The sequence below is a fragment of the Ctenopharyngodon idella genome, chromosome 3, assembly GCF_019924925.1.
Source record: "Ctenopharyngodon idella isolate HZGC_01 chromosome 3, HZGC01, whole genome shotgun sequence".
NCBI lineage: Eukaryota > Metazoa > Chordata > Actinopteri > Cypriniformes > Xenocyprididae > Ctenopharyngodon > Ctenopharyngodon idella.
The window spans coordinates 12423726-12495814 of record NC_067222.1 but is presented as its reverse complement, the minus strand read 5'-3'; the positions used below and the strand labels follow the sequence as shown (position 1 = coordinate 12495814).

At 37.0% G+C, this 72089-nt stretch overlaps 2 protein-coding genes and 1 long non-coding RNA gene across 5 annotated transcripts; 1 reads left to right on the top strand and 2 right to left on the bottom strand.

The window, feature by feature from the left end:
• The first annotated feature begins 23447 nt into the window (after positions 1-23447).
• LOC127510097 (uncharacterized) lies at positions 23448-25879 on the top strand. Its single transcript, XR_007929481.1, has 5 exons — positions 23448-23570; positions 23715-23745; positions 25543-25569; positions 25664-25702; positions 25786-25879. It is a non-coding gene; the product is annotated as an uncharacterized LOC127510097 (long non-coding RNA).
• A 1609-nt stretch (positions 25880-27488) lies between these two features.
• On the bottom strand, positions 27489-50823 carry LOC127509887 (endoplasmic reticulum metallopeptidase 1-like). Of its 2 annotated transcripts, none has more exons than XM_051889145.1 (15): positions 50077-50823; positions 48036-48331; positions 46340-46467; positions 46081-46186; positions 43467-43613; positions 43129-43221; positions 41000-41212; positions 39756-39976; positions 37829-38003; positions 36580-36770; positions 36329-36481; positions 32687-32862; positions 32149-32264; positions 27883-28046; positions 27489-27794 (listed from the first exon to the last, which is right to left on the bottom strand). In XM_051889145.1, exons 1-15 carry the CDS (start codon positions 50349-50351, stop codon positions 27618-27620), a joined length of 2631 nt encoding a protein of 876 aa, XP_051745105.1. In that variant the 5' UTR covers positions 50352-50823; the 3' UTR covers positions 27489-27617. The 2 variants fall into 2 exon arrangements, with proteins under 2 accessions (XP_051745105.1, XP_051745106.1); XM_051889146.1 differs by having other exon boundaries at positions 41030-41212; positions 50077-50822.
• Positions 50824-55290: 4467 nt separating this feature from the next.
• Positions 55291-63319, bottom strand: LOC127509944 (E3 ubiquitin-protein ligase TRIM35-like). Of its 2 annotated transcripts, XR_007929403.1 has the most exons (7): positions 62724-63319; positions 61807-61902; positions 61020-61250; positions 60920-60942; positions 60720-60838; positions 55710-56758; positions 55291-55569 (listed from the first exon to the last, which is right to left on the bottom strand). XR_007929403.1 is itself a non-coding variant. In XM_051889346.1 (6 exons), exons 1-6 carry the CDS (start codon positions 63117-63119, stop codon positions 56259-56261), a joined length of 1365 nt encoding a protein of 454 aa, XP_051745306.1. In that variant the 5' UTR covers positions 63120-63319; the 3' UTR covers positions 55291-56258. The 2 variants fall into 2 exon arrangements, 1 of the variants encoding a protein (XP_051745306.1); XM_051889346.1 differs by having other exon boundaries at positions 55291-56758.
• Positions 63320-72089: the final 8770 nt, after the last annotated feature.

Below are 72089 nucleotides of genomic sequence, written 5' to 3'. Positions count from 1 at the left end.
GCGTATTGCCACCTAGTGGACTCTTCTGTCCTGCTTGCGCATGTGCTGTTACAAGCGCACTGTCCGCGCGGTCTCGAAATTAGGCTACACGCAGACGGGGTGTGCGGACGTGCGGACAGCCGAGTATACTTTGGGCTTGAGTCAGCCAGCGCAGCATCTTAAGAGCGGTTACACGAGCTCTGTTTTTAGCCATGGTTCTAATGTTACATCACATTAAGCCACAGGCCCATCCCACGACCGCTGACTGACAGTCCTGCATTACCATAGTTTCTGCCATCAGCGAGCTGTATGCTGTCCTCCATTTTCTCTGTGCTCGAGCAGCTGTAGCGACAATGTCTGGCAGAGATGATATGATATTTGGCAGAGAATCCGACTGAGGCAGGAACTGTGATCGTAGAGATAGGAAATAGGAAAAAGAGTAGAAATAGGAAAAATACGAAAACTCAGAGAATCTTTTGGTGGTACAAACTTCAGATAAACCACTGTGCAGAAAAAAGTGCACAGCAATGATGGGGTGACACTCTAAAATTTCACAAGTGCAAAATAGACACACCCACCCCCCACCTGCACACTAGTGTGACTATAACACAGAGTAAGTTTTTGCAAATGTGTGGAATAATCAATAATTCAACCACAATGCACTGCAGTAAAAAAAAAAAAAAAAGGCAAGTAAGAGTACACACACACACACACACACACACTGTAACTGATGTGGCTGTAACAATATGGTAACGAATAAGAGGTTGAAATCAGATCTGACCAGATTGATTGATGTAACCCGGGTAACCCAGGCTACCAGTAAAGAGAAAAAAGTTAAGGAAAAAAAGCAAATTCTATAAGAAAAAGAGAGGTAACACTTAAGATTACAGCCCGGAACGTACTGCGTAATTACAACGAATTTACAGCGTAACTTTCGATAATTATAGTGTACCTATAAAGTAAGTATGTGTATGTATAGGGGAACAATATGTAAAGTCTTGGGAATAAAGGGGTAACAACCAGGAAAATAACAAATTATTTATATTGTAAGTATTTTAGAACTAAGGGGTACTTATACTATTATGATAGACAACAATCTTACGTTTGGGAGCAATTTAGTAAGAAAGTGCACTTGATTAAGTTGTTTCAAGGCAAGTAGAAAGAACTATTGCAATCTTTTTTAATACATGGGGAAATATGCTTTCGTTTCATGTAGTTACAGGGTAAGTAATTAAAAAAACACAAAAAAAAAAAAACACAAACAATCTGATATCACTTGGAAACCATTATTTGAAAAACAACTTATTTAAAAACAGATTTAAAGTTACAACACTTCTTATTCGTTTCTCTTGCTTGGCTTCCTCCTCCTCTTGTTCCTCTTCTTTTTCTTTCTTTCCACTGATGAATCTTAAGAGGGAATCCCATGTCATTTGCTCACCATTTACTCATCTTTTACCCTCATCTGAGATGTATACGACTTTCCTTCTTAAGATGAACACAAACAAAGGTTTTTAGAAAAATAAATAATCTCTGGGAATGCTTTATGCAAGCTCATGTGTTCCTAAAAGTCGAAGCATCACACAGCACATACAGCAATAACTATAGTAATCCATACGACCCCAATGGATGAATCAATGTCTTCTGAAGTGAAACGATACGTATTTGTAAGAAAAATACCAAATATTTAAAAAATTTAAAACTTTCGACCAACTTTCACCTGCAGGTGCATGAGAGGGTTGAGAGTTCATGCTTGACGTAACTTGAAGCGTGACGTAAGCGTGCCGAGAAACTCACGTGAAAAATCACATGGATGTCGGATTCCATCAGTTTTTTTTTTTTTTTTTTTTTTACAATATGGTCGGAAGCGAAAAGATGAATAGCTTAAACCATGAGAAAATTTTCTGTATTTTCTTTTAATACAGAATAGCAATGGGATTCCTTCTTAAGATTCATCCTTCCAGAGGAGGAAGCCAAGCAAGAGAAACAACAACAACAAAAAAAGGGACAAAACATGTTACTTTCTGTCAGGACTTTAGAATTTGAAATGAAAAGTTGATTTAAAAAAAAAATGAATAACTGAATAATAAGTGTTGTAGACCTGTTTTTAATTAAGTTGTTTTTCAAATAAAGGTTTCGGAGTCAGTGATATCAGATTGTTTGTGTTTTTTTTTATTTTGTTTTTTTATTACTTACCCTGTAACTGCATGAAGCAAGAGTATAACAAGCACCACTTTAATTTACAGCCCACAATGTCACATTTACCCTGTAACTCAGTGGTGTAGTCTAGTTTTTTGTAGTGAGTATACTGATTTTTTCCCTCCCAGCCTCATGTGCACCCATCCCAGAGTGACACCCTATAAGCACCACCACACTTACTAATGCATATAGTATGCATCTGATCTAGGCTATATGTAATTGAGAGCATTCCAAAAGACTGCTTATGGGTGTGTTATCAACATGTCAATTTATTAGAAGCAACACAAGACTTTAACAGCCAATGACATTGACAGCTGGAGAGACTCTGGACTGATTTTCTACAGTTTAGTGTCAATCACCATCTAACTCAACCAGTTAAGATCTACATTAGCCTTAGATGTTAAATAAATATGATGCCTGGAGCATAGGTTTTTTTCAGCTGGCAAGTTTCATTGCACATTTAAGAGTGCAAGTTGCAACTATTATTACACTCTAAAAACTGCTAGGTTAAAAACAACCCAAGTTGGGTTGAAAATGGACAAACTCAGCAACTGGGTTGTTTTGACCCAGTGGTTGGGTTAAACCACTTGCCCAACCAGCTGTTTTATTTAACTCAACTATTGTGTAAAAATTGCTGTATTGCTTGCTTAAAATGAACCCAAAATATGTTGGAAATTAACATTTATTAATATTAATTATAATAATTAAAGAATAAAGATTTATTAAATTGTTTATAAATAAATGCTCACCTTTTGATTATTATTGTTGCCTCTATAATTATGTGTCTGATTTTTTATAATAATAAGGTAATAATATGCCTTCGAACTTTAAAATTATTTCTACTCCAATTCGTTTTTTGAAATATAGACATTTAAATGGTGGCTGTCAACTTGGCGTATTTATTCAAACATGCATTATATAGGATATTGAAGAACAATAAAATTGTAATTATTATGTTATATGGTGCATATATTTAGCTAAATGCTCCTCTCTAGAGTTCATTTTTCTAGCTGACTAACAAGTTTATGGTCACTGAATATGTTTGTTCTGCCTAAATGTGACGTTACGTGACATTGTTTACTGTTATTAACGTCTTTCCACGGTTGAAACACTGATTAAGGGATTACACAAGACATGATACAGATTTCGTTAAGTTGTACTATCTTTTAACATACCTTAAGATGTTCATTCATGTTTATTTCGCACTGTAACTGGTATTAAAACGGAGGAGAGGATCAGTTCACGCGCGCTTCACGCTGCCACTTCTCTTGCACTACAGTGATCTCTCACTATACACATTGAAGATCGCCAAAGCAGTATTTGTTTTTTGTTTTTTGTTTTTATTTCGAAGTAAAATGGGCAGAATTTGAAATATGAGACTTTGTTTCATGTCAAAAGCAACAAACCACAAAGCTTATTGTGATTTATTGGATGTTACGTATCCTCGTGCTTTTTTAAGTGGGTATACGGAAATCCTTGAACTTTCCTAGTGGGTATACGGCGTATACCTGCGTATCACGTAGACTACACCACTGCTGTAATTACATGAAGCAAGAGTGTAACAAGCACCACTTTAATTTACGGCCCGCAATGTCATACTTACCCTGTAACTACATGAAACAAGCATATTTCCACATGTATTAAAAAAGATTGCAATAGTTCTTTCTATTTGCCTTGAAACAACTTAATCAGTGCACTTAATCAGTGCACTTTCTCGCTAAATAGCTCCCAAATGTAAGATTGTTGTCATCATAATAGTATAAGTACCCCTTAGTTCTAAAATATTTACAGTAGGCTATAAATAATTTGTTATTTTCCTGGTTGTTACCCCTTTACATAATGTTCCCCTATACTTACACGTACTTACTTTATAGGTACACTATAATTATCGAAAGTTACGCTGTAAATTTGTTTTAGTTACGCAGTACTTTACGGGCTGTAATCTAAAGCGCATACCAAAAGAGATTCATCCAATCACTGGTTGTGCTGCAGTGAGAGACACTCCTAAGAGCCAATAGGAGCGGCACATTCATAAGTCCCGCCCACTGGTCGCGCCGGCGCTGCTTTCAGCGTGAGCAGATGAGAGAGAGTCAGAGCAGATCAGCACGGAGCGTTTCTCTAGAAAATCCTTGGGTTAAGCATTGATCTAACTAGAAATGTGATTGATTCCTTTTACTGACATAGCCTGAAAACATCTCGCTTAGATAAATGAAAGATGACATACATGGTATGATATCATGTAAGTCTAAATAAACAGTTTTAAATATTGAACTTTATTGTTAAGTTACACTAAACAAGTATAATTTTAATCTCAAAACTGCTGCTTGACAATAATGCAGGGGGAAATTCCTTTACGCTACTAATCATAGGTGTAGAATGGTTGATGTGACGGGGTTGAGTACAGACTGAGGGACAGAACTTTATAGTAAAATATCTTTTAGAAGAACATATTAAGAACACAAATAAAAACTTAGATAATTGCCAAAAATGCCTCAGGGACATGACAAAATTATTAGTGTAAGATAGAAATAAGACATCATTTTATGATTAAAATTATTTACATGCAATGATATTATTCATCATATTGGGCAAACCAAAGTATTGTAAAAAGCTTTTAACTTTTTATTTTGGTGAACCACCACTTTGAAAAGAAACATTACAGAATCCCATGAATGACCCATAACACAATTTAAAGAAAGGGAATTGTAACTATATATACGCTTCTTCACAGACTGGATTCAATGTTCAGAACTGTACACTTCACATTTCCCAGGAAAAAATAATAATAATAATAATAATATTTCCACATGAGATGATATTTACACAGTATTACAGTTTCTGTGGCTACTTGCTGGTTGCTTTTCTGAGCTATTTGGCTCAAGTCAGCTGTTTATATATAAAATAATGTAATTTGTAAAGAAAGAAAAGAATACATCAGCATAATTATATGTTTGTCTACAAAACTAATTTCAAGTATTTAAGCATAAGCTTTCAGATCAAAAGGTTTATGAAATTATTTTTGAATGGTGTGCATCTGTATATAAGTTCATACAGTATATGGGATTGTTAATCATATATCACTGCAAGCTCAAACAAATGTTCCCTCTTTTCAATTGGAATCCAAACACACACTGAAGATCAAACACTCACCATGGTACAATGTCATTAGGGTAATATAGTAATTCACTGTAAACATGTCAGAAGTATAGGCAATCATTCAGTATCATCATTATCAGTATGGGGTGCTTATTGTGACTGTTATCTTAGCTGTATGTGACTCTTTATTTCCATCCTGTCCCTGCCATTCCACTGTCTTTGTACTGTCCATCACTCTCAAATTGGGATTGCTTTCTGTGAACTTCAGCCCAGAGACTCTCTCAATATATTCAATGTTCTTTCTGTATTTTTTTAGCAATTCTTCATAATCTTTTACTTCTTTTTTGTGCTTTGATTGTTCCTTGTTTTCTTTTCATCATTGGGATTTTTATCCTTGTTTTCTTTTTCATCATTGGGCATTTGACCCTTGTGTTCTTGTTCCTCATTGGGCATTGGATCCTTGTTTTCTTTTTCATCATTGGGATTTTTATCCTTGTTTTCTTTTTCATCATTGGGATTTTTATCCTTGTTTTCTTTTTCATCATTGGGCATTGGATCCTTGTTTTCTTTTTTATCATTGGGCATTGGATCCTTGTTTTCCTGTTCATCATTGGGCGTTTGATCCTTGTTTTCTTGTTTCTTATTGGGCATTTGACCCTTGTGTTCTTGTTCCTCATTGGGCATTGGATCCTTGTTTTCTTTTTCATCATTGGGATTTTTATCCTTGTTTTCTTTTTCATCATTGGGATTTTTATCCTTGTTTTCTTTTTCATCATTGGGCATTGGATCCTTGTTTTCTTTTTTATCATTGGGCATTGGATCCTTGTTTTCCTGTTCATCATTGGGCGTTTGATCCTTGTTTTCTTGTTTCTTATTGGGCATTTGACCCTTGTGTTCTTGTTCCTCATTGGGCATTGGATCCTTGTTTTCTTTTTCATCATTGGGATTTTTATCCTTGTTTTCTTTTTCATCATTGGGATTTTTATCCTTGTTTTCTTTTTCATCATTGGGCATTGGATCCTTGTTTTCTTTTTTATCATTGGGCATTGGATCCTTGTTTTCCTGTTCATCATTGGGCGTTTGATCCTTGTTTTCTTGTTTCTGATTGGGCATTTGACCCTTGTGTTCTTGTTCCTCATTGGGCATTGGATCCTTGTTTTCTTTTTCATCATTGGGATTTTTATCCTTGTTTTCTTTTTCATCATTGTTTTCTTTTTCATCATTGGGCATTGGATCCTTGTTTTCTTTTTTATCATTGGGCATTGGATCCTTGTTTTCCTGTTCATCATTGGGCGTTTGATCCTTGTTTTCTTGTTTCTTATTGGGCATTTGACCCTTGTGTTCTTGTTCCTCATTGGGAATCTCATAGCATTCTGGCTCTAACACTGTCCCCGTTCTCATTCTCAACAATTATCACCTTAAAGAAGTGAGTCGGCACTACTTTGTTTCCAACCTTATGTATCACGTGGTTTGAATCATTGCTTGATAGGTAAAGTGGTCCAGTGTAAACATGGAGATTACGGATCTGATTTAAATTGTTGCGTGCTTTTCTGCTACAGCGTTTCTCCAATGATTTCCAGATTGTGCGGTTTAAGCTCTTACACATTAGTGTCATGTTCTCAAGCACAAAAGTGTCTTCATAGGCTTCCTGACACCACTTGTGATTGGCAGCTGCAGCGAGATGACCTCTCTCATAATTTTTTTTACGTTCTTCCTTGATCTCAAATTTTGGGAAGTGTTTTTGCTTCACACAATGTTTAGCTAAACTACTCCTGTTCAATATCTCATACACCCATGCCGCATTCCCTGTTTGATTGTTGAATAATATAACATAACTTTTTTTTTTTATTATTTCAGTAAATTCAGGATCTGTTAATTTATAATCTATTAATTTATAGGAAGATCCGCAATCATTATATATTGACTGATTGTCAAACAAGTCTGAGAGTGGGATACGTATGTAGACGGTTGAAGAATTAGATTTGTTTGGGCCTTTGCTTTCCGATGTAGGCTTCTTTGGATCTTCCGATATATCTTTTTGACTGGGTTTAGATGCACTGGAATCTCCTCCAGACTGCTGCTCAGCTGCTGTCAATGTATTTGGTTCAGCATTAATTTGAGAAGATCCATTTGATTTTTTTTCTTCTATGTTGCATCTTATATTCTCTCTTTCAGCTTCCACTTGTTTAGGTGTATTATTCAAATTAATCTGTTTCGAAGTCTCTTTTACAGTCATTTTTCTTTTACACTCATCACAAACCAAACCTTTTACCATCTGCATCAATATAACAAGAATCAAGTCTCTTCCGTCTTCTGAGGTTATATCCACTGTTTTTGTTTCCGCCCAAGCTCGATTGATGTCAGCAACTGGCCAGCAATCACCATGTTCCTCTTTTATTGTAAATTTCTTTTCAGTCTTTTTTTTTCATTTCATTTAAGTACTCATTATCTTTAAAAAAAGGCAAAAAATCCTTGGCTATGTCAAGAGTAGTTTTACCATTTCCATCAATATCAGGAGGTTGCTGTGAACACATCTTGAAAAAACTCATGCAACGGAGATTTAAGAAAAAAGTCCAGGACTGAAGCGCTCTTGACTCAGTCTGCTATTATTACTTCTTCAAAGTCTTCAAAGATATTTTCTTTAGACAAGGCTAAAATAATGTGTACAATTCTGAAAAAAAAAAAAAAAAAAAAACTTTTGTCAAAATTCTCCATAATCTGATACTTAAAGAAATAGGAATATACTTTATTGATCCAACATTTCTGCTTTACCTGTTACTCATAATCATACCAAATCCTAAAATTCAGCACAACATAATACCAAAAAAAAAAAAAAAAGCCAACTTTGTCAACTTTACTTTGTGTGCATGTTACTCTTTATTACACATAACTTTTTGTTATGGATCGTGGGATTATGATTTAAGATTATGAGTCACCATTTTGGTGAATAGCATTTCCTTTAGTTGTGCTCTTGATCCTTTTTTCTTTTTTTTTTCTTTTATTGGGTGGTTTCAGTGGTTTGCTTCACTGATCACATCTGAAATTTAACCACTGATTGTTAGGGTTTTGTGTAGGGTTTAGTGCCTCTAAACTTCCAACTGATCTTGTGATACAGCAGCGTTTGCTCCAGCAGTGTCATGGCAATCTAATCAATTGAAGAATTAAAAGAAAAACAAAAAACATGCTGGACGGCATCATTCAGACATCAAGAATCAGCATATGAATCTCAACAATGGTGACAATCAACAAAAAGCTTCATGCTGCAGTGCATTCTGGGCGCACCAGTCAAAACTCATCCATTGTTCCCAGCATGCATTGCGGCATGAATTTTAGTAGTTGTTTTTTAACCATCGTTAAGGTTTGTATGATGAGTGTTGATGTCAAAGTGTGTCTAAATGCCCAGTTTGAAATTGTTGCACAAAAATGTTAAGCAGATTCTCAGTTGTGTCAGTGTTAATGCACTAGTGCTCTTTCTCTCACAGCTAAATTTGTTTAGTAAAAAGAAAATATTTTCACAGTTCAGTAGGGCCTTCACTACATTTGCTTTGAAACAGTAATTTCAATCACTGTACAAGCATTTGAATGTGGTAAAAGCAGACAACCTCAGCTGATCTACTTCATTAAAGCACAAGTGTTCTTAATGAAACACTGTTGCAATTGGTGTAAAGAAGTCATTTAAAAAAAAAAGCCAAGGGTCCAGTGCTCAACTAAAGCAAACACTTTTCACTATAATTGTGACTTCAAACAAAAAAAGTCAATAAAAAAATCAACATTAATTAGAGCTAAACCTCTGTTAATTCTCAGAAACAATTTATGAAAGAAATCAAGTCAAACTGGTCTGTAATAAGTGAAGCTGCTTAAGCTGTTTTTGGAGTTGTTTAATCATCCTCTGCTTAGATTTTGAGAAATATAATTGATTTTATTTGCAGTTCATGTTTCAGTGGCTGAAATCAGATAAGTTATTATTTGCTGTAAAAAAAATTATATAATTGGGAATAAAGTTCTCAACTGAAACATGGCTGAAACATTTGGGAAATAAAAGAATAATTATTTACAATTGACATTTAAATAAAAGAATTTAAATAAAACAATTATTTATTTGGTTGAATTAATAAAATAAGCCACATTAGGTTACATGAACTTTGGTACTGAAAACTATTGAACTGAAAGTTTTAATAACTAAATTTGTCAAGTTGAAAATACTTAATATTCTAAGTAATTAAAAATGATTAAGTCAGTGGAAATACCTCAAAAAGTTGAGTGTACAAAAAAAAAAAAAAAAAAAAACATTTTACAGGGAACATTTGTTATTACATTAAAACTTAAAGTAAGTTCACCTTACTTTCATAAAGTTAATACAACTAAATTTTGTAAGTTCAAACAACATTTCATTTGTCAAGTTGACCATACTTAATATTCCACGCAAATACAACTTAACTGAGTCAGTACAAATAGAAAACTCAAGAAGTTGAGTGAATGTTTTTTTTTTTTTTTTTTTTTTTTTTTTACAGTGAATATTGAAAGCAATGTACAGCTATAATAAGAACAACCACTTACCTAAATGTCTTTATCGCACTTTGGATGCCCTAGGGACAACTGTCAATAAAATTCACACATTTGATTAACACAAGGGTGCTGCATAAAAAACTAATTATTTTTTTTTACTTTAGAATAATGTTTTACCTTTGAAGTTCACAGCAGTTTTTTCTTCTTGGTGAAAGAACAGCCTTATATATAAGCTGATTCCTCAGCCACACCTTCAAACATGCTTGAATCTCACATACCCACTGCAGCTTTGATGTACTGGGTTATGCTTTTTACAAAAGTTTTTGTTTTTTAATTAATAATGCCACTCGTTTGTGCAGATCAAGTTCACGTGTCGCCTTAGCCTTCGATAGCAATTCACACACCAGATCTGTTTGCTCATTGTTTCATGATTCAGTTGTTATCGTATCAAAATTTAACCTTCAGTAGCAAAATGTACAGTACACATACTGTGACTGACACAGTGAACTACATACAGTGATGTTACAAAACTGATCTTTAGCTTCAGATTTTAATCAAATACTCAAAAATTTTAAAATGTTGACTATGATACCCTGGTCTTTTCTTGTCATGAATTATGTACCTTTTATCTCTAGCATAGTTGCGTTTATGAATCTGTCAGCCATTGCCTGCATTCTTTGTTTTTCAAGACTAGTGAATACAATAAACATTCCATGTGGACATAATCTTTTCATAAATTTCATTTCATTATAAAGTCAAGTTGCAGTATATACCAATGTACACCAAGTTGCAATATATACATTTGCTGCATGTGTTGTTGGGCTACTTTTACTTTCATTTCTGTTCAATTGTCTATTACTGAAAATCTCTTGGAGAAATGTTGGAACCAAAGGTTGTGTGTGTCAAAAAAAAAAAAATAAATAAATTGTTGTCAGTGTACATTTTTTACATGTTTCCAGAGTGCATCACTATGCTGTTCCACCGGTAACAAGTAGACGGAAGAGTTGAATTTACTTGAAAATGACAGGCAGGTGTTTGGGAGCAGGGTTGGTACTAAAGTGTGCAGGACTGTAGCACTAAATGGTTTAGCTTCCCAGTACCTGAGCGAGCTCTTAAAGCATTATAGTCCTTCACGTCTATTGCGATCTCAGAATTCAGGCCAGCTGATAATACCTAGAATATCAAAATCAACCGCAGGCAGTAGATCCTTTTCCTATTTGGCACCTAAACTCTGGAACAATCTTCCTAGCATTGTTCGGGAAGCAGACACACTCTGTCAGTTTAAATCTAGACTAAAAACGCATCTCTTTAACCTGGCATACACATAACACATTATCAATTTATATTTTCAAATCCATTAAAGGATTGTTAGGCTGCATAAATTAGGTCAGCTGGAACCGGGAACACTTCCTATAACACCAGATGTACTCGTTACATCAGAAGAAGAATGGCATCTTCACTAAGATTAGTCTCTCTGTTTATCCCGAGGTTTACCGTATTCAACCGGATCCGGGCCGTATCCAGATCAGATGGAGGACCTGTGCCTAGACATAATGACAACGCAGCCCTGAAATGTCAGCAGAGATTGTGCATAACATAATCAATCTAAGCACTTTAAGTCTCTAGAAAAATTATCATTCAATTTACAATCTACAGACATAAACATATATGGACATGTTGGTACCCTTGGTAAATATGAACAAAAAAGCCTGTGAAAATAAATGTGCATCGTTAATCCTTTAGATCTTTTATTTAAAAAATTCACAAAAAGTATAAGAATTTAAAATGGGGGGTAAATTTCATTATGAAATAAATGTTTTTGTCGAATACACGTTGGACACAATTAATGGTACCCTTAGAAATTCTTATGCGTAAAATATTTCAGAAGTATATTCCCATCCATTTTTACATTTTTAGCACACCAGGATGATCATGAACATGAAATTGTCCAGCCATGACTTCCTGTTCTACAGGAGTATAAACATGAGGAAACACAAAGGCCAAATTCCCATAATCATTCATCACAATGAGAAAAACCAAAGAATATAGTTCTGATGTGCAGCAAAAGATTGTTGAGCTTCACAAAATAGAAAGTGGCTGTAAGATAATAGCTAAAGCATTGAAAATCCCCATTTCCACTATCAGGGCAATAATTAAGAAGTTCCAATCAACTAAAGATGTTACAAAAAAATATCAAACAGCACCTTCATCCCCACAAGATGTTCGGGAGGGTTTCAAGAAAAATCCTCTTCTCTCATCCAGAAACAATCTCCAGAATATTCAGTGGTCAGACACGACTGGAACTTCAAACGGGACCGGCTTCTATGGTCAGATGAAACTAAAAAAAAGAGATTTTTGGCAGCAAACCCACCAGATGGGTTTGGTGCACACATGGATAAAAAGTACCCCATGCCCACGGTAAAATATATTGCTGGATCTTTAATATTGTGGGCCTATTTTTCTGCTGGAGGTCCTGGACATCTTGTTCAGATACATAGTATCATGGATTCTATCAAATACCAACAGATAAAAATCAAAACCTGACCGCTTCTGTTAGAAATCCAATAATGGGCCGTGGTTGGATCTTTCATCAGGTCAATGATCCAAAACAAACATCAAAGCCAACTCAAAAATGTGTCACTGAGCACAAAATGAAGCTTCTGCCATGGTTGTCCCAGTCCCCTGACCTGAACCCTAAAGAAAATGAGTGGAGTGAACTGAAGAGAAGAAGCACCAACATGTATCTGGGAATCTGAAGGACCTGTAGAGATTCTGTATGAAGGAATGGTCTCTGATCTCTTGTCAGGTTTTCTCCAAACTCATCAGACAAAACATCATAACATTTATGTAATAACCTTTTTGTTAATCTTTTCACAACAGATAAATTTACAGTCATTCTGGTGTAATTCTCAGACTTAATGCTGACAACAATGGAAGCACTTGGGAGGGAACTGTCAGGAGACTTATTTCTTAGCACAAAAGAGGACAGTGGTACAAGAGGATTACCAAATCATTGTTTTAAGTGTGAAAATATAGCAAAAGTAACAGAAATTCAAAAACAATGGACTTGTGACAAGGTCCCTGAAATAAGCAGGCCTTCATTTTAAGCTTTCATTAAGTGATGAGGGATTTTTTTGCTAGACAAAGAGCAGGAGAAATACCAAGCGAGTGTCTCATAGCCAGCAAAAGCTATGAAAAGAGTGACTGTTTATCTCACAGAGTAAGATGAGGCCTGCAGAAATGACATGCATGGTTGTTGTTCTCACTGGAACTACCTACTGTAGTCAAAGCACAAAAAAATCAGTTAGCCATTTCCAAAACCCATATTTAAAAAAAATATAGATTCTGGGAAACAATACTCTGGTCTCATGAGACCAAATCAATCATTTTGGATCTAACAGCATCCAAAATGTTATGGTGTTGCTAGAGGAGGAGTACAGTGAGAAGTGCCTGGTTCCCACAGTAAAGTTCAGTGGTAGTAAAGCTCTTATATAGGGATGTATGAGTGCTGAAGGTGTGAGGGAGTTGTGCTTTATCAATGCTGTCATGAATTCACATACCACTGTGTAATTTAATCACAAACTTGAAACAGAAGATGTTACCCTTTCCTCATTCCCTGCATTGTTGGGCATTTTTTCAACATGACAGTGAGGATATGCATTCTCCCAAGGTAAAAATCCTTCTGTAAACATGTATTTGCACTCAATCTTAACACTCTTGAGCACCTGCGGGGGATTCTGTAGAGACGAGTTGAGCAACACTCCCCATTAAAGATCAGGGCATTTAAGGAGCTCATCATCCAGGAGTTAAACAGGACAGATGTGACAATTCGTCATGAACTTGTACACTCCGTGCCAAGAAGGGTCAGAGCAGTATATTCAAAATTATGGAGGGCACACTAAGTACTAGAATATTATACATTTGTTGAATTAAATTTAGGGTGTACTCATTTCGGCAATCCTTAATTTAAACAAAATTGGCTAATTTACTTATTTTATGGCTATTAATGACACATATTTCTCATTTTTTTTTATGTATATGTTTAATACATTTTAGTTTTGACATCTTTCCATGAATTGTATTCATGATTATAAAGAAAATACATCTTTTGTATTTGTTCAGAGGGGGTGTACTCATTTATGCTGTGCACTGTAAATGAACGGCAAGAATGCATTAAAAGTCTTCAGTTTCAGTTAAAAAGGCTTCATTTAAGTGGCCCCTAAGTTAATAATTAATACGTTTTACAACGGAAGTGATTCAATCAAAAACCTACTTTAGCTCAATAATAACTTTTTCCTGGAGCTGCTGTAAAGCCAAAACAATCTCTGTCAATTAATTTTCCTATTGTCACTGTGAAGCTGATTTGAACCAATCTGTGTTGTGAAAAGCGCTATATAAATGAAGATGAATTGACTCTTCAGGAGCAGGGTTCCTTGGCCTTCCCTTCCTTCCTTGAATGCTGAAGCCTGATTGTATCACACCAGTAAAAATACTGGCACCACATTAGAGCGAGAATGATGCAGCCATCTCGCTCATCTCAGAAACCAAGATATGAAGTGTTGCCAAGTCTGCAGTTTTCTAGCAGAATTGGGTTACTTTTAAAGGATTAATTCATTTTCAAATTAAAATTTCCTAAAGATTTACACACTCCCATGTCATCCAAGCTGTTCATGTCTTTCTTTCTTCAGTCGAAAATGAATTAAGTTTTTTGAGGAAAACATGCCAGGATTTTTCTCCATATAGTGGACTTCAACAGTTACCAATAGTTTGAAGGTCCAAATTGCAGTTTCAGTGCAGCTTCAAATCATTCTACACGATCCCAGACGAGGAATAAGGGTCTTATCTAGAGAAAAAATTGGTCATTTTCTAAAAAAAAATTAAAATGTATATACTTTTTAACCACAAACGCTCATCTTGCACTAGTTTTGCACTATTATTGTATTACTGCCCTCAACAGGTCAAAGTTTGAACTAATTCTCATATACTTGCACTAGCATATAGTATAAGAATTTAGTTTAAACTTGTGTGGGGGGAGAGTTGAGGGGTGCAATTGGAAATGCAACTGGGGACCGTGAAAAAATTGAAGGAAGTTCAGCCAAGAACTCAGTGTAAATATAAGCACTTTTTTTGTTTGTTTATTTATTTATTTATTTTCAATTTTTTGTTTGTTTGTTTTGCTGTATATTTGGATTTTTGTACACTTTGGGACAGTTTGGATTGAAAAATAAAAATCCTTGCACTGAAGTGCTACTGTGGCTGAGCCATCATTCTTGTGCCGAGAGCATTTCCCAACACATCTCTTCACAATGCATTTTGTGTGAAAGTGATACAAAATAATTCACAGTTTGGTCCACGTAGATTTCTGTTTCATTGAATGTGTGAAGAGTTTTGAAAATGTGGCTCCAGTATTGAACAATGCTTGTTAGCAATTGAAAAACACTGTAACTGGTGGAGGAAGCACTTCAGGGTCAGAAATACAGCCATCAGTTCGAGGCAATTGATGTGCCAGTCGAGATGACAGCCTCTCCAGACCCCTTGGGCTGGACGGCCATCTAAGACCGCACCCCAGCCTGACAGAGAAGCATCAGCATTGAGAGTAGCTTTCGAAACGGAACTAGTATGTACAGTAAACACTATTAATGCTTATAATAGCAGAACAGTCAATCATCTTTAAAGATTCTTCTGTTAACAGAATTCCAGGCCTGGAAGTATGCAGAGCCATAAGTCACACTGAAAATGACTACATTATGACCCTTTGAAAAAAATATTTGAAGTATGAAACTGGATTTTCTTACAAGAAGTGGATGATCGCTGGTTTCTCCAGTCACACGACAGGTAAAACTAGATCAACTCGTTTTTTGAAAGTTTGGCCATGTTTAGCATGAGAATCCAACATTTTAACAGTGTAACATAGCATCTGGTCTTGGGTCTTTATAATAAATTACTTCTTTTTTTTTTTTTTTGTAAAGTTCAGTGGTTATGGAAATGTGTTCATTGATTGCACTGTATAAACTATTGCCTCAATGCAGTAACTTTTTCTGTACCCATACAGGTGCAATTCATTTTTGTTCTTTCTCAAATTAATTACCTCAATTTAATTAATTTTATATATATATATATATATATATATATATATATATATATATATATATATATATATAGTGGGGGAAATTTTGAGTTTCTGTATAATTTTCATATGATTTTACTTATATGCTTATGGTTAAATGATTTTGTTATTCTCGGAAGTGTTTAAGTATGCATTCTTTGGGTGACAAGTGGAAAACACTGAAGTGGTAAACATGTTCCTAATATGGTAAAAGGACAGAGGCTTCAGCCTTGGAGGTCAGAGATATAAAAGTGAGGGGAAGCTTTCGTTCTTTGTCTTACACTCTGCAGCTACTTGTGTTTCTGTATGACTGTCTGACCTTTCTTGCAAGAAATAAAACCTTTAAAGACAATTGGATGTGTTTACCTCTTATGCAGTAGAGTCAGTGTTGATTTTTTGCCACAACAATATATGTGTATATATATATATATATATATATATATATATATATAAACAATAGTTATGAGAACTCTGAACTAATTTTAATTCAGTCCACGGAAACAAGAATATTTCTTAATACACAATTAAACTTTACCTACAGACTTTAAAATAACTCAGAGCACTTGCGGTTACTGCTAGCTGACAATATCACACAAACTTAAATCCAATAAGTTAAGCTAACTCAAAACATTTGCCAAAACTGATTACCTTAATTCATTTAATTTTTAGAAAAAAAATAGTCATGAGTACTCTGAACTTATTTTAGTTAAAAGAAAATATATGCAGTCAAGAAATTAAGTGATGACTGAGCATTAGTGACAGACACCTGCTGGTAACAAGCAAAATCACTGAAGGAAAGAGAAACATAGAAACTACAACTGACTTCAGCCACAGCCTTCGATGAAATCAACTCAAGATAAAAGAAGACATTAAATCTCTCAAGATCTCAGCAGAGGAGAATTAAACAACTCCACAAACAGCATTACCAGCTTTGCTTATTATTAACCATTTTAACTTTATTTTGATCATACGTTATTGAGAATTGATGATTTGAGTTTCATTTGAAGTTACCATGATGGTGATCAGTGTTTTCTTTAGTTGTGCTCTTGACCCTTGACTTTATAATATCAGTTTTTCTCTGACTGCTGTAACCGTGTGTTTATTAAACATGTTTGTTATGGCACAAAAGCCAAAAGAACATATGATTGGGTGTCAATGGTTGTGTTTTGATAATGAAAATCATCATTTAGTGACTTGATTCACTGAACTTAGAGCCTAACCAGTGAATATGGTCAACATCATGTTGTTTCTCTTAGTAGGATGAAAATAATCTATTGTTTAAATGGTGATTAAATTATATAAAGAAGCGATCCAAGAATGCTTCCTTTACAATCACTGGAGCTGTCAATCAAACAGAGTGCGTTTATCAGTGACTGAGTTCTGGACTCTTGCCCAAACTCATGTTTTATTCAACAAATCTCTTATTTACATCATGTTTGCACTGTTAGTTATGATAAAAGCATTCGTTAGTATGCAGAAATTGAGTTGCAATGAGGAGATCACTGCTTTCATGCACATGTCTGTGATCGGCTACAATGTTCTAATGCCATAGATCTAAATGTTATGCAACACTTTTCACGATAAGTTGATCTTGAGTGCTATAATAGTAAAAAGGTACTAAAAGTTTTCGAAAGAGTAATATTTAGCTATTTCAAATGGAAAGATGTCAGCCAATCACAGCAGTGGGCGTTCACACTGAAGTCTCACAGCAGACATTCCCCTTAAAACAGCATTCAAATCACAGGGCTAAAATCAGGGTAGGAAAAATGCCTTTTATTTATAAATTATGACAATTTTGGATGTAAAAAGCATACTAACATTATAAGTGCACCCCAGGAAACATTATAAAACAATAAAACAATGCAGTTCATTACCCATTTAATTATATATTACATGTGCATATGAGGATGTTTTATCACTGTTGTCCACCAGATGACGCTCAAAAGCAGGTGTGGTGACCTCTGTGCTGTGTCATTTCTGCTCATAGTCCCTACTGTGAGTTTCCTTTCTGCATCTGACTCTTCATTTATTTCACTTCATGGGTCAAACTTCAAGGCCCAGTTTTACAGACAGGGCTTAGCCTAAGTCAGGATTAGGCATAAGTTCAATTAGGATTTTTAAGTAGCTTTTATGAATGTAAACTAGAAAAAAAAAAAAAAAAAAATGACTGGTGTTCATCTTGAGACAAAATAATTTCACTGACTTATTTTAAGATATGTCAGTACAAGTTGCTTTCAGTTGAAACAGCTCAAACATGCATTTTAGTCTAGGACTAGCTTAAGCCTTGTCTGTGAAACTGGGGGCAAGAGTTTTAAACCAAGACTTTAATATTGATTCATCATTCTTACACATCAGGTAATTTGATATTTCATCACTTGTATAGATCAGTTCTGGTGACTGTTTGCTCTCTTCAGGTCATTGATGTGTTTCATTTTGTATAAAAGGATCTTCAAGTGAGTCCAGAAGCTTTAATTGTGTCAGAAAGAGTCATGAAAACTAAAACTAAAATATGATTATGAATATGAGTGTCAGTAATGAACACAATATGCTTGTTTATTGACACAAATTGCCCTCATCTATAAATGTGTACTTCACAGCACAATTTTATAATTTTCCAGTAAAGTAAAATAGCCTAATTTGTGAACCTCACTTTGAAAGCCTCTGTCCTAAACAGTAGCTTAAAATCTCTCTGAGTACATGTAAATACTACGATAAATATAATACTATTTTATTAATAAATATCATTCTGTGTTCAGATGTTTTCAGAGATCAGAGCTGAGCGTCTGTCAGCGCAATGATTTAGAAAACAGGAGTGAATTTGACTGAAGCACATGTAAGAGCTGATGATGTTTTAATGTACAGATGAGGCAGAAGCTTTATGAATCTCCATGTTAAAAGAATCTAATTGGATCCTGAATTTGGTGTTCCAATAAATCATCTGGGCCATATACCTCAATGCAATAGTGATCCCAAAAAACTTTCCTGTCCATTCTAAAGCCATGGCAAAACATACGGTAAAACTTTGGCCCACATGTGCTCATGCCATGCTATATATCAGGCCAGTGTGCCAACTATCTGCCACATTTGGCCCAAATGTTTGATTAGCAGGTTTATAAAGCATCCAGTTATGATTGGAATTTACTGTATAACGCAGAATGTCACAGAATTTGGATGAATAAATCGAAAGAGGTGTATTACGATTAATCAAACTGAAATTGCACCATGAGCTGGTTATTAAACCGCAAAAAAGAGACTGCTAAATCTGCTTGATCTGTGTTTCAATATTCAAGTGCCTTTATTGGAATGATAAAAAGAAAAGAAAACACTTTAAATTGCACATTATTCAGACATATAGGGTCTCATTTATATAATGTTGCATAGAAACCATCCTAAATTTGGTCTTGCAATAATTTCTCAAATGTGAAGTACGTGTGATTCATAGAGCGAGCAGAAACGACTCTTTTCCGATGTGAAATCTATAAATCACAAATGATCTTGAACTGGTTTCAGTTTCTGCCTTGTAAACGATGCCTAATTAATGTCTTTATTATTATCTTTATTAATGCTCAGAAAGTTCGTTTATTTTCGGTGATTTTGCTCAAGTAGGTTATTTTTGTTTTCTGCCACCACATTGCGGCCGCAACTCTTAGTTTGTTTTGACTCAGTGCCACCCACTTCTGAAACAAGAGGGAGAAAAATCCCCTAAAACCAACTTCAACAGCGTCAGGTCATATTGTCAAACTTAAGTCTTTCTCTTTTTGTTTTTTGTTAAAACATGTCTCAGAAAATGTTCCTTTTGTAAACAATGTCTCTTGTAAACTGAATATATAATCTCAGACTTTAAAATGGAGTCAGCTGACACTTTTCTTACTTCAGTAAAAAGCCTGCATATATTATTACTTTTGGGTTGATATACCTCCATAGACCTACGTAACATCTAGGTTTTTGCATGAAGCATATTTAACATATTCTATGCAACAAAATAATAAAACACCTGCTACAGTCTGCAACATTTGATGTAGTGAAGGGAATCCACTTAAAGGGATAGTTCACCCGAAAATAAAAATTATCCCATGATTTCCTCACCCTCAGCGATCCTAGGTGTATCTTCTTTCAGACTAACACAATCTGAGATATTTTTAAAAATATCCTTGCTTTCCAAAGATTTATAATGATAGTGAACAGAGGGGTGTGTTTTTAAGCCCCCCAAAAATGCATCCATCCATCATAAAAGTAATCAATACAGCAAATTGATGGGTTTTTGTAAGAAAAATATCCATATATTTCTGAAATGCTTACAAACGTCCATAGATCCTCTTTTAGAAATTAATAATTATGTTGGCGTATGATATATTATAGATGACCCTCTTGACATTTTTCCAGATAAGTTTAAATGCTTATTCCAATAAAAGCCTTGTCATGCAATAGTAATTGTAGTCATTTGTTCACTTTCTTCATTTGAGTTGAAGAGATCAGTTGTGTGAAGAGATTCAGACTGACAGACAAACTGCAGGATTATTCACTTGATGATAATTCACTGATGATTTGTTCAGGACGGGCATCTGATACATCGAATCCACACAAACTGAGTGAACCTGCGTATGTCTCATCTGATCATCTCGTCACTTCCTACTGCGTGAATGAATTTCGTCGTGAGATTCAGTGTCATTCTGATGGAGTAAATCAACTCAATCTCTCTCAACATTCATCTGTTTTCATATTTAAACACAGAAATGATGATCATGTTCTTTTGAGGTTTGGAGTGACATAAAGGAGAGGAAATGATAACTGAATTTCACTTCTTCAAACACATTCATCACTATGAGAATCTGCCTTGACATTATTACAAACTTTCATTAAAGGAGACACACACATCTGTCCTGATTCAGATCAAACTCTGTGTTGAATTAAATCTTGTGTGTCTGAAGTGAATTAAGATGATTCTGAAGAGTGATTTGTTTGACACATCTGATAAACCTGGTGTAAAGGCCCTAAAAACACCACACCATTTAACTGCTGTTTGTACAAGCCTCCGTTCAGGATATGAAACATGTCTCTGTCAATGAGCATGCAAACACTTACTTTTTAACCGCAAGAGATGTAAATCAACCCAAAGTTTAGACGTCCTCGATCGTATCAGAAAAAACACAGTGACAGTGATGTAAAACCTACCAGAGTCACATGAGTCAAGGGTTTTTTTGTTTTGTTTTTAGTGTTGTATATTGAACATTAAAGTTTATGATGGTGCACAAATCTGTCTTGATGAAGCTGAAAGTATTTAATGGTTGAAGTAAAATATTATGATATATTGATATTTAAAAGTTCGGGGTTTTTTTCAGACACTTTTTTGACAGTCTTCTTAATATTTCTTAATACCTGACTTACATTTAGCAGATGTTTTTGTGTAAAGCAGCTTACAATTGTGTGTGTGTGTGTGTGTTTGTTCATGCGTACACACTGGTATTCCCTACGTTACAGGGACCACATGTCTCCACAAGTATAGTAATACCAGTACATTTTGACCTTGTGGGGACATTTTTTAGGTCTCCATGAGAAAACAAGCTTTTAAATCACACAGAATGGTGTTTTTTGAAAATGTGAAACTGCAGAAAGTTTTCTGTGATGGGTAGGTTTGGGGTTAGAGTAAGTGGAAAGTATTGTGACAAATGAAATCCCTCCTGCTCCTCTCTCTGACTGGCGGACTTAATTTGGCGATAGTGCAGTCAGTGCGTATCCCATTGGTTACAAACACACTGAACAACATACAAGACACTGTGTCTTTCAACAGCTTCAACAGAACGACTGCAAATCAGTTTAGGTGACAGCAGCACAAATCAAAGAAAAAGACTGTTGTTTACCCAGATCAGTGTTTCAAGTCATTCTGTGTACTCAGAAACTCACCTGCTTGTGAAGGTTACCTCCGTTTCTTCGTCTTCTGTTGCTGACAAATTGCTTGTCTGTTTGAGGTTTAGGTTCCTGTGGCAGGTAGGTCTAGGTATAGTATAAACAATAATGTATGTGGGTGTGTGAACATACACTGGTGTTAGAAGAGTGGTGTGCTTCTGCATCTGCTGCTTCCTTTTGTCTAATTTCACCACAAAGTCGCTCATGCGCTTCAAATAAAGCCTCTCTCTGGAGGAGTTTCGTTCAGCATCAGCTCTCTGCCCCCATCATTCAGGCTATCTACTTCAGGTAAGAAATACTTTTCATTACAGTTTTTATGAGTAGCAAGTTTATAACCATCTTAAAAGCTTCAAATGTAAAATATTCACAAAAACAATGTGACTAAATTAAATTGGCGAGTCTTCGACTGATGCTTGTTATTGAACTCTGATCATATGTAGACTTTTTGTTTTGAATGTGTGTAAAGAAGCTAATAAATCTGTCAAATGTCATAATGTTATGAAACTATATAAAAGCTTTATCTGAGAAGCAGACCTGAACTTATGTTGTTATTTGAAAGACATGAAAAAATGACAGAAGATGAGCTTTTCACTTCTTTCCATCAGAGAACATTAACACCTCATCCACAAATGTTTTTAACTTGTTTCACACTGCATGAACTGAATCGACACTGAACTGAACTTGTCTTTACAGCAGAATTTGGGATTGCCTCATTTATGTGCTGCGTCTGAACACTGATTCTGTTGTTTCCTCGTTAATATTGTGAAGGAATCATAGAATTTCTATTTTATAATAATAAAAGTGACAAGTGTAAATGTGGGTTTTGCAGATTAAAACCGCTTCCTGTTTCCTTCAGCACTGAATCATGAATAACATCACAGTAACATGTGGACACATTCAGACCTCTCTGGGGTTTCTGTATGCGGTTTCTTCTGCCATCTTCAATCAAACACTCAATCCTGACTGTGAGCAGAGCTGGTATTCAGAGGTGGGTGTTTTTCTGTGTACGCTAACAAGTTAAGAAATTAAGAGAGAAGAAGAAAAAAATTAACATGTGTTTGTGTTGTAAAGTGTGTGTGTGTGCACTAGTGTTCCCTACATTATGAGGACCAAATGTCTCCACAAGTATAGTAATACCAGTAAATGTTGACCTTGTGGAGACATTTTTTAGGTCTCCATGAGGAAACAAGCTTATAAAGCAAACAGAATGATGTTTTTTGATAATGTGAAACTGATTACATTCAACAGACAGCTAACATTTAAAACCAGACTAAAGCATTCATTAAGACATTTGCAAAAAGAAAAAAAAAAGTTTTGCAGCAAATGAAATCCCTCCTGCTCCTCTCTCTGACTGGCGGCCTTAATTTGGCAATAGTGCAGTCAGTGCGTATCCCATTGGTTATAAACACACTGAACAACATACAAGACACTGTATCTTTCAACAGCTTCAACAGAACGACTGCAAATAATTTTAGGTGACAGCAGCACAAATCAAAGAAAAGGACTGTTGTTTACCCGGATCAGTGTTTCATGTTATTCGGTGTACTCAGAAACTCACCTGCTTGCTTCACAAACATCTGTTTGTGAATGTTACCTCAGTTTCTTCATCTTCTGTTGAGTTTGATTGTCTTGTGTTTGATTTGATCAGGATGGATTTAAGATCGCAGATCCATCAGTTCCTGAAACACTGATTGATCCTGTTATTTCAGTCTCATCGGATCGTCTCGTCACTTGTCGCTGTGTGAATCTGAATCATGAGATCATCTGCGATTCTGTGAAATCTGTAAAATGATTTTGATTTTTCACTCAACACATTTATAACACATAGAACTGATAATTATTTTCTTACCTGTACACATGCATCTGAAGCATTAATCCTTCATGAACATTATAAGTGATGATTTAATGATTCTTTCTTTTATTTCAGATTCATTACAGTCATGTGACCATGTTCAGAGGTGAGAGAAACGTTTCAACTATCAGCATGAACAGAGAATATTAAGAGATTCAGATCAAACTCTGTGTTGAACTGAATCTTCTCTGCTTCAAGTTAAATTAGCACCACTCAGTGTTTATATGGGAACCACCAGCTGGGTGTTAAACGATGTCTGTGTGTGTCTAAAAAATGTTTTCCCACAATATATATATAGAAAAATCAGATTGTCTGATCAGTGGTAAGGAAATATTTTTGGTGAAAAAATTTAATAATGGAATAACCACTTTTGTTCAGTGATGAAATTAACAAATTCTACTTTATGATGATGAAAACTATATCACCTGTTCATCTTTGTTTCTGGCTTCCTTTGTAACAATTTTTCAGTTTTTTTCTGAGCCAAAGTGACCAGCTAAACGAAACACTGATTACCATAATGGTGACCAAACATTTTCAATAAAACATCAACATCTAAACCTCTGTTAGCCATCTAAACCTCTACTAAAAAAAGAACTGTAAGCAAATGACAAATAAAGTCAGTCTGGTTTATAATAAGAGAGATTTAATGTCTTTTCAGTTGTTTTCATCTAAAGCCGAATTCACACTGCACAATTTCGAAAGTCATCAGATCACTGTTCTTTTCACACTGCACGACTATCTGGTATAGCATTCAGTCGCTGCTGTGTGCAGATTGCACAATGGATCGACAGGGGGTATCACATATAGGAAGAATCGCCGACGACTCTGTCTGGTCCACAAACTACGTTTCACAACCAAACAAATGTGAGAAGTGATAATGAAATAACGCAAGATCACACGTGGGATCGGAGTTCTCACACGAGACTGGAATCGTTATTAAAAAGTAGCCGGCAAGAAGCTTGCGATCCAATGGTTTACTGATTTACAGTGAAAAAAAGAAAAAGAAACATTCCTGTATTTCTTGGGTCCAAATAGACCAAGAAGGAGCCTTTGCTTGTGATATTCTGGTCTAAAACTCCTCCCCAAACTTCCCGCTGCCCTGTATTTTGCTCTCTCATTGGCTGTAGGTCATCGGCGATGACATTGTCAGTCATAACACTTTTCACACAGCAGGATTTTGAATTGCAGACAGGTCCATGCATGCCAAATATCTCACGGGAATCAGCAACACATTGCTCATTCTCTCAGATCACGTCTTTGATAATGCACACTGCGTGATTGTCACTCACGTGAACGAGCATTCACCTCCGATTTTGGGCATTTGTCAGCGATTTTGCAAAATCTGTTGGTCAGTAAAAATCGGGCTAAAATCGTGCAGTGTGAACTCCGCATAAGGCTGTGGCCAGAAGTCAGTTGTAGTTCTTGTGTTTCTCTTTCCTTCAATGATTCTCCTCGTTATTATCAGGTGTCTGAAAAATGAAAATTATCCCATGATTTATTCACCCTCAAGCCATCCTAGGTGTATATGACTATCTTCTTCAGACGGACACAATCAGAGTTACATTAAAAAATATCATGGCTCTTCCAAGCTTTATAATGGCAGTGAACGGTTACCACCAGTTTACAACACTTTATAAAGTAAAATAACTAGCTTCCGGCTATACAGATTCGACTTATATCTAAAGCGTAACTTACGCGACGAACTACGCTAAGTACTACGTTATACGCTTGGAAGCATCAGGGTGTTTATTAATATCTCCGATTGTGTTCGTCTGAAAGTACAAAGTCATATACACCTAGGATGGCTTGAGGGAGAGTAAATCATGGGGTAATTTTCATTTTTGGGTGAACTATCCCTGTAATTTAACACTGGGATTTTGATGACTGTGAATGTGTTTTTCAGTGAGGAATGAAACTGCAACAACTCCAGGTGAGTTTCAGCTGATACACTGTGTCTCATTCACTCAATCCAGTATGTTTTCTGTCATTTTGGCTCATATTTGTGATCATTGTGTGTTTTAAAGATGTTCTGGATGATGTGACTCTGTCTCTCCAGCACTCAGGTTTAAGAGCTTTAAACCTAAACTCTAATATTGATTCGTCATTCTTACACATCAGCTGATTTGATATTTCATCACTTATATAGATCAGTTCTGGTGGCTGTTTGCTCTCTTCATCATCATCATCATCATCTTCATCATCTTGATGTGTTTTATGCTGCGGAAAGAGATCTTCAGGTGAGAGAAACTTTAATTGTGTCAGAAAGAGTCATGAAAACTAAAACTAAAATACTGTTATTAATGCGAGTGTCAGTAATGAACACAGTATGCTTGTTTATTGACACAAATTACCCTCATCTATAAATACACACTTTATACAGCACAATATATAATAATTTCACTTTGAAAACATCTGGCCTAAACTATAAAATTTCTCTGAATACATGGAAATACTAAGATGAATATAATATTAATAAGTGTCATTCTGTGTTCAGATGTTTTCCAAAAGCAGCACCATCTGTCCATCAGTGCAATGATTCAGGAAACAGGTGAGTGAATTACCTGAGACTGGAGCACATTTAAGGGCTGATGATGTTTTAGTGTACAGATGAGGCTTTATGAATATTAATGTTTAAATGAATCTAATTCTCACAGGGATCCTGAAACTGATGTCCAAATAAAGGTCAGATCTGATGCTCCTGATTCACTGAATCACTCTGAATCTGATCAGTTCAATGGCTCCGTGTCCAGAGGATGATCAGGATCTGCCGGTCTGAATTAACATGATTCTCAGGTCAATTTGTTATTGACTCAACTGAAGCGTCTCTGACGTCTACATCTGTTACAGTATAAATCACAAACTCAAAGATATCAGGCATTTGCGACTCGCTTTTCTGCACTCAATGATGAAATACTGATGCCAGTTTCTTCATAACTGGTGTTTGAAATCTCAGTACGTTATTTTTTTAAAAAACAATTTTTATAGCAAACATATTATAATACAACTCTGTATGACATAAGTTTCTTATTTTCAAATAAGATATAAAATATTTTCTTATTCTATGAAAAGCTATGCATTTTTACTTGTTTTTCTACCTGCCAGTGATAATTCCACAAGAAAACTGTGCTGTTACTGAACTGAATCAAAATTGAATCAAACTGAGCTGATAATGACTCTTTTAGAGCTGCTTTACTGAATCTGTGTTTGTTTAGACCTAGAACAGAACTAGAGCGGTAAATGACAAGTTAAATCTGTGATCAATTCAATTAATAAAAAATAAATGACATTTCATTTTCCTGGCTCTGCCTATTTTAGTGTTTTCGTTTCTATATTTTAAGCTGTAGCGTACCAAAACTTTTTCTTGCGAACAGGTGGCGTGCCGAATTCAGGTGGCAACTTCAACAAGGGGGTAATAATTTGAGACGGTGACGAAATTTGGCACAACACCGGCACTTCTCACATGTCCCTTTTACTCAGACCCCCTGAAAAAACTGATTAGCTCCATAATCTGTGCACGCATTCATGATTGCCTCAGTCCCCTTTATAGGATAACACAATACAGTACTGCTACTTGAGTTCCCACATGGTGACTGATGATGTTACATTCGTTGATCTATTGTGTGGGGCTCCTTTAGTCAATGAGCGTTCAGACAGGTGTGTTTCTAAAACAGACACAGATTTAACTGACTTTAACATCTTTCTAAAAAAGATGATTTAAAAACAAGACTGTTGTTGAAATGTAAAAAACAAACATGTGACCCTCTGTGCTTGCTATTTTATGTTGTTTATCATGCAAACTGCCTATTCTAGGAAAATCATGAAATAAATCTATCATTGGTCACTGAACCGTATCTGTTACTGTAAACCTTTATTTTTACATGATGCTGCACCAGTGGGGAACCGTCAGGGCCCTCTAGGCCCTCAGAGGGCATGTGTGTGTGTGTGTGAGAGAGATCGGGGCCCACAAGCAAGTGGCCCTCAGTATCTGTACATGTGATATGTGCTGATCCATGAGGACGGGAACACCCAGGCAGGGAATCTCTTCAGTAATGACTCCAGCTGCTCTGAGTGCCGGTCTAAACCAGAGAAATAATGAGCTGAGATAGCCAGAGAGATCAAGCCCTCGTCAGGAGACGCGTCTGAGGACTTGGGTGGCTGAAGACGAGAAAACACAAATGAACTCACACAATAAATGCTTTCAAGCTCCTCAAGTTAAATATGTGGTACTTGAGCTCAAACCCACCTGGATCTCAAACCAGAAGCTCCAGGCCGGAGCGTCAAGACCGTGAGAGTAAGATATGAAATACCCTTCGCTGAGATTGAACTGTGGCGTTCTGTCACCGAATGACCAGCCACTCAGAGATGCGCCGGCTTGAGGACGCATGTACAGAGACATGAGACTCGGACCTGAGTGAGAACAACATTAGACTTTAAATACGTTGAGATTATTCATGATTAATAAACACAGAGATTGTGTTTGTGACTCTGAACTAAACGAGTCAAACACAATGACTGGATTATCGAATGCTGCTGATTATTTCATTTTATTCTGTAAAACCAAGATAAATATTTATACAGACAGACAGATAGATAGATAGATAGATAGATCGATAGATAGATAGACTGTGACAGTCTCAAGTTTGCATTTTTTCCCGAGTAGAGTTTGTTGTCATAGTTCTCATTTGATTCGTCATTCAGTTCAGGTGTGTGTGATCAGTTATCCTTGTTTGCCTGTGTACTTATATATAGCGAATACATATGTGTATGTACACACACACACACACATATACAAACCCGATTCCAAAAAAGTTGGGACACTGTACAAATTGTGAATAAAAAAGGAATGCAATAATTTACAAATCTCATAAACTTATATTTTATTCACAATAGAATATAGATAACATATCAAACGTTGAAAGTGAGACATTTTGAAATGTCATGCCAAATATTGGCTCATTTTGGATTTCATGAGAGCTACACATTCCAAAAAAGTTGGGACAGGTAGCAATAAGAGGCCGGAAAAGTTAAATGTACATATAAGGAACAGCTGGAGGACCAATTTGCAACTTATTAGGTCAATTGGCAACATGATTGGGTATAAAAAGAGCCTCTCAGAGTGGCAGTGTCTCTCAGAAGTCAAGATGGGCAGAGGATCACCAATTCCCCCAATGCTGGGGTGAAAAATAGTGGAGCAATATCAGAAAGGAGTTTCTCAGAGAAAAATTGCAAAGAGTTTGAAGTTATCATCATCTACAGTGCATAATATCATCCAAAGATTCAGAGAATCTGGAACAATCTCTGTGTGTAAGGGTCAAGGCCGGAAAACCATACTGGATGCCCGTGATCTTCGGGCCCTTAGACGGCACTGCATCACATACAGGAATGCTACTGTAATGGAAATCACAACATGGGCTCAGGAATACTTCCAGAAAACATTGTCGGTGAACACAATCCACCGTGCCATTCACCGTTGCCGGCTAAAACTCTATAGGTCAAAAAAGAAGCCATATCTAAACATGATCCAGAAGCGCAGGCGTTTTCTCTGGGCCAAGGCTCATTTAAAATGGACTGTGGCAAAGTGGAAAACTGTTCTGTGGTCAGAAGAATCAAAATTTGAAGGTCTTTTTGGAAAACTGGGACGCCATGTCATCCGGACTAAAGAGGACAAGGACAACCCAAGTTGTTATCAGTGCTCAGTTCAAGCCTGCATCTCTGATGGTATGGGGTTGCATGAGTGCGTGTGGCATGGGCAGCTTACACATATGGAAAGGCACCATCAATGCTGAAAGGTATATCCAAGTTCTAGAACAACATATGCTCCCATCCAGACGTCGTCTCTTTCAGGGAAGACCTTGCATTTTCCAACATGACAATGCCAGACCACATACTGCATCAATTACAACATCATGGCTGCGTAGAAGAAGGATTCGGGTACTGAAATGGCCAGCCTGCAGTCCAGATCTTTCACCCATAGAAAACATTTGGCGCATCATAAAGAGGAAGATGCGACAAAGAAGACCCAAGACAGTTGAGCAACTAGAAGCCTGTATTAGACAAGAATGGGACAACATTCCTATTCCTAAACTTGAGCAACTTGTCTCCTCAGTCCCCAGACGTTTGCAGACTGTTATAAAAAGAAAAAGGGATGCCACACAGTGGTAAACATGGCCTTGTCACAACTTTTTTGAGATGTGTTGATGCCATGAAATTTAATATCAACTTATTTTTCCATTAAAATGATACATTTTCTCAGTTTAAACATTTGATATGTCATCTATGTTGTATTCTGAATAAAATATTGAAATTTGAAACTTCCACATCATTGCATTCCTTTTTTATTCACAATTTGTACAGTGTCCAAACTTTTTGGAATCGGGTTTGTATATGTATATATAAATAAATGGGTGTTTCTACAACTACGAACTATGAACATTTCTGACTCTCCCAATTTAAAAAAAAAAAAAAAAAACAACCTCTATGAATTTCAATTTTAACCATCACAGTCTGTAATACATATAAAAATGTGCACAAAATTGAATGTAGACATTAAGATTTTAATCTGGAACATGTTTATTGTTTATGGTTTTCATCTCTTCTTCCTACATAATGTCCTTACCGCAACATTACAATAACAGTAATTTTATACTTTTCTTTTTTAATTTCTATAAAAATGTAATACATTTACATAGTTACTTTCAAGATTTGTCCATTTTTGTAAATACAGATATCAAAAAATAATTTAAAATTTGGGGATTTTATGATATTTTGAACATATTATAACAACAAACTAATTTGAGGCCTTCAGTATTTTGTTTTGTCCTCTGGTTTCTTTTCTGAGTTTATCTGCTCTTTTTTTAATGCTCTTTTTCCATAACTATTAATATCTCTCAGGGTCTTTTCTCATTACATCTCTGCATTTCTGTCATCTCTACCGCAACGCAAGGTCTTTACTGCAACACCTAAAAAATCTGCGGCAAAGACGTGTTGTGGAAATGACATTTTTTTCTAATATTGCTGATAACTGGCAGCTAGCAAGATACAGCTAGCTGCTACATCAGTTTTAGCACCACATATACATGTATTCAACAGTAATATAAATTCATTTTTAAAATGTAGTTCAAAATACACAATTACTAAGCTGAATGGTAAGGGCACATAATAAATACTTATGAAGAAAAGATGATCTTTATTTTAGTTTTCTTGATCTTGTGAGTGACCTAATGGCCCAATCTGTAAGACATGTGCTCATATGCTAATTTCTGTTTTCATAGAAACTAGATTTGTTTGGCTTTGAACAAATGTCATATTAGGAGTCTTTTTTTTCAGTGTTGCGTTAAGGACTCAAAAGTGTGGGACAGGTGTATTTAGATGAAAAAAAAATCATATAAATGATGAGTAAACAAAAAACGAACTTTAAGATGGTGTAAAGTAACATTTATATGAAACTAATTCATTTGAAATAATGTCATATTGTAAAAGAATTACGCATACACACTAATTTTACGCATCTCAGCATTGAAACCACAGGTGTGGACATGAGCAAAAATAGAGTTTGGACCTATAAATGCTTCATAATTTTTCATTAAATCATATTATTCATTCATTATTTTTTAAGTCAAGGTGTGTAATGACACTGTTTATATTTATGAAGCTTTAGATGACAAATTTTAACATAAACCTTAAATTTCACTACAGGGACTTAAAAGTGCCCGTAGTTGCAGAACCACCCATATATATATATATATATATATATATATATATATATATATATATATAAAGCTGTAATATGCATTTTTCATGATTAGGTAATCACAGAAGCTGTAATCGTATTCACACTTATCTTTCTGATTAATTGTTAAGCTCTATAAGAAAAACAAGGTAACAAAACTTTTGGGGCTTAAGCCCCCTTAGCACAGCCCTAACGCCGCCCCTGTATATCCATCGCTTGATGAAAACAACATCACAGCATTTATTTCATCAAGAGGTGCATCAATTTTTGGTCAAGATCTTGTATTGACAATGCAAGAGGTGAGCACTCTGTAAAGTCTACTCCAGCACATCCCAAAAACTTAAGGTCAGGGCTCAGAGTTGCCAATTCACCTGTGAAAATGATTCTTCATGCTCTCTTTTTCTTTCTTTCTTTCTTTCTTTCTTTTTCTTTCTTTCTTTCTTTCTTTCTTAATGTTAACTGTGATTAATCTTGACATTGTCACAAAGCTACACACTCCATGTTTTAGGGTTAAAAGAACTGTTGCCAAACATATAACATGCTAGAAACATAATAATCACTGTAATAATGATCACTGTAATAATGTTTTATAATTATTTATAAATAAATAAAATATATACATATATTTCAAATAACTATAAAAAATTTTTCAACTAAAAGCAGTTTTATAATTAAAAAATTGGCTTTGAAGAATGAAGTTATCAACAGTCATTATTAAATTTAACAAAACTCCAGCAGACATCATTCCCATTAGGTTCATGATAAAGGCTGAAGTCTCACCTTTGACCTCAAAGGTCATTTTAACAGTTCCCCATTCAGTCTCCTGTCTGGATAAGAGCCGAAACTCCAGCGGAGCTTCAGGAGAGACTTCAGGAGCCGGAAGATACCAGCTCTTCCTGAAACAATGAAGAAAGACTTCACTCTGGCAGCTGAACCCATACATAAACTGCATCATGCGATCCTCCATCATGATATACTCATTTGACCAGGAACTTGACCGTCACAACATGTCCTAACTACATGCGACCGACGCTGTGATGTGATAAAAGGTATCTTTTACAAATCTGTATTTTTGTCCTAACCAGCCGCGACGCCGAGGTGCCCACCCACATGCTCTTCTGATTGGCTGGGGTTTTTGATTGACTTGGTTGCGAGTGCAGGGCTTACCAAGAGACTCCGCCCACAAACTGTTCTGATTGGCTGGGTTTTTTTTAATTTGATTTTTATCGCATCTCATGGTCGCATTGCATCTAGTTTGGACAGACAAACTGCTTGTCGTTGGAATCTTATCGTGTAGTTAGGACACAGTGTAAGAAACCTTGAGGAGCCGAAGTATGGTATATGGTCCTGACAGTGCCGGCGGATGCTGTCGTTGATCTGTGGGATATGAGGAGTGATGTGCTGCATGTCGGTGTAATCCAGACTGCTGATACATAAGCCCGAGTCGGAGCTCTGCAGCGATCCGTTCAGCGCATGGAACCAGCGTGTGGTGTGCTGGAAACAGATGAAGGATGAACTCACAACTAATACAATCATCAATTCAGCTGAGGATTATTTGATTGATTCATTGGATTTAGACACATTTTACATAAGAATTCAACTGAAGTGCATTAATAAAAAAATATTAGCTTCATATTTGTGGCTCTTAGAGCATCTGCTTGACTCAGGCTAGAAGTTCATTACTGTAAACATCATTTAAACAAAGATTTATCCTGGATTATTCCTCTAAACCAGGGATATTTTTTGTATAATTGACTATAACAGTATTTACAGTTGTGCTCAGAATTATTGGCACCCTTGGTAAATATGAACAAAGAAGCTTGTAAAAATAAATCTGCATTGTTAACCCTTTGATCTTTTACAAAACAAATAAATAAATAAAAAAAGAATTAAAAGAATTGAAAATGTAGGGAACATCTCATAATGAAATAAATGTTTTTCTCCTAAACACATTGGCCACAATTATTGGCACCCTTTTATTTAATACTTTTTGCAACCTCCTTTTCCCAAGATAACAGCTCTGAGTCTTCACCTATAATGCCTGATGAGTTTGGAGATCACCTGACAAGAGATCAGAGACCATTCCTTCATGCAGAATCTCTCCAGACCCTTCAGATTCCCAGCTCCATGCTGGTGCTTCTTCTCTTCAGTTCATTCCACTCATTTTCTATAGGGTTCAGGTCAGAGGACTGGGATGGCCATGGCAGAAGCTTCATTTTGTGCTCAGAAACACATTTTTGTGTTGGTTTGCTGTTGTTTTGGATCATTGTCCTGATGGAAGATCCAACCACAGCACATTATTGGATTTCTAGCAGAAGTTTTGATTTTTTATCTGTTGGTATTTGATAGAATACATGATACCATGTATCTGAACAAGATGTCCAGGACCTCCAGCAGAAAAATAGGCCCACAACATTAAAGATCCAGCAGTATATTTAACCGTGGGCATGGGGTACTTTTTATCCATGTGTGCACCAAACCCATCTGGTGGGTTTGCTGCCAAAAAGCTCTTTTTTTAGTTTCATCTGACCAGAGAAGCCGGTCCCGTTTGAAGTTCCAGTCTTGTCTGACAACTGAATATGCTGGAGATTGTTTCTGGATGAGAGCCAAGGATTTTTCTTGAAACCCTCCTGAACAACTTGTGGGGACGTAGGTGCTGTTTGATCATTTTTTTTAGGCTTTCTGAGACTCAAGACTCAACTAATCTCTGCAGTTCTCCAGCTGTGATCCTTGGAGAGTCTTTGGCCACTCAAACTCTCCTCCTCATCGCACATTAGGACGATTTAGACACACGTCCTCTTCCAGGCAGATTTGTAACATCTTTAGTTGATTGAAACTTCTTAATTATTGCCCTGATGGTGGAAATGGGGATTTTCAATGCTTTAGCTATTTTCTTACAGCCACTTTCTATTTTGTGAAGCTCAACAATCTTTTGCTGCACATCAGAACTATATTCTTTGGTTTTACTCATTGTGATGAATGACTAAGTGAATTTGGCCTTTGTGTTTCCTCATGTTTATACTCCTGTGGAACAAGAAGTCATGGCTGGAGAATTTCATGTTCATGATCACCCTGGTGTGCTAAAAAAAGATTGTAAATATGAATGGGAATATACTTCAGAGATATTTTACTCATAAAAAAAATTCTAGAGGTGCCAATAACTTTTCACCAACATGTTCTGGAGAAAGACATTTATTTCATAATGTGATTTTCCCCCCACTTTCAATTCTTTTCCTTCAATGAAAGGTTAAATTTTTGCTAATTTTATGAATTAAAGATCAAAAGGATACACAATGCAGATTTATTTTACAGTCATCTTTGATCATATTTACCAAGGGTGCCAATAATTCTGAGCACAGCTGTATTATTTTGACATAAATAATTGTGTTTGTCATTTTGTTTTGTTTTTTTAAATGTCTATATAGTTTTTATGTTAGTTAACATGAACTAACAATGATAAATACTTCTACAGCATTTATTAATCTTAATGTTAACCTCAACATTTACTATTACATTATTAAGATCAAAAGTTGTATCTGTTAACATTAGTTAATGCACTGAGAAACTTTAACATGAACATTTTTAATATTAATTAATAACACCTTATTGTAAAGCATTACCATTTTTATAAATTCACAAGGATTCACAAAACGCTTGGTCTTAAAATATGGATCAATGACCAGTTTATTTGGACCAGCTTGCTCCTCTGAATCTCAACCTGTAAGTATGATTAATAATTGATGTTCATATTTTCTAGCGATCATTCAAAATTCTTAGTTTTGTATGTTATGTTGTGTAACGTACACACTAGTCTGTATGTCTCCTGCTAACCGGCTAACTCACGTTTCTGTAGTTCTGCTATTCAGCTGTGGGTCCAATATTGTCTGAAAATGTGTCGATTAATGCAGCTTGTCTGTCTTATTACTTGAAGTAATGATCAAGAGGACGACTTTTGTTTACAGAGTGTAATGCATTATCAGCCATTCACGTTTGTGCTATTGTGGGAGTTTACAACATAGCTGTAGGCTTGGTTTGCTTACATAACTGTAAAACAAACTGTTTTTTTTTTTCTCTGCATTTTTATTATTACAGTAGAGTGGAGCTCTATCTGTATTGTAATAGGATGTTAAGATGCTAGTCCATGCTAACTAGTTGAAGTATTCTCTCTGTAAACAGTAAATACTCATTGTAATGTCAAACAATGATATAACATTAGCCATTTTACTTTGTTAATAGTTATGTCAAAAAAGTCTGTACCTGGCCTAAATGTGTATCTTATGTTTAGAGGTTTTCAGCTTCACTTGGCATTCTGATACAGTTCCCACAGGTGCACCTACATGAAGTATAACAGTGACGCTGCTATCACGTCTTATAAATAATGCAAACTAAGGTGACACTTACCATAAAGAAACGTCCTACTCCAGTCGTGATTGCAAATCAGTTTCTGGTTGATTGACTACTTCAGACGTTTCATCGTTGGACTCGGGCTCGAATTGATATGGTAAAATCGATCTTTTCTGTCCATACATTGTATACAATGTCTTGCGAATTGATAGCTGTCATTCAGTTATAGCAATGGGCGCGCGGTGCGCGCAGTAGACCAATCACAAAGAATTGGTTCATCTGACCAATCAGATCAGTGTAGGCTTACGGAAAGGAGGGGTTTAGAGAGACTGATTCTAACGAATCGTTTACAAATCACTGAGAACTGAAGTGAAATTAAATGTATATTATGAGAAAACGAAAGTGTTTTTTGACCTTGCATGCATGTAAACCTGTTGTAGGAGACTCCAAAAACAATATTAGGAACCTTTAAAAAGGCATAATGGGGCACTTTAATAGGGACACCCCTATCAAAGTAAGTATTTTAAAGTATTTTAAGTAAGGACAAAATTTTATGGTTTGAGTTTCAGTTAACTTAAAAAACCCTGCTGTAAACACAGATCAGTGACGGCAGTACCTGGACAAAGATGCGTTTGGGTCGCGGGCTGGACGGGTCAGCAGAATACGGGAAGAACAGACCACAGCAGACCAGAACAAACATCAGCGTGAACACTGACCCCAGACCTGCCAAGATCTGCTTTATACTGCGGGACAGATAGATGAAATGCATCTGGAGAGAGACAGACAGAGTTTATTTATTTATTTATGAATTTGAATTAGAAATGTTTGAATTTAAATGTTTGAATTTGAATTTACTGTATGGCTCACAAAATAGGTAGACAGAATTACGGTTGCCAGGGTAACAATGAATGCCAGGATGACATCGGGTGGGATTTTATTTCCACTGCGGCCCTGGATGGGTGTAAAGACCTCAAAAACAACCCAGATGAGGAACATGATGTGGACGTACGGCACGGCAAGACCCGTCAGGTACAGGACGGCGTACTGCAGAGACGCTCCTGCACACACACACGCAGCACGAATAACCATCAGCACAAACCATGTCTCACTAGATCATGAATTACCTCATTTAAACATCAGAGTGCTGATTTCTGCCCTTTGACCCCATCGTGAGCTAAACTACTGCTGACCAGACACTTGAAACACCCTAAAAGGATGGCAAAATAAAAGTCCAGTTTTAATACACAAATTATAAAATACTTTTGTCCGGTTTTAATACAAATATTTTTAAAAAATTGTTTTGCTATATGTAGCCCTTTTTGTTCGAACTGCCCGCTCTAAGCTGGATTCGAACCCGAGTCCACCAGCATGGGAGTCGGGCACTCTAACAAGGAGGCTAAAGTCTCTTGAGATCAGGGGAGTGAGGTTCACATGCACAGATCTTACCGGCCTACATCCATTACACTCACCCCCCTAAACACCACTCCCATCCGGGTCACAGCACCAATGTCACACCTCCTGTACTGCCTGCTCTAGGCAGGACTCGAACTCGGGTCCGCTGGCATGGGATTTGGGTGCTCTAACGAGGAGGCTAAAGAGATCAGGGGAGTGAGATTTACACGCACAGCTCTTACTAGCTTATGTCTGTTACATATATATTTGCATACAGACATTATATATTAATATAATGTCTGTATAATGCCCCCCCCCCCCCCCCCCCCCCCCCCCAAAAAAAAAAACAAAACAACAAAAAAAAAAACAATCCAGAATTAAGTAGTTGGCTTTTATATGGACACTGTACTGGAGCCAAAGCAAATTACTGGAATATTACCTTAAAAAAATATTTACTTTATATTATGATGACAGCATATCATTTTTTCTACACATTATTAATCTATAGACCTGAAAAAAAGAGAAAAAAAAACTTTAATATCTTAAGTAACCATGATAGCTGTAAAAAAAAAAAAAACCTGTCTCAAATAAATACACCAAATAAGCTCCATCTCAGAGGAATAATGAAAACACACAATGTTTTACTGTACTGTACTCATAACAGTCCACTAGTGGAGACAGGAGGAGTGAATGTGAATCAGGTATGTGTGGCGTGACCTCTGACCTCTGGCTCTGAATTGCTTTCTGAGCAGCAGTTTGCTGATGAGTGGGAACACCACCATCATCATGGGCACATATGCTGAACAAAAGCCGTACAGCGTGAGGATGAGCAGCAAAAAACACCAAAGCAGCAGACTGACGTCGAAGAAGAGCTCAGCCAGATACACACGACTCACATTCTAAACACAGACACAGAGAGAGAGAGATATCATTACTTTAACAACCATACTTACTATATGGCCACTGTCGCCTCTGGCTTTCTTAGGGATGCTTAGAGCCAGATTTACTAACAGCTTGCGCCAGCTGCTGCATAGGTAAATTAACTAAATTAATAACTATTTCTCTTTACAACAGAAATGAATAAATACTGAATTTACTTAAACTGGAACGTAAGGTTTTTAAACTCAGGAAAAGTTTATTTTTAAAGTGTATCAAAGAAGTGCTGTATTTATTTACTTTGTGAATGAATCTGGACTTTGGAAGATGTTTTGTGAGAATATGTATAATTATAAAACAAGTAGAGCTGCTCAAATGTGAAGGAGGAATCCAGTGTTTCTCATATAAAACACAAAAAGATTCATGTTCTGTTTTATATATATATATATATATATATATATATATATATATATATGGTATATGCAGTCAAACTAAAATATATTTAGACACCTTGAACATTTCATTCATCAATACAGTTTATTCACTATAGTTTAAAAAAATGGTAATAAAATATGACAACATCTTAGAGTTAAACTGTTTCAGAAAAAAATAATCTTAATTATGTCAGATAACACTTAAGCAAAACATGGTCAGGTCAAAGTGTCTGAATAATTTTGGATCCAAATTTTTATCAATTTTACTGGTAGTCCACTGTATGAAGAATTTTTTGGGTATAATATGTCACAGTTTACTTTATTTTGCTATCCTCGCTTACATAAATGAACTATAGTGTCCGAATAATGTCTGAATAATTTTTGGTTTGACTGTGTATATATACATATATATATATATATATATATATGTGTGTGTGTGTGTGTGTGTGTGTGTGTAAAGGAATGGTTTAATATAGGGCAGATTAAATATTGCCAAATGTAGACAATTTGTCAAGAACGTGGCCTCTGTCGCTCCCTCTGATCGCCACCAGAGGGCTCCTGACCCATTGCCTGTCCCTGTTTATGATTCATCTCTGTCTTGGATATTGTGTTTGCTGGTGTTTGACCCCTGCCTGTACGACTACGATTGTTTTAATAAAGCTGCACATGGATCCTACCGAGTCTGACTCCGCGTTACACAATTACACTATATAAGGTTTGTCTATATCCTAAATTAATATTAATGAATATGACAATATATTAAATGTTTTTAAATCAACAATTTTTAATTTCTGCTGTGTTTTAGAGTCTGTTTTTTTTTTTTTTTTTTAAAGAAATTAATACTTTTATTTAGCGACGACATCTTAAATAGATCAAAAGTGATATTTATGATGACATTTATTAACGGTTTTCCACATTGATAATAATCAGAAATGTTTCAATCAAATCAGCATATTAGAATGATTTCTGAAGGATCATGTGACACTGAAGACTGGAGAATTCAGCTTTGATCATAGCAATAAATTACAGTTTATAATATATTCATATAGAAAACAGCTACTTTACATTGTAATAATATTTCACTATTTTTACTGTATTTCTGATCAAATAAATGAGCAGAAGAGACTTCTTTCAAAAACATGAAAAAAATCCTACCGACCCCAAACGTTTGAATGATAGTGAAATAATAAACCTGTGATGTGAAATCCATCAAAAATGAACAGAATGAAGAAATGAAGTGCTGACATCAGATCTGTGACTTTGGTCAGCTAAATTATAGAAGAGTGTTTCTGCCATCATAAACTCATGTGTCAGTAATGTGTGTTTTGTCCCATCACTCACCCTGTAGAACATGTCCTTGGCCAGCGTGTGGATCAGCACAATCGTGCCGGCGGCGGCGGATCCGTACAGGCAGACGGCGGCGTAGAAGTGAGTGTACCAGAACATGGAGCGACCCATCAGAGTGACGATCCGAGCCACAAACTGAACCATCAGCAGAGTCGAGAGCCAGCTAAAGATGACCACACACACCGCACATCTCAGATCATGCTTGTACTGGACACCTGCAAAGACCAGCTGACATGTCAAATCATGCGTGTGTGTCACAGAGGTGCTGAAAGACCGGCCATTAATGTTTTCTACAGTCTAAAATCACATCAATATGAAGCTGATCAGCTATTCATATTTTATATTCTTCTTTACTCGCATTAGAAAGTGATGATGCCTGTGTGTACTTGTAGCATTCGACACACAACTGAACGGATTCGTGATATTAAACAGCAAATCAGTTATCAGCGATAATATGATTTATTAAAAAATAATTTTTAAAAATAAATAATACTTTTTTTTAATTAATTTAAACAATGGTACTGAATTGGCATTAAAATAAATAAATAAACAGATAAATTACATTTTTATTTATATAATGTTGCTGACTTTGCGTTAAAATAAACAAATAAATTGACAAATAATATGTTTTGTTTAAATAATTCTGCTGATTTATTTAAATAATGCTACTGATTTGGCATTAAAATAGATAAACAGATAAATAAAACTATATTTTTATTTAATGCTACTGATTTTGCATTTAAACAAATGAATAAATAAATAAACATAAATAAATAATTATTTAAGTAATGCTACTGACTAAAATAAATAAATGGATAAACAATTTAAAAAAATAATGCTGCTGACATTAATATATATTAGCATTAAAATAAATAAATAAATTTAACAACATCAGTAGCACATGATTTTTTTATGGCAAACTCATAATAGAAATTACAATAATCATAATAACACAGAAACTTTAATAATAGACAATACTCTACAATACTTTAACAATTTTTTTCTAAAATATTATGCAACAAAATATTATATAATATTTAATAAGTATAGTGAATATTATCAATATTATAAACACATAGCAATTATATAAGCCTTCTGATATTTGATAGAAAATCAAAAACGTTCCCAGGAAAATGCCCATTAATGAAATATTTGATTAAAACCATTCAGTGATAACATGAAAATAAACAAACGCAACTAGTGACAGGCCAATATCTGGTCATGTGACCAGCACGTACCCACATTGCTGGTTAACATGCATTTCTTACACAGGTAGATCACCGTGGCGACGGCCACCGTGTAGTTGATGATGGTGCCGACGCGAGCGGTATACGCCACCACCGTCACTCCCAGCAGGTCGAAGAACACCATGTTACCATGGCGATACTGCGAGGAATCCGCCAGTTCATCTGACATCACCAGGTGCTTGAGTACAGACAGGATGTTGTCGCCTTGTGACAGAGATAAACAGGAAGTCCATCGTTCTCAAAACAACTGATACAAATACAGTATCTGTCGGTCTAAAATACACTCCATCTCAAACACACGGGTGGTTTAAACTTTAAATCTTTACAGTCTGTTAAATATGAGTCGACACAGCTGAACGACTTTTGATACACATTAGACTCGTGTATTAGAGCAGCGGTGATGTCTGATCCACAGAGAATTAACATCATGTATAATAAAACACAGCACTGGATCTACATTCTGATTGGACAAGGTTTAAAAGAAGTTATGCAAACAAACATGTTAAACACATCAGCAAGATTCTGTTTGCTTATTGGTCATAATCTGCCTATGGCTAGGCTAATGTCCTTTTTTGCTTATTATTTTTATTAATAAATGCAATTACTTACTGAATATCCACATCTTTCATCACATATTGCTGCAGTTTTATAAAAGCAATACAACAGTCAAAGATAAACATTATGATGCAGAAAAAGAGACACACACAAAGAAATAAATCTCATCATATAAAGAAAGCTGTTATATATCTGACAAAGAAGCTCTTAAGCAGTAACATGTTAAGAACACAGATGGGTCAGTTTACTAACTGACATGAACTTTTGCACAAGTTAAGGGCCAGATTTACCAACAGCCTCCGCCATTTAAATGAGACATACAAGGTGATTTACTAAGGTTTGTGCTAGTCAAATTTGCTGGTTTTGCGTCATTATTTACCATTATTTATTAAGCACATCTTAAAGCGGACGCTAATTTGGGCTGCTCTTGGTAGATTGCGTTGGTCATTATGAAAATAATTCGGCTGCATCTGTGTTCTTTATTTTGTGCGTCGTCATTAGATCAGCAGAACTTTCCACTCCCACTGGCGCTTTTATGGGATTACGCTTTCACACTAATTTACTGTTTAGTAAATCTGGCCCTAAGACTTATTTCTATTCATAAAGACCCATAAAAACAACGTCCATCTTGGATTCAATCCGTCTGACTGCTGATCTGGTCAAAGCTCTGTGTGTGAGACATCTTATCTGAGCAATAACACACACAGCGAGTGACAAGTGTGTGTGTGTGTGTGTAATGATAGTGATGCAGCTCGTCTCAGGTCTTGAACAGAACAGCAGCTGTGAACTTCATTCAGGTGCTGCGTCCCAATTCGCCTACTTCTACTACGCCCTAAAAGTATGTACTCTTTTTGTGAACAAAAAGTACATACTTTTGAGTGTGTAGCAAAAGAGCAGACAAGCTTTGGGACATACTATCACGTCATACAATTGCGTCTTTGCGCTCTGTCGCATCCTGTCACCGTAAACTGGCCTGTCAATCATCTTACATCCTCCTCCACATTTCATTTAGTTAATTTCCTACCGTATCAGAGAGAAATGCAGCAGCACGTTGATCTGCAGTCGCGGGTCTTTCATGTGGAGACTCTCCTCATATTAATGCATAATGATGCATTTAAAAGTTAATGGCCAATCAGATCTTTATAAAAGTCCACATTGGTATTGCAGATGAAATATAACACGGATAACATTAAATAAATATTTTCTATCAGGTTGAACTGATTATTTGTCACTCAAACCTCTCAGCGTCGGTTGCACATATTTACGTTTGTAGTTCTGAACTGAATCCTCATCCAAAGCGCAATGGGTTGTGGGCAATACTAGCCTTTATAGTGTGCACAGATCCACACTTCAAAAATCTACTGGAAATAGTAGACCATCCGGGGACTTTTGGCATACTCTTTTCAACATACTATGCTTTGGGACACACTTATTTTAATCTCACATACTATTTAGGATGGATAGTATATGGACATTGGGACGCAGGGTTAGACTCCCTCTGAAGCAGATGTTTTATTTCCTAACATCTTCAAATGAGCTTGTGGATCAGGAATCTTGTGTCTCACCTGCTCTCTGGATGGAGTCAGTGGGGATTCGCTCCGGAGTGTCATATTTAGTATGATAGATGAAACCGTTCTCTATGAACGCAAGATCAATTCCTGCAGAATGAGATAGGAGAAGATTTGCAAAAAGTCTTTAACATGATGTGAATCTGACAGTTTCAGTAAACACTGCTGATTACCATTAACTTTTCTTTTTATATATTAACAAGACATCACTTAATGAAATATGATTTAATCTGTAAAACTTGTTAATACTGTTTTGTTGTTCGGTAAAGTTCTGGCGACCACAGCTGCCGTGTTTTTTATACCATACAGATTTTTTTACAGTGTGTATCACATACCAGGAATATTCCCAAAGTCCCTGTAGATGCGGAAGTCCGTGTGTGAGGGAATGAGTCTGCTCTGGAAAATCTCCTGACCAACCACTGAGGCGAACGGGTGGACGGCGGCTCGGGCGTACGCCTGGACCAGCCATGGGTTCTCTGGACCTGAGATACACACACAAACACATCTGCGGCTCATTCTTCATCGTTTACTCACACTCACATTCACACGCTTGACAAGAATGATCACGCTGTTTTTTCCATATCACGGCAGTGAAAGTGAGCAGACACATCAGCGATTCTCAACCTTTCTGATTCCAAGGCTCCATGTAGGATAATATATTTCCTCTGGTTCATCTGCTTTAATGACAATGTTTTCAAAACATTTTTTTTCAATTTATAGAAACTTGGAGTTTCCCCAGATAAAAATGAGTAACTCAAATAGTTATAATAAAAAAATATAGCTGCGAGCAGCAATTATCGGGGCCAAGCACAACAGAGGCAAAATGAGAAGCAAAACAAACATGGCATGGAGCATCAAAACCAACTGTAAAATGATCAATTTTAGACATTTTTACATAATTTTAGGCAAAATGGTTGAAAAAAAACCCAAATACAATAAATTTTTATATAATTTAATGGATTGTCACTTTGACCAAAAGGTGGCGCTGTCACTAAATTGATGTTTTATCAGCAGTGTGACATAAGAATAACACACAGAGTTTGATGTCACAAAAAATGACTCACACCTGACTTCGATTTAGACTTGTGCCGATATTCGGTAATGCGATATATCGCGATAATGAATATGCATGATATTGTTATCGTGGGCACTTCAAAATACCGTAAATAATAATTTATTACCAATTATTAAAATTTTTATAAAGCATTTAAGAATACTTTCCTCATCAACCGTATAAAATGCACAACACCGCTGTATTCTGCGTCAAAGGGACACGCGCTCAGATGTAAACAAGCCCAACATGCATGAGAAGCACAGGGCAGAACGAGTGAAGGAGACGCGCTGAATGAAAGTGCATGTTCACTCTCTGACAGCAGAGGGCGCTGATGGAACAGCAGAATGCAGCGGTTACCCCGGAAACCCCGCAAACAAAGCAACTGCGCTAGTGAAGTTTTTAAAATGCTTCAAACAGCCATTAATTTCTATGTAATCTCAGTGTTGTTCATCACAGCACCAAATACTTAATACTTAAAGACTTAATAGGCTATTTATTTTCAAACTTAAACATTTTTATATTTTAATCTGGACTATAACATGCCCTAATGATTAGAAATGTTCTGATTATTTGTTATTGTTCAGTAAAACTTTGAGACATACGCCTTCATTAGTTAACATGTTAATTCATTATTACCAAACTGGCAATGAAAAATACTTATAAAGCATTAATTATTCTTAGTTAATGTTAATTTCTTAGTTACTGTTTAATAACATTACTAAAATCAAAAGAACTTATTTAATGGACCTGAGATAAATCTAACAATGATCAGTTGTATTTCTTAATTAACATTAACAAAAACTAATACTTTCTGTAACAAATGTAGCTATTGCTCAATCTTAGTTAATGCATTAAATAATGAGACCTTATTGTAAAGTGTTACCTGTTGTTCTTTATAACCTAATTCTTTTGCACTTTAAAATTTTACTTTATATATATTTTTGTGTATTGTATTATTGTATTTAAACATTCAGAGTTTTTTTTTTTTGTTGTTATTACAAAAAGAGTTCTTAAACCTGTTATACTATGACAACACTTTTTTTGCAACTTATTTCAATATCGTGATAATACTGTATATCGTGATAAAAGTTTCAGCAATTAATCGCACCACGAAAATCTGATACCGTCACATGCCTACTTTGATTCCATTTTTTTTGCCACTACTATCAAAATTTTGACATTTGGCCATTTGCATAAAGTCAACCCACTATATTCTCGGTTTCCCTACTGTGGTTTCGTTATATTATTATATTATATATTACTTTTATTAGATATTTGCAAAAGTTTTTTAAAAGCAAAATCACAATACTGGACAAACCATAGGGCGAAATGAAGCATGTTTGGTATTGTTGGAATCTGCAAGGATTCAGGAATCTAAGGACATAGGACAATACAGCATTTTACTACAATATTTAAAATGGGCGACGCCCAAAATGGCCATTATGGGAAAATAAGATATCATTCGACTCTTCATGTCGCCCCAAATCTAATGAGACCACTTTTATTTTTTATTTTATCTTTTAGATTTTTGGGCAAACCTTTCAGAATTATATGCACTCCTGTACTCCTGAACAGTAGGTGGTGCTGTGGCGAAATGCTGCATGTAGCCTCATGTCATGCTTGTGACGACATGAATACGCTAAAGCATTGCGGAGACATAACCTCGCGTTCAATTTGCCTTGCTCTTTATAAAAATCGTTTGTGCATTTTTTGAGAATGGTTAAGTTATTAAAAAGCTTTTAATAACTTGCCAGCACTGTCTGAAAATGATGTGATCCAATTTTGGTGAAAATTAGACAACTTCTTGGACAAGTTCAAAAAATTAAAAAAAAAAAAAAAAAATCTTCTGCTGCAGGTGTTCAGCTCTGATACACACAGGTGTAATGAGTGTTTACCTGTCTGAAACACCAACTCTTTCCCTCCCACTCCTGCCGCCTCCAGGTTCACAAACGCTCGCACCTGCTGAGCCCAGGGATGCTGGGTAATGAAGCCATGACTTGCCTGAGAGTGTGTGTGAGAGTGAGTGTGTGGCAAACACACAGTGAGATCATGAATGATGATGTAAGCAATTCACATCAAACCATCTGAACACATTTCACTGAGATAATCACATGCTCGCAGAGGTCAAAGGTAAGCTGTGCCATGACCTCTCACCTGTAGGTTGTTCTCCTCGGCTCCGTTGAACAGGAAGATGACGCCGTGTTTGAGAGGCGTGGAGAGATTCGCCAGAGAATGTAAAACCTCCAACATCACTGAGCAGCTGACGGCGTCATCACTGGCTCCTAAAACACACACACACGTTATTGATCACACAGTACCTGTAGTTACTACTGACACACTAGAGTAAAGCATGCACACAAATCTAGAGACATGATTCAAAGAAAAGAAAAAAAAAAATACTAGATACAAATACATACATCCATTTAAATGCAAGATGCTGATAATGCTGATGCGAAAATAAAATGTAATCCTGTCAATCAAACGCAGTCCTAAATCTAAATCCCAAATCATAACTGATTGGGATCTGACATCAATTCAAACACGACAGAACAACAACACTGTTGTGAAACTCAAACTAAATCACATACTGTCTCAAACCCCAAATGCCTATTAAACACTCATACATTTGCATCTTTTGCATGCAGACATCATCTGACCAGATCACTGAGACTCTCTCTCTCTCTCTCTCTCTCTCTCTCACACACATACACACACACACACACACACACACACACACACACACACACACCAGACCTGCAAACTCACAAGAGGTGAAAATGGTGACATGTTTACAAACTAAATTGTTGTATAGGGTCTGGAGACATCCTCCCCTAGGAGAAATTTTTTATGATTTTAATATGTAAACAAAGCATTCTGGTGCACTCTGACAACAAAATAATGGGAAAAGACAACATCTGCTTCAAAAAAAAACAAAAAAAAAAAACATTTAATGACACTAGCTATAGACTGGGCATTGACAAATTTCACAATTGGATTTAATTTTGATTCATAAGCTTGCGATTTCGATTCGAATAACTTCGATTCAATACTGAAAAATGGAAAATTTCCTCAAAGAAAAATATCTCTCAAAGTATGCTGTATACTATATTTATATAGTACTATTTACTATGCTTTATATATATACTGTCTATATATTTAACCCCAGTTGGTACATAATTATAATATTAAAGCTTAAAATGAATTAATAACGTTATACTAATAAATTTTTAATGACATTAACTCGTTTTAATGACATTAAAAAATGAATGTTAAACGGATTTATTCAAACATATATTGAAGAAAAAGTTAAGCAAAATTAGAATAAATATGAAATATAGTGCATATATTTAGCAAAATGCTGCTCTCAGTTCATTTTTCTAGCTGACTAACAAGTTTTCGGACATTGAAGGCTTTTCTGAGGTAACAGTTAAATGTGATGTTTACTAAGCTGTTTTATTGACATATTTCACGGTTGAAACACTGCGCGCAATATACATGATAAGGATTTCGGCAAGCTGTACTGTATCTTTCAACATCCTTTTGGTGTTCATTCAATGTTTATTATTATGTAACTAGTAAAGTGGAAAAGAAGATCGGATCAGTTTCGTGAACCAAACTGCTTCACTTGAACTGAGGCGCACGCAAAGAGCCCAAAACAGTTCGCGGGCGCGGCAGCTCAAAGACGTCTATTGTGAAAACTGAAATGAGACTTAACTGAGATCTCTGAAAGAGGAATTAAGGCAGAAATACAACCTCATTAAAGCTTATAAACTCAACAACGTCTCCCGAGCTATATGAAAGGACAGCAGGTTCACTTGCGAAACGTTGATTACACGTTGTAGAAACGTACCCGGGCTGTTGGCCACCGAATCAAAGTGGCAGTTTGCGAGCATGAAGTGCTGCGCGCTCGTCTTCGGCTCTAGTTTGACGGCGATGTTGGTCACACGGTCGTAGTAGCTGATAAAGCTGTTAATGCTGAATGAGCCTGTGGGCCGCTGGACGTCCACCGTGATGGAATGAGGTCCGGTTTCGCTCTCAGACCGGATCTGCTCGATCTGATCCAGCAGGTAGTTGACCGTGGTGATCTCGTTCTCTGGGCTTCCAATGGTCCTCGGCCCGACGCTGGTGATCCGCTCCAGATGCTTCCTGATACAACATGACACAACTTTACATATGTGAGCACAAATGTGCTGATATGGCTTTTGTACTGATTTTATTCTATTGTTATTTATTTATATAGATGATGAAGTTAGGTTAGGTTTTGTTCCTATCCGAGAAGCCAAATAGATTTTCATTGTATCTGTGTATAATGACAATAAAGACTATTCTATTCTATTCTATTCTATGTGGATGTATGAAACATTCACAATAAGATAAACAGCATTCATTTAGAAACACACATTTTCATTTAATGCCAACTTTAAGCATCAGCAGTAAAGATATTTATGGAAGCCTGTTTCTGCCACAATTGAGTAAAAAAAAATATATAATTCTGTAAGTCATAATAAAGAGAAACTTTCTCATAATTATGACTTAGTATCTCATTATATTGAGAAAGTTTCTCGTAATAATGACTTAGTTTCTCATAATAACGAGAAACTTTCTCATAATAATGAGAAACTTCTACGCATGCGCAGAGCAGCGGAGCAGAAGTGCAACGTCTTCATAAAATGTGTGGGTTTATGTGTTAACGTTAACACGTATTTCGCGGATGAGTCTAGGCTATTTGATGTGCAGGTTTGCCTAGACAAGGCGCTGGAAAGCTTTTCTAATATAAACCGGGTCCTAAAGCACTTGCCCAGTCATAAACCTTCATTCCAGTGATATTCCTACAGAAAACACCTTTTAAGATGTTTATGACTCATTAGAATGTATGCAAAAGACAGCTTTCCAGGTGAAGCGTTCTTTAACAGACTTGGATATGTTGGTGTGTGCTGTCTTATCATTCCTCTATCTGTTTGAAATCCATGGATCACCACTCTGTGTTTCTGCTTGTTCATACACAAAAATACAAATGAATGTTACAAATGAATAAACGACTATATCCCGTCTAGGCTACTGATAATGTATCAATAATGATATTTATTTAATGATATTATAGATTACACTTTTGCAGAACGTGCCATGGTTGCGGAGTTATCGCATTTGACCAGCGGATGTCGCTAGCGTGTCACTGCTCCGCTGCTTTGCGCATGCAAAGTCATAATTACGAGAAAGTTTCTCATTATTATGAGATACTAAGTCATTATTACGAGAAACTTTCTCAATATAATGAGATACTAAGTCATAATTATGAGAAAGTTTCTCATTATTATGACTTAGAGAATTATATTTTTTTACTCAATTGTGGCGGAAACGGGCTTCCATAGATATTTGCAGAAGGATATGTAAAAAAATACTGAAAATATCATTTTATTGTCACCTTAATTTAATGTTTATTAATAGTTATTATTTTAACATATCACAGCACTTCACCTGTCTAATCAAACCCAAACACTCAGATATTATTGATGTTTTAAACCTGAAGTTATTAAATTACAAAGTCATCATGGTTTGGAAGATAAATTTTTTTTTTTTTTTTCCATTTCATTAAATTCATGCTTAAAACAAGAAGGAATGTTTAAATGTATCACAGCTTATATCTTTATCCTTCATGTAACCTTTAATAATATTACAATTATATTTAATAATATTAAATAATATTTATAAATCAGTGAGAGAGATTTATAGAGATTATAATAAATAATGATTTACCATGGTGGTATTACCATAGTATTCTTGAAGTGAAATTTAAATACTATGGTATATGGTAATCATGCAATAAAACAGTAAACATCAAAGTGCCATGGTAATCCCACCTGACAGCATGATTCTACTATGGCAAAACGTACCTGGCCCGGAGGGCGTTGAAGTGTCCTGTGCTGCTGCTGCTGATGAGCTGCTGGACTGAGATCAGAACCAGAATCCACACCAGACACATGAACCCAAGCAGCAGAATGACAACAGAACTCTCACCCAGCAGCCCAGCGCTCACTTCCGGCTTGTGATTGCGACTCCGGAGCCCCTTCTCGTTGCAACTGTCTGGGTGCTTCTGCTGGTTGTGTTGGGCTCTGTTTCTGATTGTAGAGTCTCTCTCACTGATCGGTATAGTGACTGGATTGCTCATTACGTTCTAAGATCTGCTGTCTGTTCAGAAACTGATGTATCAAAAATCCTTCTTGAAAGCTTTTTTCTCATTCTCCAATAATCAATGATTCTCTATTGCTTTTGTTGAGACACGAGTGTCACTAGAAAGGAGAAATGAGAGTCTTTTCCTGGTAAGTGTTGCAGGAGGGTGGAGTTTCTGATCTCCTTTGGGTGTGTTTAAACTGGTCAGACGACACTATCAGGTTAATAGTGTCTACAGGTTAAATTTTAACAAATGCATTCAAAATGAAATAGCTACAAAGAAATGTATCAACAAAAACAAATTTCTGGGTGTATATTACGAGAGCCTGTATTTACGGCAAAAAAAAAGGAAACAGGAAGTATGTTATAACTTCTACAAACATTGACTGATTTGGATGAAACTTCAGCTGTGTGTTCATTGTAGGAGGCTGATCACATGGATGTGACTATTGTAAGTCAAAGGTATAGTGCCACCAACTGGCAACAGGAAGTGTGTCACTTTCAAAATGCTTTGAAATCGCCCTCTTATTTTTACCCAACTTGCTTCAAACTTTGCCAGAATAATGTCAAGACATAGCAGATGTATACCTGTGAAAGGATTCTTGATTTCTTAAATACTGTTACTGTGGCAACCCGTCAAACTTATATAATATTCTTGGGTGTTTTTGATGCTCTTAGCATGCTACAAATTGCACAAAACTCGACACACACATCAAAGTTGTCGGCCATTAGACATGGCTGGGGAAGAGGGGCTCTATAGCGCCACCTTTTGACAAAAGTTGGGGGGTTATTCTTACCTACAGTCACCAAACTGTACATGCACCGATCAGGCATAACATTATGACCACCTTCCTAATATTGTGTTGGTCCCCCTTTTGCTGCCAAAACAGCCCTGACCCGTCAAGGCATGGACTCCACTAGACCCCTGAAGGTGTGCTGTGGTATCTGGCACCAAGATGTTAGCAGCCTGTAAGTTGCGAGGTGGAGCCTCCATGGATCGGACTTGTTTGTTCAGCACATCCTACAGATGCTCGATTGGATTGAGATCTGGGGAATTTGGAGGCCCACTGTTAGCGCTTTCGGCGGTGGACAGGGGCTGACTGGTTTGTGGCTATGCAGCTCCATACGCAACAAACTGTGATGCACTGTGTATTCTGACACCTTTCTATCAGAACCAGCATTAAAGGAACACTCCACTTTTTTTGAAAATAGGCTCATTTTCCAACTCCCCTAGAGTTAAACAGTTGAGTTTTACTGTTTTCGAATCCATTCAGCCGATCTCCGGGTCTGGCGGTACCACTTTTAGCATAGCTTAGCATAGTTCATTGAATCTGATTAGACCGTTAGCATCTCGCTCAAAAATGACCAAAGAGTTTCAATATTTTTCCTATTTAAAACTTGGCTCTTCTGTAGTTACATTGTGTACTAAGACCGACGGAAAATGAAAAGTTGCGATTTTCTAGGCCGATATGGCTAGGAACTATACTGTCATTCCAGCGTAATAATCAAGGAACTTTGCTGCCGTACCATGGGTGCAGCAGGCGCAATGATATTGATGAGATCGGCTGAATGGATTTGAAAACAGTAAAACTCAATTGTTTAACTCTAGGGGAGTTGGAAAATGAGCCTATTTTCAAAAAAAAGTGGAATGTTCCTTTAACTTCTTGGGCAATTTGAGCTACAGTAGCTCGTCTGTTCATCAATGAGCCTTGGCCGCCCATGACCCTGTCGCCGGTTCACCACTGTTCCTTCCTTGGAGCCCTTTTGATAGATACTGACCACTGCAGACCGGGAACACCCCACAAGAGCTGCAGTTTTGGAGATGCTCTGACCCAGTCGTCTAGCCATCACAGTTTGGCCCTTGTCAAACTTTTTCAAATTCTTACGCTTGCCCATTTTTCCTGCTTCTAACACATCGACTTTGAGGACAAAATGTTCACTTGCTGGCTAATATATCCCACCCACTAACAAGAGATCATCAGTGTTATTCACTTCACCTGTCAGTGCTCATAATGTTATGCCTGATCGGTGTATATTGTTCTCATTAATCCAGGCAACTTTCTAATTTACAATCATCAGCTCCGACCAACAGGAAGTCAGATATTTTTTTAATAGTCTGAGTTTTTAAGTACTCCTTGTAGGAGATTCATGTAATCGCCACCAAACTCGGTCACCATGAAACAAAGACACTGTAGATGCTAAATTGTGAACGATTACAGGATATAATATCCTATAATCCTATAATTATAGGAGTCAGTCTGACCCAGGCTGTATCCAGATCAGATGAAGGACCTGCACCTAAACACAAGCACAACACATCCCTGAAGTGTCAGCAGAGATTGTATCAACTAGACCATCCCCTTTGACGGCCTCACCGACATGACAGCCAGTGGCACAGATTCCCAACAAACCTGTCTCCATACCAGCGTGATGAATCCACTGTTCATCCAGATGGAACTGGATGAAATATTTTGACTGTTCAGATTCCAATCTGTCTTATGACCTGTAACGCTGCCTGAATCATAATCATAGACTGTTCGTTGTTGGCCAGAGGAGAACTGGCCCCCCGACTGAGCCTGGTTTGTCCCACGTTTTTTTTTGTCACCTGATGGAGTTTGGGTTCCTTGCCGCTGTTGCCTCTGGGCTTGCTTAGTAAGTGACACATGATATTTAACAATGTTTTTGATCTGCCTGCATTGAGACCCAGTGCCGCTTTAAGACTTTGCGAGAGACTCGTCAATGTTCATCCAAGTACTGTAAAAGTGCAGGAAGGCAGCGTCTATTTCGTGCACACAACGTGGATATAACAAATAGACATCTCAGCTGTGTGTATGCGAACTAATCATTAACAATTCTCATTTTTAATTGATACTGATATGGATCTTGTTCTCAATATCTTTTAATCTTTGCTGTTTTCTGTAACTGCCTAAACTTCACATTATTTGTAGCATAGCTATTCAGAATTGCAGTAAGATTTGTACTTAACTGTCATCTTTAATTTGTTAGTTAATTTTAGTAAACAATTAAACTTTCAGCTTTCAAATGCTGTGCCACTGTCATATTTTCTTACATTTTCGTTCGACATGTTGAGGTGCCAATGTCCTGGTTGTGACTTTTGATTCGGGTGTGTGACAACGATGAGTTTTAAACTACATCGTCACTGCAGCTGCAGAGACGTGCAAGTATTCACACTGGAAGCGTTTGTACCAAAGCCACTGGAAGGCAAGCCTGCAACCTTTAGCCAAAAAAACGTAACGGCTAATGCTAACGCTCCGCCTCTGGCGGTACGCAGGGAAGGAGACCAGAGGCTGTTTTTTGAATGGATGTCAATGCATGAGAGGCTTCACTATGCTGATTAAACAGCTTTTGTGGGGAAATAGCTAATCATTTAATTAATCGACAGCCTGTTTGCTAATCTTCAGCATGTTTTACACTAAACAATACTTTCGTTGGGAACTATATACAGATTTTAGCTTTAGCTTTTTAGATTTTAGCTTATTTTTTCAAGAGAAGGCAGACTAGGTAATGTTGCGATTGATGTCACTGCCATTACACGATAGGCTGAGAGGTGCCGCACGTGATTAAGTTAGCCATTACGCTTTCTCCAAAGGTAAGAGATACAGACCCTCTTATCTCCCTATTATATACAATCTCTGGTTTGTACAGTGTCACAGCAGCGGCTCCAAGCTACATATAAAGTGTCTTTACAAAGACAGCTATAAATTTGTTTTTATAAGTTGGCCATTTATAAACTTGATAGTCTTGAAAGTTTGTTAACATGGGGAGGTGTACATCATATAAACATAAATAAATAAATAATAGGAGACTGTCCTCCAAAAAAAAAACGACCCTATAGGTCGTTTTTCAACCACCTTATTACAACCTATATTTACGTTTTAAAGTCATGTGCCCTCTAGCTGGCGTAAAAATAATGACAGTGTCGTGTTACGTCTGTCGTCATGAAATGACGTATGACTGTCGTTACCAATCAAAATGCGTGTTCATTTAAATGCAATGTGTGGACTTTTTACACCATTTGTCCTATTTCCATTTAGCAAAACTCTTTTTTTTTTTTTTTATTAACGACTACTTGGGTTTGATTTGGGTATGCTAGAGCCTATATCTGCCTGTGTAATAACTAAAATAATGCTTATATATCATATTTTCTGGCTAGTTTAGTTTTTTATAATACACCATACTTTAGCCCAAACAGAATAATTAAAAACAAGTTTAAATGGGTAAATATTTTTGATTCTTAATTTTCTTTTCTGACATACTCCAATTCTTGTTAAAACACATGCATTTTGAAAATTTTTTGTGTGAAATTCTACTTATTTTGTTCATCAAAAGTGTGCTTTCACTTTAATTAAGCGTCAGCAGAGCATCAAAAATAGACTCGGCGCCAAAACCCCCGCTTCACTGCTGCTCACCTGTTTGACAGATACTTTGCCAAAGCAATGGAGCAAAGCACAACGTTAAAGGTTCTCGCCCCCAATTGACTACCATATAGGAAAAAAATACTATGGCAGTCAATGGGGGGCGAGATCTGCTTGGTTACAAACATTCTTCTAAATATCCTCCCTTGTGTACAGCAGAACAAAGAAATGTATACAGGTTTGGAACAACTTAAGGATGAGTAAATGATGACAGAATTTTCATTTTTGGGTGAACTATCCCTTTAAAGACCTCTTATGCAGTTTAAAAAATATTTTTAGTCCATTATGAAACTATATGGCAGGATTTGGGGCCTCAGAGTGCAGGGTTTGAAACTAACGTTTTTATGTGGTAGCACTGGTGCTCCCAACTTCAAAAAAAGTTGCATCAGCAAAAATTTAGGCACATCCACTGAAAATTAAGGAGCACCACAACTACAAAATATATATTAATAAATTGGCCTTAAATTGGCCTTAAACAAAACTATCTGTAGCCATTTGATATTACATGCACCACTGCATTTTAATTATGATCCAAACAAAGATACACATTTCATTACAAAGATACAAATACAGATACAAAGATATAATTTATTTTGATTTAAATTATTGTATAATTTCAAGATTTAAAGTAAAAACCGAACTTTAGATTTGTGAAATTATGCTACATAAGACCTTCACAAAACAAAAACAGCAGACTGACTGAATGAAAATGCAAATTCACTCTCTGACAGTAGGTGGCACTTGTGATACAGCAGTGATATAGCACTTCTTAGGGTACACCTGTACACAAAGGAAAAGAAAATGCCATCAACACTTTTCTGAAGACAGTTTCCTTCAGAGAAACATTCATATAAACCCCCACCCCCAATTGACTATATTTTTCTTATTTTTCACGATTGTAAACAGTGAACTTGCTGTACCTGCTACAATTCTCTTCTTTGCATCCATCTTCAGCACGTTTCGTCTATGGCCTATTAACGTCCTGTTTACAGACTTGGTAATATTTTCACACAAATGACATTTTGGGAAATTATTGCAATGCAGTTTGTGTGCAAGTCCGGAACAGAGATTGGCCAAAATAAAACTAAAAACTGTCTGGTTCTGATTTATGGCCGGTCAACCAGTGCACAGAAAACAGGTTGCACAACAACAATTATTAGCACTCGCACAAATGCTCCCAGGTTGCACGGATTAAATTTCTGGAGCATATGAGACCAAAATAGTCGCAATTTTGAGGCTTGCATTATCATCATAACTTCCACATTCTATTACTGGGAATGCGCAGTTAAGGGGAAGAATGGAAAATGGGAGGTGTGTGGTGGAGGGGGGCCCTTGGAGATAATTGGCCACAGGGCCTTTGCAAGTCATAATCCGTCCCTGCTCATGTGATATGATGAATTAAATATTGGAAGCATGATGACAGTAAAAGATGAAAGCAGGAAGATCCAGAACTACAGGAGTAATGTTTACTAACTATTAAATGGTAAGATCCTAAGAGAGGAAGAACCATAGAAGAATGGAAAGAGTGTGTGAGTGAAGGTGGATGTGAATGTGTGTAGATGTGTGTTAGTTACAGAATCAGAGAATGACACCGTTCCTCTGTCATAGTCCAGATTCACTCTCACACGATCAAGATCCTGTTCAATGGGAAATTCATTCATAGATGATTCAGGCGCTCCGTCCTCATCATACCACACACACCAGACTTCAGTGTTAAAGAAATCATCTCCCTTCCTCTGGTTTGATGCTGTAGTTACTCCAAGACTCCAGGCTGAACTCTCTTTAACCTCCACATCCCAGCAGTGTGTTCCTGAATTAAAACCCTCTGAACCCAGAACACAGGGATACCAGTCAAATCTCTCTGGATTATCAGGAACAGGTTGATAATTCCAGCTGTTTCTCACACTGGTCAGATCATCAGACAGGATGAGACATTTATTTGCAGTGTTTGGATCCAGAATCACAGGAGCTGATGAGACACAATCAACAGATGCTTTTATTCTGATGTCCATATAATGATCAAGAGTGAACCCAACACAGATTATTATGAATTATGACACTTTTCCTCTTATCACTGTCGATGTTATTAGCAGAGGTGTAAAGTACTTGAGTAAATGTAATTAGTTCCTGTACTTAAGTGTCTTTTTGGCTACTTTGTAGTTGTACTGAGTATCAAAGATTAACTTTTACTCTCTACTTGACTACATTTTTGAGCAAGTAAATGTACTTTTTACTCCACTACATTTGTGATGAGTAATGCAAATACAAATTACATTTTTCATAGCAGCTAACTTTTTCTGCAGCAGTTTGTTTCTGCTATAAAGAAGCGATATCGCCATCTAAGGGCACTGAAGGTACTTGTGTGTTTTGCCTTTACTCACCCAAACTTGTCAACAAAGTTAATTTACGTGAATGTGAGTGCATTAGCAGGTAGTTGCTGAAACGCAGGTGTTTGGTTTAGGATATGAGGTCATGACTGCAGCCAGTGATGAGGCCGAAACCAGCACATCAAGTGCAAGTAGACTTTGACTATTTAATTTTACTTAACACTATTTTATTTATCTGCTATTTTGACGATACCTTTTTGAAGGATATTGGTTTACTTATTGCCTTTTTGTGCTTAACTGAGACTTGAGAGTTTGTAGACGTTTGAAAGCTTATTGTGTCGACATTGATTTATTGCAATATTGAGATGTTCAGTTTTACTTTGATTTCACAAAATAAACATGATTTCTCATCTTACAAATCAACTGTTTCCTATTTTTACCGGCATGTCTCTCAGGTGTTGAGGACTATTGCATCTCTGAGCCTACATTCAGCATGAGTAAAATACTTAAGTACTGTTAAAATCAGAGACTTTTACTCAAGTCGTATCGGAATTGGTTACTTGTAACTTGTAACGGAGTCATTTTTGATGTAAGGTATCAGTACTTTTACTCAAGTATGGTTTTCAGGTACTCTTTACTGTTTATTCAGTTCTTTTATTATCAGCATTTAGTGGCATCAGCTACAGACATTAAATGTTTGATTCAAACATTTGTGTCCTATCAAGAGAAACTGATATTTTGGAAAAGTTAAAATCACAAACAAACAATCAGAGCTGTTGAGTATATCTCTTCCACAGATAAAAAAAAAAAACTGTAAAAGTTTATGAATTAGTGCAATTCTTGAAAAAATCTTAGTAAGTTCTCAACATTTTTTTTTTATTAAGAACATCTTAATATACTTTAAGATATATTTTCTTATAGTATATAAAGATTTTGAAGTTGTCTAGTTGTACTATCCAACTCATGGGGCCAGCTTGTTTTATACAACAAATATTTGAATAATTAAGTGTTAAATAATAATATATTTTATAATATAGCACCCCCTGATGAGCCTTCTGAGTGTGTTGCCTGCCTGGGCCATGCCGGATCACTCTCACTGCAAGAGCATGAGTCTTGCCTTGCTGTGCTCTACTTTAAAGAAAGCGATCCTGGCCCTCACGCTCCCCCATTCTCTTTCTCTCAGAAAGCGATCCTGGCCCTCACGCTCCCCCATTCTCTTTCTCTCAGAAAGCGATCCTGGCCCTCACTCTCCCCCATTCTCTTTCTCTCAGAAAGCGATCCTGGCCCTCACGCTCCCCCATTCTCTTTCTCTCAGAAAGCAATCCTGGCCCTCACTCTCCCCCATTCTCTTTCTCTCAGAAAGCAATCCTGGCCCTCACTCTCCCCAATTCTCTTTCTCTCAGAGAGTGATACTGGCCCTCACAGTGGAGTTGCGGGGGCCAAGCAAGCGGGTCTGAGTACCACCATGTGGGTACCACCATGTTCACCACCTGCAAGGTAAGAGCAAGGGGATCAGTGCAATGTACAACAGGTGGCAGGTGGAGGGGGTGTATGGAATGTGACCTCTCTGAAATAGAGTTGTTAACTGATCACCACCTGTTGATGAGTTGGATAAGATGGCGGGGGAGGCTGCCGGACAGAAAAGGTAAACCAAAATGAGTCATTAGGGTGAACTGGGAACATTTGGCAGAGGATCCTGTTGGGAATGTCTTTAACTCCCACCTCTGGAGGAGCTAATCCTTCATTCAGAGGGAGGCTGGAGACATGGAGTTCGAGTAGCTCTATTCTAGGCCTCCATTGCACAAGCTACTGCTTCTACCTGTGCCTGAAAGGTCATTGTTGCCTCTCATGGCAGGAACCCAAGAACACGTTGATGGATGCCAGTGGTGAGAAAGGCTGTCAGACAGAATCAAGAGGCTTTTGGTTAACTCATGGGTCTACTGGCTCTGCTGACAGGCATTGGAGGGCTAGAAAGACTGCAGCCATAGTGGTCATGAAAGCTAAAACTCACATGTGGGAGAAGGTTGAAGAAACTATAGAGAAAGACTTTTGGTCGGCTTCAAAGAAGTTCTTTCACACCATCAGATGGCTTAGGTGGGGAAAGAATGGACTTGTTCAGGTCATACTAAGTCAGGACATGGACTCGCTGACCTTGCCTGGTGATGAAGTTTGTGGGTGGAAGGAACACTTTAGGATCTTCTTAATCCAGAGGACATGCCCTTACAAGAGGAACCTGGGATGGAGGACTCGGGGGAATTATAGCCCATTTCCCTTGCGGTAGTCATTGAGGTAGTTGAAAAGTTCCAATGTGGTAAGGAATCAGGCTTGGACGAGATTCACCCTGAGATACTGAATCCAACCGACTGTTGAACTTCGGACCTTCAGTCCTTACTTAGGCAGACTGAGGCTGAGAGTGAAGTGGTGGGAATGAGGGTCAGCACCTCCAAATCTGAGGACATGGTTCTCAGCTGAAAAAAAAGAGTGGATTGCTCACTTCGAGTTGGGAGTGAGTTGCTTCCCCAAGTGGAGGAGTTCAAGTATTTGGAGGAAGCGGCTGGGGAAAAGGATGTATGGGTGGCCTTACTTCGCCTGCTGCCACCATGACCCTGTCCCAGATAAGCAAAGGAAAATAAATGAAAAATAAAAATAAAAATAAAATGGGGGGGGTAACGGGATGGAGCGGTCACAGTGATAATGATCCCGGTCATGAGTCGGAACCGCAGGTGGTGAGTAAAACTGCTTCAAATGTCTGTTTTGTTGGCAATAGGCGCCTAAGTGCATATAATGTAAACAACACGAATGTAGTAAATTCATAAATTCATTATTCATCATTCATACGCTATATTCATTACAGTGATTCAAAAGTTATCCATGGATAATGCGATGGTGTATTGTGTGTTTAAATACAGTTGTTTAGCTGACGCGTGCTTGTGACAGCTCGTCACTCTATCTCTGCTCACAACGACACGCCTCCAGGCCCTCGGCTGTTTTCGGAAATGCTCGGTACAGCGTATGTATCTTTTATAAATATGATTAAACTAAAGACTTTTTGGAGATATGAAGGATACACTACTACTCTATAGGTACTCAAGATTAACATGAGATTGACAGAAACTGTGTGTGATACCCACGCCCCCTGCCCCCCGCCCCCCTTTAATGTTGTGATTCTGGCAGCTCTCTGAAGAGGTTACAATTTAAAAAATTTCCATGAACACGAGTGACTGTCAATGCTTCTTCTAGTATCACCATCATAATGTAAACTCTTTGAGGAACTTGAAATACATAATGAAGTTCCTTGAGTTTACAATATTCTATTTGAAGTTCAATGTTTCAGTCAGAAGAATAATAAAAGGGAGTCTCAACCATCTTTTCAGTTTTAAACTGATAAGTCTGTTATGGACTTGAGTAGATGAAGAAAGGAGAAACATTCTCAAAAAAAAAAAAAAAAAAAAAAAGATGATATTCATTATATACCACAACTAGTAAGATCCTCACTTACTAGAAAATGAAATAATCTAGTACCTTTCTGTCATGAAAAACTTATCCAACCATGCGTGATTTCCAGTGTGTATGTGTAACAGCACAGATATTCTCTAGACTCACTGTTTTGGACAATGTCCTGCATCTTCTTCCAGACTCTGAACGGCAGGTTGCCCAAGTAACGTGGCACATGAATCAAAGCTCCAGAAGCCATCTGTGGATCCGGCTGTGAGCTCTGGACTCTGGAAGAACATTCAGGAGTCAGAACTGCAGTGGCTTTGGATCAGAACCAGAGAGACCAGAGACAGGAGCAGATCACTCACCTTTCCATTGAGACTGGAAACTTCTGCAGAACAAACACACCATTTATCATCAAGAACTCATTTAATAAACCAATGATCAATCAATGATCTGAAATCAGACCTTCAGAAAGCAGACGTCACTGGCTTTCATCATCTCCTCCATGTCTTTGATTGTGTGTGAAAGAGCTGAGATGTGTCTGTTTATCTCCTCCAGCTTCTGCTTCATCATCTGCTTCTTCTGCTCCTCTTCCTCCCTCAGTGCAGTGATTGTAGCTTCTTCTTCATCTCTGAGAAACTGATGAAGCTTCTCAAACTGCTGTTTAATCTGATGCTCTGTGTGCTCAGCTTGAGACTGAAATCAAATCACATTCACTTCAATCATCTGAAACATCAACACTATTAATTTTTTGCATCATTTATATTGTGGACAAAATCAACTTGTTTGTCTTGTTGAGAATCTTTATGATATAAGCATGAAAGAAATGCTAAATTACATATATAGAGTATATAAACTATGCAATTATACATATGCCTATATGCCAAATAATCTATGGTTTATTTATGAGTTAAACATAATAACCATGACCACATTATTTTTTCCATGTTAAAATAAACAAAACTTGTCAGTGAGATTTAATTGTATGCACATTAAATACATTAAAATCAGGTTCTTCAAACTGCTAAAACAGATGGATTCTTTCTTTTTTATATAAAAGCTGAACTTGAAGTTGAAAGTGTGTTTAAGTGTCCATATCGTTAATGAATGAACTTACCCGATATATAATAGATCCCGAACCAGACTGATGCTTGTCAGTTACAAATATAATAAACTGGAATCCATTATGAAATTAAGATATATATTGATTTAACACTTGTTTTGAAAATGACTCTTGATTCTGTTTCCTCACCTTGATGTGTTGAACTGTTTCCTCAAACTCTTCTTTAATGCTTCCATTGTGTTGAAGTTTCTCTTGTAAGGACTTTAGTGCTGTATTGAGCTCCTCCTAAAATTGAACAAAATAAAAAACAAGAACACATAGGAAATAAAACTGATGATTATGCAGTGCTGTGAAAAAGTCTTTAGCTGCAATAGACACAATCAGTCCTGCCAGACCTTAAAAAATCAAATTAACACTTAAATAAAACTTCTTAACAGCATGATGAAGGTTAAAAGGTTTACACAGTAACTCACTATGACAAACATTAAAGAAACTCAAGAAATGATGAGGAAAAAGGTGATTGGGTTACTAATCTATTTCAAAGGCTCAAGACTCAAAGAAACAACTCGGCACAGTAGCGAAGATTCCTGGAAGTGGCTCATCCTGGAAGTCACAGAAGAGCCAAGAACAACATTAGAGTAATTTATTATGCTCTCCACTAGAAAATCCTAAAGGAGAATATCTGGTCTTCAGTTCTTAATTTGACCTGCACCTGCACCTGGATTATGCAGCAAGACAATGACACTGATTCAAAACAGTAAATCTGCCTCTGAATGCCTCAAATAAGAAAATTAAAAATAAAAATGGCCAGTTATTAATGTCAAAATTGATCTTGTCAATATACTGGTTAACATTTACAACACTGTGTGTGTGTGCTGCAAAAAAATATGGATCAAATATAGGTGAATATGCAATTCACTCTTTGCCAGTAGGTGGCGCTTATGGAACTGAAGAATTATAATGGTTACATAAGCAAAGCACATTATTACAGGCATTATATATGGAGGTAATGAAATGCGAGTTAACGTCATACACTATAAATTCTTAACCATAAGCGTTAATCATATGTATTGTTCTTTATATGAAAAAAGAGACATTTGTCTTACCTTATATGATGGAAACACTTCACTGATGGGTCTGACTGTGTGATTGACGTGTTTCTGTGAATCTCTGCACACTGCACACACAGGCTGTTTGTCCTCCAGACAGAAGAGTTTGAGTTTCTCACTGTGTAAACTGCAGATCTCCTCAGATCCTGATGAATGTCTCTCATTTCTCTCCTTCAGGAATGACTCGCACAAGTTTTTTAATGCCAGATTAGGAGGAGGACACTCTTTTGATGATCTTCTCCTGCAGACAGGACACTCCTGAGTTTTTTTGGTTCTCCAGAACTGTTGAAGACACTCTTTACAGACACTGTGACTACATGATAAAAGAACAGGATTCTTGAAGATTTCACAGCACACAGGACAAGAAAAATCATCCTCAGACAGTGAAGCCATTTTCAGTCTAAACTTTACTTTCACTTTGTGAATGGTTTTAAAAATTGACCAAAAGAATCACAAAGATTTTCTGTCTGTTCAGAAGCAAACGTCTCAAAGTGTTTCTCTTCGTTCTTCCTTGAAAAATGATTTTTATTTTGTTTTGTTTTTTCTTCTCTCTGAAGAGAGAATCAAATCAATCACAAAAAAAACAAGTCAGTCTCTTCCTGTTGAGTGTTGTAAAAGGTTGGTGTTTCTGATCACCTTTGGGTGTGTTCAAACAGGTCAAAGAACATCTTGATTTCTTCAGGTTAAATTTTAACAAAATGCATTCAAATAGCTTGCACTGAAAATGTCTCAAGTATAATACTAGAAAACCTTGAATCACACAAAATAACTGTGAAAGACAGAAAAAACAATAATAAAAAGACTTAGACACTATTTGCAAAAATTTGCAATATGATGATGGTGAATCAATAAAGCATGTATTATGAGATGTTTTTCCCTGTTAAAGATGGCTTTAGATATAAAGATGTTGGCTAAAGATGTACTTTTTTAAAAAATTAAACAAAAATGTCATCTGTTTGTCAGTAGATAAAATGACATCAGTCATAATGGTTTTAGCTTATTGTCACAGCAACACGGTACAGTGATGGTATCATATTGAACGTTCAGACATATATTGAATTGACTCAATGAATACCGTATCCATGTATAATGCGAAATTTGCAATTCAAAGAGTATACAAAGTATGTCATTTCTATAGGGTATATATAAAATCATCATGAGACATCTTTGCAACTTACACAAAAAGTGTGTAATATTTGCAATAATATGCTAATGTGTGGGGGAGTCAGATATGGGGGAGGAGCAAAGGGCGAGAGGAAGAATGTTTTTGCTGGATAGTGGCTGCTGGATGAAGAAGTTAGTAAACTTTAAGTTCTTGCAAGTGATAGACTCACGCGTGATTTTCACAAGTGCACTTGTACAAGATGGACACTCAAGATGGCAGTGCACCCTGATGGCTGCAGGGGAGTTTTTTTTTTTTTTTTTAAACTAAAGTAAAAACTGATATATTTGATTTTAAAACCAAAAAATGTACTGCTGACCGGACAGAAATGTATTGTTGCTGCTTATATTGTTCTCCTTCTGATTCTATCATTACGCTGCTGTTGGCTGACAAACATATATCAACGGTATATGTTGTAAGCTGTTGTTACTACTTTTGATTATTTGTTTATATAAAGCATATACAGTTGTATTTTTTTCTAAAATGACCGATCATTTCGCTAGATAAGACCCTTATTCCTCGTCTGGGATCGTTTAAAGCCCTTTGAAGCTGCACTGAAACTGTAATTTTGACCTTCAACCGTTTGGAGGCCATTGAAGTCCACTATAAGGAGAATAATCCTGGAATATTTTCATTAAAAACCTTCATTTCTTTTCAACTGAAGAAAGAAAAACATGAACATCTGGGATGACATGGGGGTGAGTAAATTATCAGGAAAATTTTATTTGAAAGTGATCTAATCCTTTAAGGCAGCATTCTACCCATTTCAAATGGTCCGTCAACAGCCTACGTCAAGTCCTCTCCAGCTCTGGAATTAATTTCTCCCGCAGATCATCAAAAGCTCAACTCTACAATCCTCTTTAGTTCTAACAACAGTTCCAGCATGCCAACAAACACTTCAACAACTCATAAAAGCAAGACTCAGAAGTTTCTCTTCCGACCCAAGGGCTGTTTCATAAAACAAGATTAGAAAACAAGCCAGGCTTATTTTAGTTAGTCAGACTTATTGTCAGCGAATTCTGTTTCATAAAACAAACTTAAATTAGTTCAAACTCAGTTACTCTGGCAACTTATGCTGGGAAACTGACCTGGTCCGGGGCAGGCTAACTGTTAGGCTAAGCTGAGCTCCTCTAACACTGACCAATAGGAACAAAATGATATTACAGCTGACTCTCTCACATACAATTATTTGACTTTATTAACCACTATCAGTCCAATATATATATATATATATATATACACACACATATACACACACACACATTTACTAAATAGAGCTTGGTGTAAGACTGATGTAAGTTTAAGGCAATTTTTTATTAAAAGGTAAGTATGATGAACCAAAACATTTAAAGAGAAGTAATTTCTTAAAAATTAAGTGTTATGTAGCCCACTGAATCATTCCCAGACTTAATACTGACAAAAATGGAAACACTTGGGAGAGAACTGTCAGGAGACTTATTTCTTAGCACAAAAGAGGACAGTGGTACAAGAGGATGACCAAATCATTGTTTTAAGTGTGAAAATATAGCAAAAATAACACAGAATTTCAAAATCAATAGACCTGTGACAAGACCCCTGAAACAATCAGGCCTTCATTTTTAAGCTTTCATTAAGTGCTGAGTGGAGAAATACCTTTTCTTTTCTTACTGGCTAAATGTTTTGTGCCCAAGATTTAATTATTGTTTTAAAATATATGAATACATTTCTCTCTGGTTTTGTTTGGCAGCTGTAGTACCTTTTATGGTTATTAGAAGAGCAGAAATTAAAATAACAAAATTAAAAATTAAAATAAATATGCACAGAATAAATTTTAATTGGTAAGATGAATCTAAACTCCGTTGGCCTAAAGTATATTGATTTATCCCATTACAATAGTCCATTTACAGTTACTATAATAAAAATACACTTACTTGTAGGTTTAAAATTGTACATAAGGCACATTTAATGTCCAACATCAAATATTTTAGCAAAATGTATATTTTAGTCAGAATTATTGCGCTTCTATTGCGTCCTGTCTGTTTAGCGCGCATGCGCACAGCAGCGCTCGTTCACTGTGAAGTTTAGCAGCAAAATGGAAATATTTGCATAACATTTACAGATGGAGAATACATTTGTGAAAAGTAAGTTATGTACTGAGGAAAACACCATGTCTCAAAAGTATAAAATAGCACAAAATGTATGCTGTTTCCTATGGTGGATCGATTTGATCCATGATCGACCTCTAGAGCTGCTTAAGAAAAGCGTGCACGCGCAATTATCTTGACTAGGTAAACCTGGATCAAATCAGCGGGACTGCGTGAACTTCAATTACCTTTTATGAAACCGCTTTAGCCCCAACTCATTTGTTAGGTTCATTCAAGTCAGGTTTTGGATGTTAATCCTCGCTTTTCTTAGCGTCTTTTATGAAACAGCCCTCCGGTGTCCTGAACATAAACATTTACAGCACGCTAATTAGGGATGGGCAGATCGATATGAAGTATCGATATATCGATACTGACGTTGAGTATTGAAAGTATCGATACTCAAATTAAAATATCGATACTAAGGTGTGTGTTTTTTTTTTTTTTACCAGTTATTTTGTTTATTTAACAATAAATTTAATGCATACAATATGCATTGAATTGTACAAATAATTTACAGTAGAAGTGTTTTCCTGCTCATCTGAACACGCAAATGCTGCAAGTCAGAACCAATCAATCACAGAGGGCGTTCGTGCTCTGCCAACACTACATTCAAACAGGGCTGCGTTTAGTATCGTAAGAAACCACTGATGCTTTTGGGAAACGCAGCCCAGAACAATGCTTAACAGAAGACAGAAAAATATAATACTATTATTATTAGTTATTTCACAATAAACAAAATTAAATAATAGCCTACATAGTTTGTGCAATTACATTTATTTAAATTGAACGTTAAAAGTTCATATTGATGTTCTGTCAGAATACAAATGTTTCATTTTATGGGTGCAGCAGCCTGTCACTGGCAGCTTATGAAAATAAGCCATTACTACAGTGACCATAGTTCAGCTAGGCATATAGTAGGCTTATTTGTAGATTTTCCATGGTTTACCAAGTAAACATTTTAACTATGTGTAAACAAAAATATAATCTAATAAACTGCAATTAAGGCATACTGAATGTTAAAATGCCTTTCAAATATAATGTTAAGTGGGTATCATAACCCATTTTACTCTTAGTAATTCAATAATTGAATAAATGTTAAAATCTATAAGTTCATATTAGAGGTATCGTATCGGTATCGATATCGGCGATATTGGCCTTGAAAGTATCGGTATCGTATCGAAAACAAAATAAGTGGTATCGCCCATCCCTAATGCTAATCCACAGGCCGCCGCATGCACTTCCATCCGCCGTGTTTCCGCCCGGCCAACAACAGCGGCTGCAAAAACAGTCCCTCTGCTTTTCCAGCTCTTCCCATATGCAGTTCCATTCCCCCAGGCAAGAACCAACTATCCAAACTTACTCCTTTCTCCTGTACTGTACTTCCTTCTATGAATGGTGAAATGAAGCCTCTTGAATCTTGAAGCTTTTCTCTTATTATTTCGGGAAAAGATTCAAAGCATCAGGAGTGTCGAAAACAGTGCCATCTCGTGGCAGGTAAAAAATTTACAGCAGCCATAAAACAGAGAACGCAGCCAAAGAATACAAATGTACAGCTCAGTCATTCCGTTAAAGTCCCCGTGAACCGGAAGTTGCAAACGACTTTTCTCCAGTGTTGTGACGTATTTCCAAGCGAAACGGAATATTGAATAGAGGGCAGGGTTTTACTTTAGCGCTCCTCCTCTCCATCTCTCGCTCATAGCAGACTAACGGTTGGAGGGGAGTAGTTTAAGCGTTTTCAACCCAAGCCATCAAACTGACATCATCAGGGAAGGAACGCCATTCCTGACCGGAAGTAACTTTTCAGATTTTGATTAAAGATTACCACGACAAACAACTTGCACGGATTAATTGTTCACCACAAGACTAGTAATATTCACTAACAAAGTAAACAGGGTCAATTTTGATTTCATGCCGACTTTAAGCAAATAAAAACCTGACAATGTTAAACGTGTAGTTTTCTGATAATATAACTTCCATACTAATGTGTAACAATAAATTAAATATAACAATTATAATAATACTAACAGAGTTGTTTGATGCAAGTAAATCGTGCTCTAATTATTTTATGGTTTTATACTGTCTACATGGCCGAATATACGATCATGTAATATAGGCTATAGGCTTTTATATATATAAAATGTTAGTAAATGGACTTTAAATTCCATAAACCTGTAGAGTAGTGGTCTGGGTTCAAACATTCTGAAACACACAGCATTCATGTGACTGGAAAGAAAGTTGACACTTCATTTTTCATTTATGACCGCTCCTCTGAAAACATATGCGCTCCGGCACGGAGCTTGATGAGAATTGCGCTGTGTACTTGATACGTGATTTGAAGCTTCAGTTTCATATGTAACATCACTAATTCATTCTGCTTTTTCAGTTCTTTTCAATCTTTTTCATGATAACCCATGCGACAGGATGCCCTCGCAGATGGTTACTTTTCTCTCACCCCCAAATCAGAAAGCAGATCCCAGCGTGAGGCTGCCTCCGCTAGTGGTCCCTCACTCTCCCTCCCTCTATCCTTCTACTCCAGCTTACCTCATTCCTCCCTTCTATTCCCCAATTTCTTCTAACATTCTTCTTGGCACAGATCCTAGCATGAGGTTGCCTCTGCAAATGATCTCAACACTCCTTTTGCCCTCCAACCCTCCCCTTTCTCTCGCTTCAGCCATCTTGGACACCAGTCAGTAATGGAGCCCTCTGCCCAGCATCCATCTTTTTCCAACACTAAACACTTCTTCAGGACCGATCCGTTGCCAGCTCATTCTCTTGCCACAGCAGTCCCTCTTCCAGCTCCTCCCAACACAGTCACCATGGAACAACCTCCATTCTCAACCCATAACCGTTCCCTAATTCCATCAGGTGCAGACACTGATCTTCCTCCTTTGGAGCAGTCATTTTTATATTTACCTCAAGCTTTTTGCTGCTAAGTGTGCAGCCTCTCTCTTCTCCAATCATTATTTTCCTGTTAGCTAGTGAAATGGTCACCATCCAAAAATTTCCAACCAGTTCTAAAAAAAAAAAGTATACCTGACTCCAGCTTGATCTGCAATAACTTATAATCCACAACAGCTGAACCCGATATAGTGGAGGCCCTCATCAAAAAGAATTAGATTCCGGATTTATGATTGGCCCCTTTTGATTCTGCACCTTTCTAATCATTCTGCATATGCCCAATTGGAGTAGCCAAATTAGATTAATTCTCTACCACCACAACATAGACCAAGCAATCATTCTCATAAACCACCCTGTTCGACCTGCATCCCATAGTAGTAGCAGCCTATCTATGGGGTTCTGAAATATTAAATGCCCCTTAGAATTTCCGCCTGTCACCAGTGCGTCATCATAGATGAACATATCCTGGGTCACCAAAATAAAATCACAGTTGCTTTATCTAGTTTTTCAAATTTAGAACATTGGCTCTGGAAGCAGACTCCAATCCAACTCCAGTTTCTCCTGATTCAGATCTCATATTTGTCTGGTCCATTCCCTTAAGACATCTTCATACCACATCCACAAATATCATACTGCAAGCTGTTTCTCCCAGAACACTCCAAACCTACCGGACAGCTTGGAGTTCCTTCAAAAAACTTCCACAGAGCTCACAACATGGTTTTTCCCAGAGTTTACCCATCCTCTCAATATCCTCCATCTCTTACCTCCATCATACCAATTCAATTCAGCCAGGAACAATCAAAGTCTACCTCAGTGGCATACATTTATTTCCAAGCTCATCCATGGCCAACATTGCCCCGACTTTTCAAATCCCCAGATATCCCTCCTCATCAAAGGTTTACAAAAACCAATCCCCCTCAGCCAAACACCAGACAACCTTTAACCATCCATTTTTCTTCTCATCTTTCTGCATAGGTGCAGCCAGCACAGCAGCCCAGAGGGGCCTATCCAAACACCAAATTAAAATGACCTGTCGATGGTTGTCGCACGCTTTTAAAACAATATATGTTCGATCGGATCTACATCACAAACACTTGCATCTTTCTGAGTCTGGACCGCTTCTCCCTACTATTTTTGCATCTCCCCGCTTACCAAGCCCCGCAGGGCTCGTATTCATCTGGATGCAGTGATAGCTCTCCCTTTTCGGATGTGTGTTAGCTACCACTCCTGGAGTGGGCTTTCCCATTCGAATTGCTGTGTGGGCTCCCCCATCCAGATACTGTGCAGGCTCTCCCGTTCGACTTGTAGTGTGGGCTCTCCCGTTCGACTTGCAGTGTGGGCTCTCCCGTTCGACTTGCAGGGTGAGCTTCCCATTTATTTATATTGGGGGCTCTCTCCTTCGAAACGCAGTGGGAGCTCTCCCAGTCGAATCACAGTGGGAGCTTTCCGTTCAGGCACCATGGGGGCTCTCCCTTTCTGAATCGCAGTGTGATTCTTCATGTTCTTAACCATGGAGGCTCTCCCGTTCGGATCGCAGTGTGGGCCCTCCTATCTGAACAAGTGGACTGGAGGTACCAAGGATTGTATGTCCCATAAGGATCGCAGTGGGCCCTCATGTCCTTATGTGATCCAAACCACCTTGGAAGGACGGTAGCTCTGCATTTTATCTATATACCGTAGGCTCCCTTTTTCTGCTGCAGGCAGGTTCGCTCTGGATATCAGTGGCCTTCTTCCCCATCTGTTGTCATCCGGGGGCTGAATGTACTTTTGACTTCATGGACTCCCATGTTGCGGCGGGGCGTACTCCAACCACAAACTCAAACCTCCGGTCCCAAAAAATACTCCCGCAGGAGTAATTTTAGAAGTCACTGCCGCAGCAGTGCAGCGGCGAGATGCATCCTAGTCAAACTTCCACAAGCCCCATGCTGTTCACACAGCAGCAATGAACGCAAGCTCCCGCCGGAGTTCTTTAAATAATAATACTGCCGCAGCAGAAGCCCACTCATAGCTCCACATGGTGGACATAGTAGGGCGAAGCGTTCCTGCCCAGCTCCCGCAGGAGCCTCGTTAAATATCACTGCCGCAGCAGTGTTCATTCATGAATCCATGCTGATTAAACACAGCTTCCTCATGTTCCGGCGTAGGAAACACTAGTGCTACTTGACACCTCTCACCTCTATTCTTCATACCGCTTCAGTCCTTCACTCCTTTTGGGGGGTATCAAGCATTAAGCATCTGGGTATCCTGTATATTTTAAATCCTTAAGCATTTTCGACCATGCTAAATCCAACTTGCTGTCCCAAATTTATGCTGCACTTTTTAAGGGGTATATCAGAGCTCGAGTTGAAGCTGCTTCATCGAGCCCCTCCTCAGTGGACAGCAAGCCAAATTAGCTAACCTAATACCCTAAAGATTATTGTCACGATCCCGGTGTTGTACTTGTTTTGTATGGACTTTTATGTTGAAGTGTTTTTATGTTCCTCTTGTCTCTGTGTTCATTCCTGTGTCCTGTTTCCTGTGGCTATGTTTGTAGTTTTCCCCATTAATTAGTCTTTCCCAGGTGTGTCTTGTTAACTTACTATCTTGTTTAGCTTGTTTGACCCTGTGTATTTATACCCCTGTGTTTAGTGTGATCTTTGTCAGGTCTTTGGTCTCTTTTGTGGTTATGTTTGTTTATTTTTATTATTAAACTATTTTGCATGTGGATCCAGCTCTCCTTTTGTTTTTGAGCTCACCAGCCATTACAATTATATAGGCAAACAAACTCGTTAAATGCTGAATTGAGAATTGCAACAGGAGCTCACATCATTGTTCAGGGAGAAAATTTTCACCTTTTCTACATGTAAAAACACTAAGGGAAGCAGGTTGAGGAGGTAACGGAGGTGACACCGTAGCAAATCTAATAATGTCACTGATTGAACCCACACTGCCTATCACTCAATAAAATAATCACATAGTTGTGTGTTTTTGAAAGTGTTGTATTTTGTTTGGTTTATTAATTAACATTTGTGAGTATGACTCTCACTCGGCTTGTGAATGAGTAACTTGCACGCAGCCACTTCAAAACTGCTCCTATGGGTTTGATTTTGGTTGTCATTTGTTGAAATAAATATAATAAATACAGTGTGTCGCTGTCTGTCATAGACTGTAAAAAAGGGTGTCTATCCGCTGAATGCCCCT

What these genes read in the sequence shown, in the direction of transcription:
- LOC127509944 (XM_051889346.1), bottom strand. Translation starts at nt 63,119, where the DNA reads ATGGCTTCACTGTCTGAGGATGATTTTTCTTGTCCTGTGTGCTGTGAA. An exon ending in AAGTGTTTCCATCATATAAG is followed by an intron (nt 61,903 to 62,723) that starts GTAAGACAAATG and finishes GTTCAATTTTAG; the next exon opens with GAGGAGCTCAATACAGCACT. An exon ending in GCAGGACATTGTCCAAAACA is followed by an intron (nt 56,759 to 60,719) that starts GTGAGTCTAGAG and finishes GTGTCTCATCAG; the next exon opens with CTCCTGTGATTCTGGATCCA.
- LOC127509887 (XM_051889145.1), bottom strand. Translation starts at nt 50,351, where the DNA reads ATGAGCAATCCAGTCACTATACCGATCAGTGAGAGAGACTCTACAATC. An exon ending in TGACTCCATCCAGAGAGCAG is followed by an intron (nt 41,213 to 43,128) that starts GTGAGACACAAG and finishes CTCTGTCACAAG; the next exon opens with GCGACAACATCCTGTCTGTA. An exon ending in AAAGCAATTCAGAGCCAGAG is followed by an intron (nt 36,771 to 37,828) that starts GTCAGAGGTCAC and finishes GTGTGTGTGCAG; the next exon opens with GAGCGTCTCTGCAGTACGCC.